Source organism: Vitis riparia, chromosome 19 (assembly GCF_004353265.1).
Source record: "Vitis riparia cultivar Riparia Gloire de Montpellier isolate 1030 chromosome 19, EGFV_Vit.rip_1.0, whole genome shotgun sequence".
NCBI lineage: Eukaryota > Viridiplantae > Streptophyta > Magnoliopsida > Vitales > Vitaceae > Vitis > Vitis riparia.
The window spans coordinates 25,611,885-25,683,973 of record NC_048449.1 but is presented as its reverse complement, the minus strand read 5'-3'; the positions used below and the strand labels follow the sequence as shown (position 1 = coordinate 25,683,973).

The 72,089-nt window shown below is 35.4% G+C and overlaps 4 protein-coding genes and 1 pseudogene across 5 annotated transcripts; 2 read left to right on the top strand and 3 right to left on the bottom strand.

The window, feature by feature from the left end:
- Positions 1 to 31,834: 31,834 nt before the first annotated feature.
- LOC117908380 lies at positions 31,835 to 34,119 on the bottom strand. Its single transcript, XM_034821958.1, has 2 exons — positions 33,494 to 34,119; positions 31,835 to 33,392 (listed from the first exon to the last, which is right to left on the bottom strand). The coding sequence occupies exons 1-2, from the start codon at positions 34,117 to 34,119 to the stop codon at positions 31,835 to 31,837; spliced, it is 2,184 nt and encodes a 727-aa protein (XP_034677849.1).
- Positions 34,120 to 35,781: 1,662 nt separating this feature from the next.
- On the top strand, positions 35,782 to 36,794 carry LOC117908379 (annotated as a pseudogene).
- Positions 36,795 to 43,557: 6,763 nt separating this feature from the next.
- LOC117909344 (mavicyanin) lies at positions 43,558 to 44,450 on the top strand. The gene is made up of 2 exons (XM_034823355.1): positions 43,558 to 43,752; positions 43,987 to 44,450. Exons 1-2 carry the CDS (start codon positions 43,587 to 43,589, stop codon positions 44,367 to 44,369), a joined length of 549 nt encoding a protein of 182 aa, XP_034679246.1. The 5' UTR covers positions 43,558 to 43,586; the 3' UTR covers positions 44,370 to 44,450.
- A 584-nt stretch (positions 44,451 to 45,034) lies between these two features.
- Positions 45,035 to 56,882, bottom strand: LOC117909563 (protein mago nashi homolog 2). Of its 2 annotated transcripts, XM_034823613.1 has the most exons (4): positions 56,546 to 56,882; positions 55,009 to 55,185; positions 50,734 to 50,798; positions 45,035 to 45,334 (listed from the first exon to the last, which is right to left on the bottom strand). In XM_034823613.1, exons 1-3 carry the CDS (start codon positions 56,762 to 56,764, stop codon positions 50,739 to 50,741), a joined length of 456 nt encoding a protein of 151 aa, XP_034679504.1. In that variant the 5' UTR covers positions 56,765 to 56,882; the 3' UTR covers positions 45,035 to 45,334; positions 50,734 to 50,738. The 2 variants fall into 2 exon arrangements, with proteins under 2 accessions (XP_034679504.1, XP_034679503.1); XM_034823612.1 differs by lacking the exon at positions 45,035 to 45,334 and having other exon boundaries at positions 50,466 to 50,798; positions 56,546 to 56,881.
- A 2,371-nt stretch (positions 56,883 to 59,253) lies between these two features.
- Positions 59,254 to 67,154, bottom strand: LOC117909398 (peptide methionine sulfoxide reductase A1-like). Its single transcript, XM_034823433.1, has 2 exons — positions 66,584 to 67,154; positions 59,254 to 59,869 (listed from the first exon to the last, which is right to left on the bottom strand). Exons 1-2 carry the CDS (start codon positions 67,094 to 67,096, stop codon positions 59,618 to 59,620), a joined length of 765 nt encoding a protein of 254 aa, XP_034679324.1. The 5' UTR covers positions 67,097 to 67,154; the 3' UTR covers positions 59,254 to 59,617.
- Between the last annotated feature and the right edge of the window lie 4,935 nt (positions 67,155 to 72,089).

The window sequence follows — 72,089 nt, the reverse complement described above, 5'->3', positions numbered from 1 at the left end:
TTGAGGTAAGGGAAGTTAATGCAATATTTATAAAATTAAATTATTTTATATGTTATTTTGAATTGTGGAAAAGAAAATGATATTTTGTTACCATGCATGGATCAAACTGTTTTGCACTAAATATTATGTTGGAATATTTTGTTTTATTTATGACACAAAATATGGAGATATTATGTTGTGTAAATTTGAATACTTGAACAAAAACATCACTCTGGTTTATTTGGCCCTTGTCAACGGGATATAATAGTTGACTATTCGGCCCTGTCAACGGGATATAATAGTTGACCTTTACATTTCATGGTGGGAATGTAATTGATTTGGACCCCAGCCTCTAGGGGTTTGGTTAGAGGTTACTAGTACTAGTAGTGTTTGGTTCCTTCCACCAGGAACAATTTGAGGCTAGCCACCCATTTGAAAAGTCCCACCTAACTGGGCATTTGATATTTGATAACCAGAGTAATGAAAATTGAATGGATTTGATTGAATCTTATGTGAAAGTGTTTGAATTTGATATGAAAATGGTTGGTTGAATTTTAATATATTGTATTTTTGAAACTCTGATATTTGATGAGAAAAAAAAAAGATATCTCCTATTTGAAATGAAATATTTGATCCATGAACTGCATTAATATTCCTTATTGGGCTGTGAGCTCATTCCCAATTGTTGAAAATTTTTCAGGTACTCTTAGTTCGGGTGAGGAGTGATGGCTAGGCTGAGGAATGGTCATCATTAGGATTTGACTTAGGATTTTATGTTGGATTTTGTTTAACTGTTAGTTATGTTCATTTGGATCCTTTAGTATTTGGAAGTTATTTGGATATTGATCCTTCAAATTTTATGTTAGATCAAAGTTGAGTTTTGGAGATTTTGAAATTTGTTCTAGTACTTGAATTGTTTAAGTTTGCAAATATTTGGACAATGGATTTTGGATAGTGGATGTTTTAGTTTTGAAATTGAATTTTGAGGATTTTAGATTTTGTTCGCTACTCTGAACAGGTATTTGGTAATTGGTAACTTCCAATTACAAGATAATTGTTTGGGTCAGGTTACACTAAGCCTTCGGGTTTAAAGTGTGAAATGACCGTCACGCCCTTGGAGTGGGTCTTGGGGCGTGACAGAGTGGTATCAGAGCACTAGGTTTTGATCTTGATGGGAATTTGAATTGGTTTAGATTGGGGATAGATGAGTGACGCATTTGTTTAAGTTTTAGTTTCATTTAGTATAAATTCCAATTCTTTCTTTATTTGGAAATTTTCTAATTGGTTCTTTAGTGACTAATTTAGTTATGCCTTATTATTTTAGGACATCATGCCACCAAGAAGAGCAGCTTCTTCACAAAACAGTCAGGCTAATGATGATGTACCTCCAGTTGAGGGTTTGCCTCCTGTGAGTGCAGAAAAGATCTATAAGTATCTTGGGACACTAGCTGGTTTAGTTGAACGCCAAGCTCGAGCTGCTAGGACTAATGTTCAGGGATAGTCTTCATTTTCTAGGGGTAGCTCTTTTGATGACTTCAAGAAATTGGGTCCTCCTTACTTTTCTGGTGCTACAGATCCCACAGAGGCAGAGGCTTGGATCCTTAAGATGGAGAAATTCTTTGGTGTAATAGATTGCTCTGAGGAGCAAAAAGCCTCTTATGCAGCTTTTATGTTAGATAAAGAGGCAGATCATTGGTGGCGTATGACTAGGAGACTTTTGGAGGATCAGGGACCCATAACATGGAGACAATTTAGGGAGGCTTTCTACAAGAAGTATTTCCCTGACAGTGTTAGGTGGCGGAAGGTGGGAGAGTTTATTCGTTTGGAACAGGGGGATATGACTGTGGCTCAGTATGAGGCCAAATTTATAGAGTTATCATGTTTTTCCCTACAGTTGATTGCTACAGAGGAGGAAAAGGCATTAAAGTTTCAGGATGGATTGAAGCCTTATTTGAAGAACAAGATATCTATTATGAAGCTTGGTGTCTATTCAAAGGTTGTTGATAGAGCCCTTATAGCAGAGAAAGATAATGAGGAGCTTCATCAGTATAGGGAACAACAAAGGAAGCGAAATAGGAGTGATGGTGCTCATGGTAATCAAGCACAGCGAAGGTCTACATCAGGAAGAAATCAGAATAAAGGGAAGGCAACGCAGAATTTAGATGGGGCTTGTCCTACTTGTGGTAAGAAGCATGGGGGTAGGTCATGCTATAGAGAGATTGGAGCTTGCTTTGGTTGTGGAAAGCAAGGACATTTGATCAGAGATTGTCTAGAGAATAGGAAGTTCATCACTGGGAAACCTAAAGAGGAAAATAATGAGGATAAACAGAAACCCAAAGCCCAAGGACGGGTGTTTGCTATGACTCATCGAGATGCTCAGGCCACTTCTGATGTGGTGACAGGTACTCTCCGAATCCAAACCTTATTTGCTAGAGTCTTGATTGATCCTGGATCAACACACTCTTTTATTTCAGTATCTTTTGTTGGTTTGTTGGGTTTGCCTGTTGCTAGCATGGACTTTGATTTGATTGTTGCTACTCCTATGGGAGATTCTGTTGTGGCCAGTAGAATGCTTAGAAATTGTATTGTGATGATTGGTTATAGGGAAATGCCAGTTGACTTAGTACTCCTTGACCTTCAGGATTTTGATGTGATTTTGGGGATGGATTGGTTAGCTTCCTACCATGCCTCTGTTGACTGTTTTGAGAAAAGGGTGACGTTTAGTATTCCTGGTCAGCCTAAGTTTAGCTTTGAAGGGAAGCATGTGGACAGACCACTGCGTATGATCTCAGTCTTGCGAGCTAGTAGCTTGCTCAAGAAAGGTTGCCAAGGATTTTTGGCTAGTGTGATGAGTAATGAAAGTGATTTGAAGTTGGAAGACATACCCATAGTAAGGGAGTATCCTGATGTCTTTCCAGAGGATTTGCCTGGCTTGCCACTAGAGAGAGAGGTGGAGTTCACCATCGATCTAGTACCAGGAACAGGTCCTATGTCTAAGGCCCCATACAGGATGGCACCTGTGGAGCTTAAGGAGTTGAAAGTTCAGCTTCAGGAGTTATTAGACAAGGGTTTTATCAGGCCCAGTGTTTCACCTTGGGGAGCTCCTGTTCTATTTATGAAAAAGAAGGATGGCTCAATGAGACTTTGCATTGACTATAGGGAGTTGAATAAGGTGACAGTGAGGAACAAGTATCCCCTTCCTCGGATTGACGATTTGTTTGATCAGCTACAAGGTGTTTGTGTGTTCTCTAAGATTGATCTTCGGTCTGGTTATCATCAGTTAAGGGTTAGAAGTGAAGATGTACCCAAGACTGCTTTTCGAACTAGATACGGGCATTATGAGTTTTTGGTTATGCCTTTTGGTTTGACTAATGCACCTGCTGTTTTTATGGACTTAATGAATAGGGTATTCAAGCCCTATCTAGATCAGTTTATGGTGGTTTTTATAGATGACATCTTGGTATACTCAAGAACTAGAGAAGAGCATGAGGGCCATTTGAGTATTGTATTACAAACCCTCAGAGATAAGCAGTTGTATGCTAAACTGAAGAAGTGTGAGTTTTGGTTAGACCGAATTTCTTTCCTTGGGCATGTGGCAAGCAATGATGGCATCTCAGTTGACCCTAGAAAGGTAGATGCTGTAGCTAATTGGAGAAGACCTAGTACTGTGACTGAGATTCAAAGTTTCTTGGGACTTACTGGTTACTATAGGCGGTTTATAGAAGGGTTCTCTAAGATTGCCCTACCTTTAACTAAGTTGACACATAAGGGAGTTAAGTTTGAGTGGTCTGATGATTGTGAATGTAGCTTCCAAGAGTTGAAGAATAGATTAGTGTCAACTCCTATTTTGACTATCCCTTCAGGTTCAGGAGGATTTGTGGTGTATAGTGATGCCTCTCATCAAGGTTTGGGTTGTGTTCTTATGCAGCATGGGAGAGTTGTAGCTTATGCTTCTAGACAGTTGAAGCCTTATGAAAGGAACTACCCTACTCATGATTTGGAGTTAGCTGCTATGGTTTTTGCACTTAAGATTTGGAGACATTTTCTTTTTGGTGAAACTTGTGAGATATTCACAGATCATAAAAGTTTGAAGTATCTATTTTCCCAAAAGGAGTTGAACATGAGACAGAGAAGATGGATAGAACTACTTAAGGACTATGATTGTATTATTCAGTATCATCCTGGGAAGGCGAATGTTGCAGCTGATGCCTTGAGTAGGAAGTCAGTTGGTTCTCTAGCAGCTATTAGAGGTTGTCAAAGGCAATTACTTGAAGAGTTGAGGAGTTTACAAGTCCACTTTCGAGTTATGGGCTTAGGAGCACTTGTAGCAAATTTCAGAGTACAACCAGACTTAGTTGGGAGAATTAAGACCCTACAAACGAATGATTCTCAATTAGTGCAAGTTATGGAAGAAGTTAAGAGGGGCAGTAAGCCTGATTTTGTTTTGTCAGATGATGAGATCTTGAGATTTGGGACTAGACTTTGTGTCCCAAATGATGAAGACTTAAGGAAGGAGCTTTTAGAGGAAGCTCATTGTTCCAAGTTTGCAATCCACCCAGGAGGGACAAAGATGTACAAGGATTTGAGGCAAAACTATTGGTGGTCAGGTATGAAGCGTGATATTGCACAATTTGTGGCTCAGTGTTTAGTGTGTCAACAGGTGAAGGCTGAGCATCAGCGACCAGCAGGGTCTTTGCAGCCACTTGATATTCCTGAGTGGAAGTGGGAGCATATTACCATGGATTTTGTGATAGGATTGCCAAGAACCTTAGGGGGTAATAATGCTATTGGGTGATTGTTGATCGGTTGACAAAGTCTGCTCACTTTTTGCCTATGAAAGTCAACTTTTCTTTAGATCTTTTAGTTTCTCTTTATGTGAAAGAGATTGTGAGAATGCATGGAGTATCAGTTTCTATAGTGTCTGATAGAGATCCTCGTTTCACTTCTAGATTCTGGCATAGTCTACAAAAAGCTTTGGGCACTAAGTTGAGTTTTAGTACTATTTTCCATCCTCAAACTGATGGCCAATCAGAAAGGGTAATTCAAGTTTTGGAAGACTTGTTGAGAGCTTGTATTTTGGACCTGCAAGGTAATTGGGATGATCATTTACCTTTAGTAGAGTTTGCCTATAACAATAGTTTTCAAGCTAGCATTGGGATGGCACCTTTTGAGGCATTGTATGGTAGAAAATGTCGATCTCCTATCTGTTGGAATGATGTTGGATAAAGGAAACTTTTGGGGCCTGAACTTGTGTAGTTGACTATTGAAAAAGTTGCTTTGATTAAAGAAAGATTAAAAGCAGCTCAAAGTAGACATAAGAGTTATGCTGATAATCGTAGGCGAGATTTGGAGTTTGAGGTGGGTGATCATGTGTTCTTGAAAGTTTCACCTATGAAGTCTGTGATGAGATTTGGGAGAAAAGGAAAACTTAGTCCTCGTTTTGTGGGTCCGTTTGAAATATTAGAAAGAGTAAGCACTTTGGCATATAAAGTAGCCTTGCCCCCAAGTCTATCTAAGATTCATAATGTTTTCCATGTTTCAACCTTGAGAAAGTATATCTATGATCCCTCTCATGTTGAGGAGTTGGAGCCTATTCAAATTTCTAAGGACTTGACCTATGAAGAGGTACCCGTTCAAATTGTGGATGTGATGGATAAGGTACTGCGACATGCTGTTGTCAAGTTGGTAAAGGTCCAGTGGAGCAATCATAGTATCCGAGAGGCCACTTGGGAGTTAGAAGAAGAGATGAGAGAAAAACATCCTCAATTATTTCAAGACTCAGGTATGTCAAGTTTAGAGGACTAAACTTTTGTTAAGGAGGAGGGGATGTAACGCCCAAGTATTTTTTTAAGGGTAATTTAGGAAATTATTAATAATAATTAAATTAGTTAATTAATTAATTTAATAAAGTGGAAAAGGGGTAAAAGTGTAATTTTACGAATAAATACCCTAGGTATAAATTAGAAATTCTATTTCTTCCTGTTCTTTTCTGAATAGAGTTCCTGTTCGCAGAATTTCAGAGAACGTAGGTTGGAGTCAGATTTCAGGGTTGAAGAACAGATCTCTATAGGTAAATTCTAACCCCTAGTTTAATATTTTAGATTCATTGATTAATTTCAAACACATTAGATATCTTTTGGAAAACCCAAATCTAGATTAGGGTTTGTCTATTTAGTTTTTAAATCAAAACATTGAAAATTCATGAACATGAATTGTTTCATTGGTAAAAAAAAAAAAAAAAAAAAAAAAAAAAAAAAGGAAATTTTAGAAATTAGGAATTTCCTAAATGTTTTAAAAAATAAATTAAATTATGAACATGGGGCAGTTTATTGTTGGAAATTAAGAAACTTTGAAATTTAGAAGAATAAAACTGAGTAAAAAAAAAAATGAAGGAAATTTCTAAGCGTGTTGTGGCGGTAGGTGATAGCCAGAGAATAATAAAATAAAATAAAAAAATGAAAAAAATAAAAAAAGACTTGTTGGTTATGCCGTGTGCAATGGGAATGAGAGAGTGAGAAAATAATATTTTACTAATAAAAAATAAATTCTCTTGTGCTAGAGTGGCAGAGAGTGTAAAAAGAATGTTTTTCATATATATATTATATTAATAAAGTAGTAATGGGTAGAAAAGAAAAGAAAAAAAAAAGTGAGGTACAAGTGTTAGGAATGGGTAGTAATGCTGAGTATGAAGACTAGTATAATATGGAATTAGGTGTTGGAACTTTTGATGAGGTATAGGTTCTTGCTAGTAATTGTTAAGTAATAATAAACCAGATTTTTTTTTTTAAGAAATGAGGTAGCAATTCAGAGAATTAGGAAGTGCAATAATAATAATATTTATATATACTGGTTTATGTAAATAAAGTGAAGTACAAGATTCGTTGGTAAAATTAAGCTAATAAATAGAATAAAATTTAATTAGTAAAATAAATAGTAAATAGTTAAGTTATGAGGTGTTCTTTGACTTAAATTAGAAAAAAAAAATTATAATTAAATAAGGAATAGAGTAATTAAATTATTACTCTATTAATCAGAAATATTAATCTTAACATTTAGAAATTTTAGGATTATCAGATTTATATTTTGAGGTAAATAGTAATAGTTGTCTTTTTATTGTGTTAGGTGGGGAGTAGACTTTTCAGGGTTATTTTTCCTTCAAGGTCTTTGCATATTTTGAGGTAAGGGGAGTTAATGCAATATTTATAAAATTAAATTATTTTATATGTTATTTTGAATTGTGGAAAAGAAAATGATATTTTGTTACCATGCATGGATCAAACTGTTTTGCACTAAATATTATGTTGGAACATTTTGTTTTATTTATGACACAAAATATGGAGATATTATGTTGTGTAAATTTGAATACTTGAACAAAAACATCACTCTGGTTTATTTGGCCCTTGTCAACGGGATATAATAGTTGACTATTCGGCCCTGTCAACGGGATATAATAGTTGACCTTTACATTTCATGGTGGGAATATAATTGATTTGGACCCCAGCCTCTAAGGGTTTGGTTAAAGGTTACTAGTACTAGTAGTGTTTGGTTCCTTCCACCAGGAACAATTTGAGGCTAGCCACCCATTTGAAAAGTCCCACCTAACTGGGCATTTGATATTTGATAACCAGAGTAATAAAAAAAAATTGAATGGATTTGATTGAATCTTATGTGAAAGTGTTTGAATTTGACATGAAAATGGTTGGTTGAAATTTCAATATATTGGTATTTTTGAAACTCTGATATTTGATGAGAAAAAAAAAACGATATCTCCTATTTGAAATGGAAATATTTGATCCATGAACTGCATTAATATTCCTTATTGGGTTGTGAGCTCATTCCCAATTGTTGAAAATTTTTCAGGTACTCTTAGTTCGGGTAAGGAGTGACGGCTAGGCTGAGGAATGGTCATCATTAGGATTTTACTTAGGATTTTATGTTGGATTTTGTTTAACTGTTAGTTATGTTCATTTGGATCCTTTAGTATTTGGAAGTTATTTGGATATTGATCCTTCAAATTTTATGTTAGATCAAAGTTGAGTTTTGGAGATTTTGAAATTTGTTCTAGTACTTGAATTGTTTAAGTTTGCAAATATTTGGACAATGGATTTTGGATAGTGGATGTTTTAGTTTTGAAATTGAATTTTGAGGATTTTAGATTTTGTTACGCTACTCTGAACAGGTATTTGGTAATTGGTAACTTCCAATTACAAGATAATTGTTTGGGTCAGGTTACACTGTAAGCCTTTGCGTTTAAAGTGTGAATTGACCGTCACGCCCTTGGAGTGGGTCTTGAGGCGTGACAGTTATACAATTCACATGTCTACTATATTCACTCTAACATAAGCTTGTAGACAAATGAGACCCAATAAGATATCGTAATATTCAAAAATTTTGTTTGAAATTAACTTTTGGGAGATATTGTAATATTGATGAAGGTTTGAGATTTATCTAACTTAATTTTTTATTTCTTTTCCTATATTAATTTTTGTGTAACCATCATTTCTTTTAATATAAAACCATCATTTTGGGAATCTTTTATTCAATACTAAAGTCAAATTCCTTTTTTTTTCATTTATACGTTTGTGCATTTCAAAACGTTAATTGTGTTCTATTTGAAATAATAAACAAAAAAAATATATATTTAAAGGGAAATATCATTTTTCATTATGTTTAAGTACAACCAATAGGTTTTTTCCCCAAAAAATAAGAAATAGTTTCATCAACTATGAATGCAAAATGAAAAATGTGAATTTTTCCATATGCCTTCTTACTAGTTACTGTCACACCCCAAAACCCACTCTAAGGGCATGACGGTCATTTCACACCTCAATCCCAAAGGCTCAAAGTGGAAACGACACAAACATAAACATTCATATTGTAACTAGAAATTTACCAATTATCAAATTCTTGTTCAAAGTAGTATGACAAAATTCTAAAATCTCCAAGTATCAACTTTAAAAAAAAACTAACACATCAACTAGAGTGTTATTGTCCAAATAACTCCAAATTCAAATAATTTAAATGGGGAATTAAATTTTAACATCTAAACAATGTCCAAAATAAAGTTTGAACAAAAATCCTAATAAAGAAAAATTCCCCAGCCTAGCCATCACCCCTCACCCAAACTGAGAGTACCTGAAAAATTATCAACGAAGGGGCATGAGCTTAAAGCTCAATAAGGAATATTAATACAGTTTCATGGATCAAACATTTTCAATCATACTTGAAAATAGGAGATATAACATATACTTATTTTCATAAAAACTTTTGAGTTCAAAATACTAATACATTCAAACTTTTCAACAAAACTTTCTCATATCCATTTCAAAACAATTTCTCAACAAAACCAAATCGAATACATTCAAAATATCTTTACTCTGGTTATCAAATAACAAATGGTGCCCAATTAGGTGGGACTTCACAAATGAGTGACTAGTTTCGAATTTGTTCTAGTTAAGGTGAACAAAACCAAATGTCAACAATTATAACCCATTGACTAAGCCCATAGAAATGTCAACAATTATAACCCGTTGACTAGGGCCATAAAAAGCAGAGTCAAACACTTTAGTTCATTAATTCAAACTTCCAAAACAAAATATCATATCTCCAAAAAATTTCATTTTTTATAAACAAAGAGAATTCTTAAATATACTTTCCATACAAAACACATTTGATCCATGCGAAAAGATAAAAATAATATTTTTACACATTTCGAAATACAATATAAAAAGGAAATTATTTTCTTATGTAAAAATCTGCATTAATTTTCCTTACCTTGAAGAAGCGCTTAAAAACTTGGAGTATTTAGCTTGACAAATTTACTCCTCACCTAATATAATATCATACACAATTATCTAAAGGTAAAAAAAATTGACAATCCTAAAATATTTTATTTAGTATTATGGATCCTAATTAATTTTTCATGCTAATATTATTACTACCCAATATTATTTTCAACTTTTTAAACAATAATATATAATTTAATGAATTTCCAAATTTTTTTATAAACTCATATTTCTTCCAAATCTTATTCAACCATTTATTTCTTTTGTATACTTAAACTAAATTAAAACTTTTATTTAAAAAAATTACTATTATTATTACTATTTTTTTCGATACCCCGTAACATCCAAACAACCCTACTGTAAGTCACTCACAAGCATCCATCCAAATTACACAATTCTTACCATTATTATTATTATTATTATCATTATTATTATTAGTAGTAGTAGTAGTAGTTATTATTATTATTATTATTATTATTATCATTATTATTATTATTATTATTATTATTATTATTATTATTATCATTATTCTTTGCCTTTCACGATTACATTTTAAATTTTATTTATTTATTTCTTTCTTTCTTTAGTGCCTCAAATCCAAAATCTAGAAACATGCAATTCTTTTTCTTATTATTTTCCAATCCCTTAAGCCACATATAATCATAGATTTATTTACTCATTTAATTTTTAAAATTTCATTGTTTAGATTTATTCATCTCAAAAAATAATTTCGAATTTCCCTATTTTCATCAATGAAACAACCTATATTCATAATTTCAATCTTTTCATCTTAAAATAAATTAACTAAACTAATCATAATCTAAACTAAAACTTTCTAAAGAATATCTAATGTGTTTAAAACTAACTAAAGAATAAAATATATTAACTAGGGTTGGAATCTTACCTAGAAAAATTTGAACTTCAAACTCTAGACCTCCAAACCTTTAACCCTATGTTCTCCAATTTTCTGATTTTTGGTTAATAGAGTTTTCTGAATAGAGAAAATAAGAGGAAAATCTAATTTATACCTAGGATTTTTAATTACAAAATGATTCTTTTACCTTTAATGAGTTTAATTAATTAATTAATTTACTATTTTGCCCCCAAAGTTTATTGTGGGGTGCTACAGTTACTCTTCTTATGTCAACTTTTTTTAGTTAATTTATTTAACATGTTGTAGAAATAAAAAGAATAATTTTAAATTATCGACAAAGAAATTTACTTTGGTTTCAGGAAGTGAAAGTGAAATGGTGTCAGGTTTTGTATAACATTGATTGTGGTTGTTTATTGAAAGGCTATACTATTTTGAAAGTGAAATGATGTCAAAGTTTTGCATAACACTGATTTTTGTTTATATTGAAAGACTATACTAGGTTTTTTTTAAAAATAAAAAATAAAAAATCAACCACTCTACTTTTGAGATGGCATCTTATTGGAATCCAAACCAAGAAAAAAATGATTGTATAAGTTATACTGATGTCATGTAAAGGGAAAAAAAAAACTTAGCAAAGTACCTCTATTGATTTCCAAATTAGCAAAACCAAAAGCAAAAGAAAACGTTGGCATTGTGTTGGAGACAAAAGTTAAAAACAATGACATATTGATATCAACAATGACCATATATGTTGAAACCAAACCATTTTATAAATCTGATATGAAACTAGGATGGTAATGATGATTGCATTTTTTTATAAGAAAATTTATAAATATGACTGTTTTTACCAAAAATGTTAAAGGATGATTGAATGTTAGAAATTGATATGTTATGTTTTCAATCTTGTGAAGACTTTATCATTTATTTATCTTTTCAATCTTATATTAATATGTTGTAATGCAAACTCAATTGAGACAAATTTTCTATATAAAGCTTATACTAGAAAGAGTTTGTGTAATATGATCATATCATTTAAATTTCATAAATAGATAACAAGTATGATAAATTTCATTTGCATATGAATTTTATTTAGTAAACAGGATTAAATCAGATTACTTAATTTTTTAAAACTTGATTCACTTGTAAATTAATTTTATGAATATTTTTATTATATTAGTTACGAAGTAATGATGTTGTAGGTTAATTTTTTATATTGATTTTGTTTTCCTTCTATTTATCCTTCAAGAACCAAACAAGAGAACTTGAATTGCTTGTATTTTCAACTTTTCCATGAATGACTGAACAATGAAAAATTTATATTTCTTTTCCTTATCTTTTTTGTCCTTTCCATTTTTCCTCTCTATTATCTTTCATTATCATTTTCAAGGAGACAAACATAGTTTAAATGATTCAATGTCACTTGTCACCTTAAGGAAAGAGAAATAGTGTTATAGCAATGGTGGTAGAGGCTAATGAAGCCCTGCCTTTAATTGTTCCACCATAAAGAGATATTCCTTAGATGCAAAGCACAAAACTCATCATTATGAAGAACCACTTGAAACTTCATACCGGAAGGAATATATAGTAAAACCACAAACATATGACCAAAAGTCAGCCATACCAAAAAAAGAAAGAGCAATGGTGAAGAAGTATAAAAACAAATAAATAGGTGGAGAAAACCTTATACGGAGGGAAAGTTGCTGATTAAAATACTTCAAAGAGTATGAAAAAACTACTTTGCAATTATCAATGAAGTAATACACCACCTCAAACACACTTTGCAAGTATTGATTTTTCTTCTCACTATTTAATTTTGCTCGAAAATTGGGGCAAGTAGGGATGCATAGAATGAGTGAGACATGTCAATATAAGACATAAGTCAAAATATATGTAAATGGGCAAAAGTTCATGCACTATACCTAGGTGATCTCTACCACATAGCTATAAGGGGAGAGTCACTCTCATGATGATGCATTCAATGTGAAATAACCTTACTCATAATTGTGGTATATGACTAGAAAACTTTTACCACCAATTTACATGGAGCTTAACCATTATCTAACGGATGTCCCAATACTTATACATTAATTTTGTAATGGACAATCTAAGAAACATCCCAATGCTATACATTAATCCATAATGGATGGTCACCACGTACACTAATTAATGTTGTAACAAAAAAAAAAAAAAAAGTCATCCCATGATATTACAACAAATGAAGTTAAATTTAAAATTATTTTTGACAATAGATTTTCTCTTGTCATTTCTTGAATTTTAAATTATAAAAAAAATTACACAAATTGATTAAAATATTTCTAGGTTAAAAAATTCAATTGTGAATTGATATTGAAAGGACTACTTTTGTCTCAAGTAATTTCATTCCAAACTAAATTCGTTTGGTTTTAATACTATTGAAAATGAGTTACATGTGGTGAATTATTTTGTACAATTTGGAAAATGTTTCATTAGAGAATAGTAGACTATGAATTTGTTACATGTGGTGAATTACTACCATCGATGGCTTCCAAAGCTACTTGGTTATGATTATGAGATTGAGTATAAAAAGGGACTAGAAAATCAAGGTGCGGATTCTCTATCTTTCAATGCCGCATGAAGATTGGTTGATTCTACAAGAAGAAGTCCAACAGGATTCCTTCTACAAGGACTTGATCAAAATACAATCACACCACCAACTGACCCAGCGTGATGGAGTGTGGTTCAAAAATGACAAAGTCTACTTAAGCCCCACCTCAACTTTGATTCAAAATGTGATTGCAAACTTGTCACTTAGCACCCACTGGTGGGCATTTCAGGTTCCACAAAACTCTCTCTTGTATTAAGAAGAACTTCTTTTGGTCTAATATGTGTCGGTCAATGAAGGAATTTTTGCAACAGTGCGATATCTGTCAATGGTACAAAACCGATTGTATGAGGGATTACCACCATCTAATGGACATACTATCATCAAGGTAATTGTCAATCGATTAACAAAGCATTCCCACTTTGTATCCTTGAAACACCCGTATACTACAGTCACTATTGCCAAGGCATTTGTTGCCAATGTGGTCCGTCTCCACATCATTCCAACATCAATTGTTAGCAACCGGGACAAGGTGTTTATTAGCACTTTTTTGGAAACATTGCTCCAACTCCAAGAAACTAAGCTTTGGATGAGTTCAAGTTACTACCCACAGTCCGATGGCCAAACTGAGGTAGTAAATCACACATTCGAGCAATATTTGCAGTGTTTTGCAGGGGACCAACCACGGAAATGGATCGAATGGATTTCTTTGGCTAAGTTTAGCTATAACTCATCAATTCATTCCTCCACCAAAATGACACCATTTGAGGTTGTTTATGCCATTCCACCTCCAAGCCTACTAGCTTATGTTCCGGGCACTTCCCATGACCAAGCCGGCGATGAGTACGTGACCACGATGCCATTTTATGTGAGTTACACCACAATCTTTTGTTGGCCCAAGATCGAATGAAATGTCGGGCAAATCAAAACCGATGCGAGGTTTCATTTGTTGTTAGAGACTATGTGTATTTGAAACTTCAGCCATATCGACAGACTTCCGTGGCTTTTCAAGGTTTCATGAAACTTGCCCCCCGTTTTTTATGGTCCATATCAAATAATTGAGAAGTTGGGAACAGTGGCATATAGATTGGCTCTTCCTTTTGGTTCTTAAATTCATATGTGTTCCATGTTAGTTTGTTACAAAAGTATTTAGGAACAATCACTCTGACCTCTACCCAACTTCTACCAATTACAGATGATTCTACCATTCTTCCACAACCTAAAGTTGTCCTAGACTATCGTGTCATTCGTAAGGGTAGATATCGTCCAAAGTCTGAGATCTTAGTTAAATGGAAGGGAGCGCACCAGTAGAAGACGCAACCTGGGAAAATGAGTGGCACTTTGCTAAGTCATATCCTGATTTTATCCTAGCGGACGAGGATCATTAAGTGGGGAAGAATGATACGTGCCACCATTAGCCTTGCCAAGCAACTGATGTGTCCATATTCAACCGCACTAGCTTCGAAGTGGGAACGTGGATGAGTCCATGAAGTGCTGATATTTAGCTTTAGTGGGGTAGTTGTGTTTACCTAATTCTTAGCATTGTTTGTTATTCTTTCCAGTATTATGAGACTATTATGCATAGTTAAGAAAACCCAAATCTTCTCTCTCATTCTCCTTTTCTCCTTCTCTATCAAATTCAAACGTATCATATTATCTCTTGTTCTTTAAGGGGGTGTTTGGTACGTCGGAATAGGGAATGGAAATAATATTTTGTTTCCTTTCCTATTTCTTAGTGGAATGGAATGAATTTGATGATTCCATTTCTAGCATTTGGATGAACTTAGGAATGCAAGATTGGAATGATTATTTGTTTCCATTCCAATGTTTGATAATAATAGGAATGGAAATTAAAAAGAAATAAATTTACAATAATATCCTTACATATAATTTAAAATATTTTTTTATTTTTACTTTTATTTTTAAAAAATAAAATTTGAGAGGTTTTTTGTTATTAAATAATAAGACTAAAATATATATATATATACTCAATAAATAAAAAATTAACCATAAAAAATCGTATAACCCTGATGCACAAATATTCAATTACTATTTTTATTAAAAATTTGAATAATTTGTCATGCTTAAGTAGTTATAAAATTATATTTTTCAAAAAAAAATATTTATTATAATATTTAAATTCTCAAAGCTAGCAAATGTTTTTCCTATTTTCAAAAGAGGAAATAAAAGAATTCAAATTTATTCTAATTTTCAACAAGTATCATATCCGATAAAATCCATAACCTTAAAAAATTTTAAATATTCGTTTTTTTTTATCAAAATTTTAAATAATTTGTCATGCAAAAAAAGCTATAGAATTATATTTTACTAAGAAAAAAAAAGAGAAAAAAAAAAAGATAAGAAGTGGATGATGAATGGATAGACCTTTACAAAGAAGATAAACATCGGGTTTGAAAAACAAGATAAGAGGGTAAAATAATAATTTAGGTTATTTTATATTATCAAATAGGTTTAATGAATCAGAATACCACCTACTTTTAATGAATGCAAATCCGACTCATAAGTTGGATTTGATTTCTGCCGGAATAATTTTTTATTTCATTTCCGCCTTCTTAACATTTATCCAAACATAGGAATAAGGGAGAAAAGGAATGAGATGTCTATTCCCACTCTCTATTCCCGTGTACCAAACACCCCCTAAGGGTTGTTATATATTATTATACAAACAATAACAATATTTCTTTGTTTAAAAAGTATCTAATAATATTACATCATAGAAACAATAAGTATCTAACAACATTATATTATAGAAATAAATAACTATGTAATTTTATTAACAAATTTATAGCTTCAAATAAATTATCACAATAAAATTTGTAACTTAAAATAAGTTATAGATAAAAATACAATAAATAAATAAATAATAATGATAATAATGACATGAAAAAGTTCTTATTTTACCTTTTTTTCTTCTTTTTGTAACATATACTAACAATAAATTTTGGAACTCTTTAAAAAAAATTAATTGATTAAAATAGATATAAAAAAAAATCTCATATTTGTGAAATTAACCCTTCCGTGTTTTTATTTAAAGAGAAACCCATTTTGGACATAAATGTCTTTGACTATTTCAACTATTTAAATATATGTTTTAAATAGGGTAATTTTTACAAGAAAAAAGTGAGGATGTTTTTGTCAAAATGAGGCCAAAAAAGAATGAAGGGTTAGATTTCTAAAATCGGGTTTTCAATGACCTTTTTAATCAAATAACCCTTAATAAAACCCTTTTAGTGAAAGAATATTCTTACAAACCAATCAAATTGAGTTTGCATAAAATCCTAATTTTATTATATTAAAAAATTAAAAATTAAAAAAAATTATCAAAATATATACATAAAAATAAAAAAAAATGTAAAAATAAATAAATAATAAAATAAAGTTCTTATAGCGCATTAGAGAGAAAATTTTGATAGCCTGATAGCGCATTACCTTGTTAGATTATGGACACTGATTCATGGGGAGTCTTCATGCAATGGATAGTAGGTCACAGATCCGAACTTTGTCTCATTGTAATTTCATAGGATACTATAATGCAGTTAACTCTCTTTAGTGGAATTTTTAGTTAACTTTAAAATTGGATTTTGAAGGAGCCAATATTTTCCTATGCATCCTAATGGTCCCCACTCAAACTCCTAGTTTATGATGGAACATTTTATTTGAGAAATTTGAGTTATATATATATGTGTGTGTGTGTGTGTTAGCCCAAGGGTTCTCCTAATCGGGTTTTGATGATAATAAACCATGGTTAAGTAACTAATTGGTTTAATGTTTAAGAATCTCAGATATAAACTCGAAAATTCATCAAAGAACCAAATGGATACAAGATCGAGACGCTTGGAAGACTTGAGATCATAGGAAACTAATGTAAGATGAATGCATGAGTGCCCTTAGGAGTTTCATACGTTTTCATGCATCTTAGAAAACTCGATCTATTCTTTAAAACGTCGACTTCATTAAAACCCGAGTTTTTAACTAATTTACCTTAGGCAAAATGTTTCAAAATTGGCTTAATAATTTACCTAAAGACCTTGCCTAAGTGTTAGAAAAGAAAGAAATAAAAAAATAGGTTTTTCGGGGCCAAAAAGGCTCAACCGGTCAAGGCTATGGCCAACCGGTCAACCGATTGAGGAACCGATTGACCGGTTGAGGTCGTCCAGTCGAGGATCGGTCGAGGAAGGTTAAAAACCTTCTCTCTCTCCCAGTAGCCTTCTCTTCCCGGTCGAGGTCCGGTCGAGGACCGGTCGACCCCTAGCTCAACCGGACGAGGTTGCCTTTTGCTGATTTTGACTCCCGAGCTTAGAAACCTATAAATTGAGAGCTCCACTTCATTTATTGATAAGAGAACACTTGCATTCAAAGCCCACCTACCTGTTCTTGATCAAAAAGCTCTCATTTCTTTCATAGTGCATTAAAACACCACTTGCATATCCTTTAGTGCACTCTTGTTGTCATCCTAGCTTTGTCTTGTATTTGAGCCATCTTTAAGCTAGGTTGAGTGAGTATATTTTGTAACAATCTGAGTGTTAAAGCCTTCAAGAGGGTTGAATCTTGAAGAGGTTGTGTAAGAGCCCATTGGAGCCAGAATCCAAGTGTAAGAAGATTGGAAGCTTGGTTGAAGCTTCAAGTTAGTGGAACCCTCACTCGGTTAGGAGGTTGAGGAGAGTGGACGTAGGCAAGAAAGTGTCGAACCACTATAAACCCGAGTTTGAATTCTCTCAACTCTATCTCTTTACTTTGCTTATATTTTGCTTAATTTTGTTGTGATTGAAAAGATTTTAAAAAACCCAATTCACCCCCCATTTTGGGTGTTTTTCTTAACTAAACATAGCCTTTGTTTTATCAATATATATATATATATATATATATATATAAAGTATGCATAAGAGCATTTTAGTAAAAGCATAAAGTTGCTCTAGATCTTATTAATAGTATTTCTAGACTGAGTTAATTAATTAATTGGAGTTCAATGGAACTAATTAATTAATTAGAAACTAGGTGGGTTGGATTAGATTACTCAACCCTTATTTGGGCTCAAGTCACTTAAGTCCAAAGGGAATCCTATATAAACCCCTTTAAGGGTTTAATGTTTAGACTTTTGCCTCCTGTCTTCTAGAGAGAAACTCTAACTACTCTCATGAGAGAAAGAGAAGTTCACCCTTCTCTTAGTGAAGGCAGAGATCGGATGGAATGCCAATGGGTGGAAGGTCATCGAGTAGATGATATCTATGTCCACAATATCTTCATCAAATTTGATTTGATTTAAGAATATCCAAATCATAGGTAAGAGTTTCCATCTCTAGATCTAATTTCTTTAATGGTTTTTATATCATTCTTTTTCGCTACAATAGATATAGAGAAGCCTTTTAAACTTCAAAATTATCTTATAATTATCACATATTTGAATCTTACAAGTTTAGTCTAATTTGATGAGTCCATTTTCTATCTAAAGAACTCCATAAATACCTCTTTCTCTTAGCCTATCAAATAGGCCATCAATGCAATCGATTTTTCTTAGGGAATTTGATGGCATTTTCTTTGAGCTTTTAGATTTCAGAAAGCTAGTGTTTGCTCAACAACATCATGAGGAAAATAAGGTTCACTTAAGCCTTGTGAAGGAACAATATTATAGAAGGTCTAGACTTTTGCTCATTTAAGTCATTTTTCTATAATAATCTTATAAGAATAAATTCCCAACATTAGGGTTAAAAATTTACCCATATCTAAACCATTTTGGTAACAAATCCATAGCTTTGTCGAAAAATGTAAAAAGAGAGTTGGAACTCTAGTTTTATGGTCTAACACTTTACAACCGGTTAAAAGAGATAAAAGTTCTAAAACTAAAAGAGTTTGGAATAAATTTTATGTTGATAGATGACACAAAAAATATCTTTAATGGAAAAGAAAATCAAGGGAATAAAAGACAACTAATAACACAATCAACAAACAATTGAAATTTAAAACAATTATTAAAAATATAATTAAGATAAACATATCTTTTAATAATACATGACAATGACCCAAAATCCAAAATGAAAAGGGTTTTTAATATTAAAAATAAATGAATAACTATTCTTATTTTTTAATAGTTTTGGAATATTTTCATTTAAAAATAATTGTTTTCAATTTAAAATTTTCATTTTTAATTAATATTTTTAAATAAGGTTTGAAAAGGTTCTCCAATTAATATTTCTTATTAAAAGTAAAAGAGTGCTTGAATATTTTATTATTGAGTTAAAAGTTTAAGCAAATTAAACCATTATAACAATATAAAAAGTAGCTTATATAATTTTTATACTTAAAAAAATTATCATTGCAAAAAAGCAGCTGATATAACTAAAAAATGATCGTTTTATTTGTTTTAGAAATGATTTGTTAATATATATATAGATTTATTTTGCATGAATCATAAATTCCCTGATGATATTCAAATGTGTTTTTGATTTATTTTGCATGAATCATAAATTCTCTGTGTTATTGAAATGTAGGTAGAATTATTTTGTATGAATCAATAACTTTATCATGATCTTTCTCCATTAATAAATAAGCTACTTAATCTCAATTATGTACTTTTCACATAAAACCTTAGGACATTAGGTTTTGTTTGAACTGATGTATAACTTCATATCCTTTAAGAATTTAATAGTCCTAAAACTTAGATATTGAAGGAAATTAAAAGAAAAATATTTCTATCACTTTAGAGATTATCATTATCCAATATTATTAAAATGAGGCAATTTAGTTTTATTAAATGTTTATATTTCACGAATATAATCTTTAATCATTTCTTAGGATATATATGATTACTTCTAATTTTTAAAATAATGGTTACTCTGAATTACCCTCCAGAAGGGTTAATAACCTACCGGGTTTGATTATTGATTAAGGGAATTGCTTAGCTCCAAGGGTTAATAACTCTATTTTGTTTTTGATTGTTTTCTACCTTTCCAAATATTTAATTTTAAAATGTTGGATCTTCTGGTATTTAAATGGTGTATTTTTATATCTTAGTGATTCATCATTTCAATGAATGAATGAAAATGATTCAGTAATCCAACTAAAATATTTGTTACTTTCTATATAAATAAATAAAGTGTTCAAACAGTGTTTATATTTATATTATTTTTATATATATTATCTCATGATTTAAAAATATAAAGATAAAAATATTTTAAAGTTAATGAAAAATCTATTTTCTAATCTTATTTAATATAAATTTTCATTCATTTTAACCTATGTCATCTTATATGAAAATAATTGTAAATACACCAGGCAAGTGTGTCAATATTATGCATTAAATTTCATCAAAATGTCAATTTTAAATATAAAAAAATACCACAAAAATTAATTAAAAAGAATGGCTAAATAGGTGTTTGATAAAACTAAAAATTAAGTAATAAAAATCTCTAGTATTGAAAATTAATATTGTTAGTGCTAAATTAATTCAACAGAAAAGCAATTAGTATCATCTAAGTTTTAAGTTTGGTATCATCTTAGTTTAAAATATTGAATTTAATTTAATTGTTTGACAATGAAAATGAGAATGATTTATTTTGCAAAATTAACCTTACACTCATTATATGACAAATTTTAAATATTTTTCTCAAATTATATATATAAATAATGCATTAATCAATAAAAATTATCCTTCAATATATAAAATATCATGTGTATTACAATTTAGTCAAGTACTAGATGATTCATTTACAACTTGCTCACATAAATTAAACATGTAACTTTGATATGATTAAGCATGTAAATTTGATCAGTGTTCCAAGTCCTCTAAATTTTATTGATGTCAAATCTCATAATTTCATATAAAAAATTATCATTATCAAATTTGTAAGAAAAAAAATTCATTATTAACTCTTGTTTCTTTAATGTAAGTTATGTATTACTACACAAACAATAACAATATTTCAAAATACAAAAAATAAATAATAATAATAATAATAATAATGACATGAAAAAGTTTTTATTGTACTCTTTTTTTCTTCTTTTTGTAAGTTATACTAACAATAAATTTTGGAGCTCTTTAATAAAATCCTTTAAATGAAAGAATATTCTTACAAACCAATCAAATTGAGTTTACATCAAATCCTAATTTTATTATATTAAAATTTTAAAAATGAATAAAAATAATTATCAAAATACATACATAAAGATAGAAATATAAAAAAATAAACAAATAATAAAATAAAGTTCTTATATTCTCCCTTTAAAAAAAAAAAAATCTTCTTTTTTTTTTTTCCTTTTTCCTCTAACGAAACAAGAAATTTTGAAACTTTGTAATGAAAAAATAGAATTTTTTAGAATTTTAATTTTACTATGTTAAGTAATTAAAAATAAATGAAAAAAATCGTCATAATATATACATAGCGATTCCAAATTTCAAAACTAAATAACATGAAAAAAATAATTCTTATTAATCAATTAAATAGAAATTATTTAGTATTATATGAAAGAATTAAAAACGAATAAAAATAAAATATTATATTTTAAAATAAATTCATTATATGTGAATCTAATAAATAAATTAAAATAGATATTTTTTTAGAATTTGATTTTATTGTATTAATGAAATAATAATAAAACGTTTTAATTTGAAAGAAATGAAATTTTACAATTTCATAAAAAGGGATAAGGATGGAATGAAAAAGTTCTAAAAAATTATAATTCATTGACCTTATTTTGCTACAAATGATTAGCAAAGTTCCATTGCTAAATGAAATAATATCAAATGGTCGTAAAATATGGGACTTACATGCAATGCGGAGCCACCATAGGCACGGGGGCACATGCTCCCCCTCAAAATTTAAAAATAAAAACTAAAATAAAATAAAATAAAAATATTGATTTAGCAATTTTAGAAAGTTAAAAAAAAAAATGCAAGATTCCCTCCTCTAAAATACTAATTTTATGTGTGAAGAAAAATAGATACAATAAAAAATTAGATAAACTTGAATATTGAATAAATTTTATAAAATATTTGTTTGTATTTTTAAATTTATTTAATGTGATTAAAATTAAATTTATTTAAATCCTAATATACATAAAATAAATCTTAAAAAGAAAAATAATTTTTTATAATTTTGTATTTGATTTTTTTTTTTTTGTGGGTTTGTTTAATTTTGAGATTTATTAAATGTTTTAGATTATTAGATTTAATCAAGTAGTTGTTAATTCATGAACACCTATACAATTATTCAAATATACGTGTAGACCCCCATTTGGGGCACGTTTTTTTCTCTCATTTTTTTTGCAGCTCACTTGCCAGCTGGAGGGCTCTTTGAAAGCCAAGTGTTGCCTCCTGGTTGGTTGTTGTGGAATCAGCTTAGTGGAGTTGATGGACGAATGAGAAAGTGATACCTGTTGGAGGATATGCAGAAGAGGTACGTTTCTGTTATGGAGGAGCGTAGCGGCAGAGGGGAGGAGATGCAGAGGAGTTTTGTTTCTGTTGAGAAGGGGCAGGCCAGCTGCAGGTTCGAGGGGAGTAGTGCTTTTTTTTCAGAGGAGCGTATGAGAGAGGGGGGTTTTTTTGGATGCTGGCCTGAGGGATTTTGCAAGGGGGGATTCAGTTTTTGAGAGGTCCTGGAGCTTCAGGTAGAGTATTCGTTTAGTTTGAGAGGGAGGTCAGCGGAAGAAGAAGGATGGCTTGCTGATTTCTTGCCAACCTAGCTGGAGAAGATTATTTTCAGGTATGTTTATTGTGGATTTCCCATTCGCTTCAACTGGTCAGTTTTTCTTCTCTTGTTTTTGTTGATTCTTGGATGATTTTTGTTGGTTGGGAGTAAGCATGCTCATATCTCTCTTTTTAATGATTTTTTTTTGTTGAGGACCCGTTTGGCTCTGTTTCAGTTTCTCCATGGGATATCTGTAACTTTGTTTTGATTTTTGTTTGATACTCATTTGATTTCACTCACCTTCATCTGAGCCCATTGATTGATCCATGACATGAGGCTTGTATGGGTTCACTTTGTTCTTGTTATATGTACTCTGTTTTGCCATTCTCCCCTGTTCCTGGTACCCGTTCATGGTGCGCACCAGCTCTCTCATCCCTGCCTGAGAGAACAAGGAACTACTAAGGTAGCAAGCTGGAGGGGAGTATTTCCAGGTTATGGAATCTGAGAAAGCAGCGCACAGTTGAGCTGATGAGGTTCTTATTGGGTTATGCAAGCTATCCTACTGATTTCTCCAAGGAGGAATGATGGCTACGACTAGGAACTTGTTGAATCATCTGTTCAGAATCTGTTGAATGAGTTGGCTGAGATGAGGTGTGGAGCTCCAGTATCAGATCTGTCTGGGTCAGCGCAAAAACATTTCTCAGATAGATATGGACAAACACCAAGACATCTTGGCCAAAATATTGAAATGAAGAGAGGTGACTGGCTTTGCCCAAGATGTAGTTTCTTGAACTTCGCAAGAAACATGAAATGTCTGGGGTGTGAGGAGGCACGACCAAAGAGACAGCTGACTGGCGGGGAGTGGGAGTGTCCTCAGTGTGATTTCTTAAATTATGGGAAGAATGCGACAGGCTTAAGGTGTGATTGCAAGCGATCAGGAGAAGCCTCATTTGGTTCCACCAACTCCAGGTTAGGTGTGGGATATGGTAATGGTGGATTTGCAAATAAGGTTGATATGGATAGCAGGTTGGCTGACAAATGAAGAGAAGGCAGAGTGGTGGTTCAGTAAAATTTCTCAGTTGGATAGCACCACCGACATGAACAGTGCCATAGGAGATGAGGATTTTCCTGAAATCATGCCATTGAGGAAAGGGGTTAACAGGTTTGTTGTCAGCACAAGGAAGACACCCTTAAAGTGGAGGTTCTAATAAGACTCTTGACACAAGTGTCAGCAAGAGTTTGGATGAGATTCTTGGTCGCTCATCTGCTGTTTCTGGAGCAGATAATAACAGCACCACTACTGCATAAAATGCTGGATTGGAGAGTCGTCCTCCATTCTCTGGCTCAGCTTCCTCACAACATGGATGCCCTAAAGGAAACAATTCCAGCTATGCTCCTTTTGTCCCATTACCTGCAGATATGTTTGCCAATAAGTCTCATTATCCAAAACCCTCTCCTCATAGCCGATACCTATCTCATCACATCCCCTCATTTTTTCCAAGCCCACTGAACCCACTCTTCATTACTCTTCCTCATACATTGAACCCACTCTTCATTTTACAGTAGCTAACCTCACCATCTATTTCTTACCCACTTTTCACTCACACCCATTAAATCCCTTCCTCTCACTAATCGTTTGCTATTTTGTCCCTGTTGAGGCCTCGTATTCTCAGCAATCCTCGTAGTTGCCAAATGGATAAACATACGATCTCAACGAACACGAATTCCTGATTCAGCTGCTCCTGCAAAAGGCGTCCGGACGGGGTGTCCGGACACACCCTCCGACGGTTTTGTCAGCCATGGAAAGAGAGATAAAAGTAGATGGCACAGTTGGCCTTTTTCTAGGTATTGAGGAGCTTACCTTCTTCTTTGTGCGAAGGTTCATATATATACCATTTAGAAACTCTCTCTCCTCCATAAATGATGGAAGGCTTTTTGGTTTACCATGATTGCCACTAGGTGGTGGCAGGGACATCCTCATCCTACGAACGACTGTCAGAGATAACGGGAAGTGACTAGCTGTCACTTCTGTCTTTTCGCTCTGCAGGTATCAGAATATGATTTGTGACAGGATATCAGAATGACGTAGTGAGACACGCTTAGTCTGGTCAGCGATCCGGATGAACATATCCGGGTGGAACATGAAAGGTCGCCGGATGCGTAATGGCGGTGGTCCGGGATGAACGTATCCGTGTGGGACATGAAAGGTCGCCGGATGAGTGATGGAGGTGGTCCGGGATGAACGTATCCGTGTGGGACATGAAAGGTCGCCGGATGAGTGATGGAGGTGGTCCGGATAGGAAAGCGCGCCACGTGTACTTTTGGGGGAATCCGGATGTGGATATTCCGGGTAGGAACACGTGCCACGTGTCGTCAGGGGACGTGTGCCACGTGTCATCAGGGATGGGTCCCTACAATGCCCCCTTTTAAGTTGTCGATTTTGCCTAGCAAAATGGGCGGGTTAAAAAGAATGATTGCCTCTTAAAACCGGGATTCGCTTTTTGTTCTTACTGGGCCACGTGGCGAGCTGAGGCGAAAAGACAGGAGAGCCTTTATGGCGAGCCGCCGTCTCTGGGTATTCCCTAGGCAATGTGTCGGTTTAATGATAGCGTTTTTCTGAACGCTTGGGATACTGAGGTGCTGTCTCTTATAATATCAGGCTGTGGACTCCCGTTGCTTTTTCTTACTGCATCTTCCTTGTCATCGCTTCATTTGTCTGCTGTTTTGTCTTTGCTTGTGAGCGTACCGGCAGCATTCAGGTGGTGACGGTGACTGCATTTGCGGTTTTCGACCCTGTTTTTCGAGTTTACACTTGGTACGGCAACTCTATTTTGATTTCTTTCTTTCTCACATGCTCTTTTCTTGGTTTGCCTTTGATTCGCTTGGGAAGCTCTCTTTTCTTGGAGTTTCTGCTGCCCCCCCTGCGCTTTTTGCGTTTTGGTGGGGTATGGAATCTCCTGTGGGGTAGGGCTTGAGGTTTTGTGGGGTCGATTTCGCTGTTTGACTTGCTGGGTTTCTTTCATGCAGATTGTGCTTCATCTTTGTACTGGAAAATGTCTGCTACCAGGAAGTTACTTCAGCTCGCCCGTCTGGTGACGCTCGTGCAGAAAAGTCTGTAGAAAAGTTGAATGTAAAAGAATTTCGCGATCGGTTTTGCGTTCCTAATGGCGTGTCTGTAGAGCTGTTTGATGGAGAGGGCGTGTTGCCTGAGAAGCCGGAAAATAACGCGATACTCTTTACCAAGGAGCAGTTTAATGCTGGGCTTCGATTCCCTGTCCCGTCTCTGCTCAAGGAATTTCTGCACTTCACCCAGATTCCTCCAGTGTACGTACATCCCAACATGATCCGGGTGCTGATGGGGTGCAGCATCCTGAGCATGCTGTTCAACTGGACCTCTCATTACTGGAGGTTCTTTTCGTTTACTCGATCAAGAAAGTGAAGAGTAACATCTTCAGCTTCGTCGCCAGCCTTCCATCCTGCAACTGGTGACAAACCTACCAGATTCGAATAAAAAGGCCGCCAAGGGGCAGGTGCTGGTCAAGGGCGTATGGGCAGGTTTGTCTGAGCATCCGGACAGGCCCTTTGTTCCCAATCAGTCACTGAAGATTCCAGGTATAGCTAAGCTACTTTCTGCCTTTGCATAGTTTGTAAGTCAGCATTGTTTTTAGGTGGCTGACATATTCTGCTTTCTTGGGTGTAGACCAGGATAAGAGAGGAAAACTGGTGGAGTGGGTGGAGAAGGCTTCGTTCGATCGTTTGAACAAGCTTTTTGAAATAACTTCAGCCGAGCGGAGATGCGAACTGCTTCTTTCTGCGCAGAACCTCCGCTTGGTCGTCCAGCAGCCTCAGGCATACGTGCTGAACATACTTCCCAGGCGGCTGCCTGAAGAAGTGGTAGTCGGGGAGCACTTTATTCTTGAAGACCTTCCTTTCTATGAGGGGGTACGGAAGGCAGATGCCCGGAAACGCAAGGCCCTTCTCAACGATCGGGAGAAGAAAAGACAAGAAGGGCTTCTGCGGAAGGCTCCGGGTGGGAAACGGACTGCGTCCTCTCCGCCTGCTGGTGCTCCAGCAAAAAGAAGAAGAAGCTGAGTAAAAAAAGTAAGGGTAAGGCAATAAAAATCCCAACTCCTCCAATAGAGTTTGTACCCCCTCCCATTGGCTATGAAAAAGAATGTAATATTGAAGAGCCGGAAAATCCTCTCCCGTCCTCTGTCTCAACCACTTTCGAATTTATTAGGGGCCTTAATCTTTCAGGGCCCTCGGTGGCGCCAACGTTCGGATGGCTCTTCTGGCTGAGGAAGCAGCTTCAATAAATCAACCAGGCTCAGCTCACCCGGATGAGGTTGCCGACTTGCCTCCTGTTACACCCCCAACAGGAGAGATGGGGGCAGATAGCCAGGAGTTGCCTGTACATGAGCCAAGCCCTCGTCCTCTTGTGCCTGTGAAGGGGCCACTAGGAGAAGGTTGCGTCTGGTACGCGACTTGAAGTCTGGCCTCGCTGGGCGGCTTCAGGGCCGGTTCACAGAAGGTATCGAAGTCAGCTGTTCATACCGTCCCGGAGGGTCGTCCGGAAGGCGATGTAGTGGAGATGACGGAAGAGAGCCCGGCCGTCCCAGCGCTGGTGCCGGCTGAGGTTCCAATTCTGGCTCCGGCTGAGGTTCCGGTTCTGGCTCCGCTGAGGTTCCAGTTCTGGCTCCGGCTGAGGTTCCACCCAGAGAGGCCCAGCCGGTTGAGAATGTTGAAGGTGTGGTTCCGGAGGAGGATCACTCTCCAATGCCTCCTTGGGGGAGGGTCCTTTTGATGATGCACTTTCATCCCTGCTAACCTTTCAGTTATGCGGAGATGGAAGAGAAGCTAAAACAGATTCCCTCTGTTGCAGACGCTGGGTACCTTCAGCCCTGATGTTCGAGACAGTAGAGACGGTATAATTTACTTTTTAATTCCTTCGTCATGCTGATGCGCTTGTCGTGTGATTTGTAACTTGGTTTTTTTTTGTTTGAGTATTTTCCTACAGCTGGTGAGTGGCCTTCGCGGTATGGTTCTTCAACGCAATCTTCTTTCTGACCTGCTGGAGACTGCTGAGTATACAAAATCTTTTGTGTCTCAGCGAAAAATGATGAAGAGAATTGCGCTTGAGAGTGGAGCAGGCTGAAGCCAGTTCATCTACTGCTCGAGAGGAGAACAAGGTTCTTCGGGAGGAGAACGAGGTTCTTCGAGAGAAGAACGAGGTTCTTCGAGAGGAGGTTGCTGAGGTAAGAGCCGGGGAGGATTCTATGGAAGTTCGCCTGTTTAAGCGGAGGAGGAGATGGCTCTTTTGAGGAGGGAGGTGAGGCACCTCCGGACAGAGGTGTCTATGAGAGACGGCAGAGAGAAGAGTTGCAGTTGCGTTTGTCAACGGCAAAAGGAAGAGCTGGAGGTGAATTTGCTGCGGAGAGGGGGGAACTTGAAGCGGAGTACCAGAAGCAAGTTGATGAAATGTACTTGTTCGGCTACCGCTGCTGTATGAGAAACATGGCATCAACGGGACGTTCCTTCAATTCCTCCGGGTGAATTGGAGAAACTGCACAGCAAACCTGCTCAATGACAGCTTTCCTTTTGTGAAAGAAAATCTACTATCTTCTTTCTATACCTTTGTAGTCGGAGGTCTTTTTGTGTATGATTCATTCCACAAATATCAATAAAAATACACCTATTCATTTGTATTTCTATTTTTGCCTCATCTTTCACTGGTAATACTGCTTTAAATTAGATACATTCCATGGTCGCTGTAATGGGGTTCCATCCAACTTCTGTAGATGATAGGCTCCACTTTCACTTGTTTTAGATACTATGTAGGGGCCTTCCCAATTGGCTTGGAACTTCCTGCCCCTATGTCAGCAGTATTTTCAAAACTTTTCTAAGGACTAGCGTACCATTTTTGAAGCTTCTGGGCTTTACTTGCGATTGTAGTGAGCTGATGCCCTTTGCTGATAGTCTGCCATCCGGATGGCTGCAGTTTCTCTTATTTCGTCCGCCAGTCCAAATTTCTCCCTAATTCTACATTTGCATCATCCTGCCTTCCTATTTCGGTTCGGATAGTGGGTAGGCCAATTTCGGTGGAATGATTGCGTCCATTCCGTATGCGAGGGCGAAGGGAGTATTGCCTGTTGGACGTCCGGGTGTGGTTCGATAAGCCCATAGGACGCCGGGTAGCTCCTCCACCCATTTTCCTTTGGCTTGCTCGAGTCTTTTCTTCAAGGCAGTGACTAGAGTCTTGTTTGTGGCCTCCGCTTGCCCATTACTTTGAGGATAGCGGGTGTAGAATATGAGTTCCGAATATTGAGTTCTGAACAGAACTTTCGGAAAATCTTGCTATCAAACTGTGGACCGTTGTCTGCTATGATTGTTTGGGGAATTCCGAAGCGACAAATGATGTTCTTCCATACGAATTTGGTGACATCCTTGTCTTTGATGCTAGCATATGCTTCGGCTTCTACCCACTTACTGAAGTAGTCTGTGGCGACAAGCAGGAATTTCTTCTGGGCAGGTGCGGCTGGTAGAGGTCCTACTATGTCCATGCCCCACTGTGCAAAGGGCCATGGACCTGAGATCGTTTTCAACTCTCCCGATGGCATGTGTAGTATGGGGGCGTGCCTTTGACATTTGTCGCATTTTTTGACGTATGCTGCCGCGTCTTTTTTCATCGTAGGCCAGTAATAACCTTGCGAATGGGCTCTATGTGCCAGTGATCGCCCTCCAGCATGGTTCCCACATACTCCCTCGTGCAACTCAGCTAATACATAAAGTACTTCTGAATGTTTCAACATCTGAGGTAGGGGCCTGTAAAGGATCGCTTGTACAGGTGCCCTTTAACCAGGGTGAAGCGGGCGGCTTGCACCCGGATCTTGTGTGCTTGTTTAGATTCTTCAGGCAGGGTGCCTGTTCGGAGGTATTCAATGATATCTTTCATCCACCCTTCGTCATCTGTTTCGCCTGCCTTAATGGTGTTGCAAGTGGAGGTTTCCGTGATGGAAGGTTTGGCTTGTAAATATATAGCAGTAGTATTGCTTCTTTGGTGGGAAGGGAGGCAGCTATACCTGCCAGGGCGTCGGCGCGCGCATTTTCGTTCCGCCGATTTTTTCAATTGTCCACTCTGTGAATCGTTGCAAAGTATCTTTACTTTGTTTAAGTATTGTGCCATGCGCTCATCTTTGGCTTCGTATTCGTTTTGACGTGTCTTACCACGAGTTGGGAATCGCTATAGACTCGAAGCCTAGAGACGGATAAAGCCAGGGCGAGATCCAATCCGGATAGGATGGCCTCATACTCTGCTTCATTGTTAGAGGCTTGGAACCCCAGCCGGATGGCTTGCTCCAGCTGTTCTCCGGTTGGGGATTGTAGGAGGAGCCCCTACTCCGGAGCCGGATGATCGTGAGGCTCCATCAACCCGCAATGTCCACCATTGTTTTTCGCTTGATTCGTCATGTTGGATGGGCTTTCGAGAGTATTCCAACACGAAGTCAGCCATTACTTGGCCTTTTATGGACAATCTGGGTTGGAACTCTATTCCAAATTCACTCAACTCTATGGCCCATTGAAGCATTCTCCCGGTTAGGTCCGGCTTGTGTAAGATATTGCGAAGGGGTTGGTCAGTTAATACGACCACTGGGTGTGCTTGAAAATAAGGGCGGAGTTTCTGGGCGGCACTTCGAAGAGCTAAGGCCGTCAGTTCTATCTTTGAATATCTGGTTTCAACATCTGCCAACGCTCTGCTGATGTAGTAGATGGGTTTTCTGCTCCTTGGGCGATGGGCAGCGGAATAAGACAGCGCTAACTGCCCACTCTGAGACAGCCAGGTACACATACAGTTTTTCTCTGGGGATGGGGCTGCTTAGGATGGTGGTTGCATGAGGCGTTGCTTGATTTTTTCAAAAGCGTTTTGACAGCTGTCTGTCCATCCGCTGGGTCCTGCTTTACGGATTGCCAGGAAGAAGGGCTGTAGCTCATCGGTGAAACGGGCTATAAAACGTCCTAGAGCGACAAGCTTGCCTGTGAGGCGTTGTAATTCCTTTTTGTTCCTGGGGGTGACGTCTCTACGACTGCCTTGACTTGTTCTGGGCTCACCTCTATTCCCTTTGACTGACCATAAAGCCTAGGAATTTCCCAGCACTCACGCCAAAGGCGCATTTGGAAGGGTTCAACTTCATGTCGAACTCCTTAAGAGGTGGAAAACTTCTTGTAAGTGGAGAACATGCTCTTCACGAGTTTTGCTTTTGACCACGACGTCATCAATATACACTTCCACTGTGCGGCCAATTAGAGTTTGAATATCTTTGTCATCAGTCTTTGATAAGTGGCGCCAGCGTTTTTGAGACCAAATGGCATGACTTTGTAACAGTAAAGTCCATGTGGCGTTATGAAGGCTGTTTTTTCTTGATCATCTGGGGCCATGGGGATTTGGTGATATCCGGAGAAAGCGTCCAGAAAGGAGAGCATCCCTTGCCCGGCGGTAGAATCCACAATCTGATCTATTCGTGGCAAAGGGAAACTGTCTTTTGGGCATGCTTTATTGAGGTTGGTATAGTCGACGCAGACCCGCCATTTGCCCTCTTTCTTGGGTACGACTACTACATTTGCCAACCAGTCTGGATATTCCACTTCTTTGATGAATCTGGCCTCCAGTAGTTTGTCAATCTCCATCCGGATGACTTTTTGTCTGTCCGGGTGAAAACGTCTGACCTTTTGCCGGATGGGTTTTGCCATTGGTAAAATGTTAAGCTTATGCGAGACTATCGAGGGGTGAATTCCCTTCATATCAGAGTGTGTCCATGCGAAAACGTCATGGTTTTGTCGGAGGATGTCTTGGATGCTCTGGGTTTCTTCGGGCGTTAAAAGGGAACTTATATGAGTAAGATGAGATCTTCTTCTGAAATTTGTACTGTTTGTAAGGATCTGCTGCCGGGGGATCTCTGTCCGCCGGATACAGTGACTGCTATTGGTCGAGCGCATGGGTGGATTCGGGGAGGGGTTCATTCTCCCGACTGGTCCCTGCTTCTCTTGCTATCTGGTAGCATTGGCGAGCGGCTAGCTGGCTGCCGTATAGGTTGGTTTGCCCATCTTCAGTGAGAAAGCTCACCATCTGATGATATGTGGAGGGGATGGCCTTCATACAGTGTAGCCATGTACGTCCCAAGATAACATTGAAGGGTGATAGATCTTGGACTACCGAAAATTGAACGTTGAGAGTGACTGGGCCAGCTTGGACTGGTAGCACAATGTCTCCCAATGAGGTAGTTGATGCCCCGTTGAATCCGGACAAAATCCTTCCAGGGTTTTCGAGACCGACTAAGTTGTGTCCCATGTGGCTTATGACTGACGCTTGCACCAGATCAGCTGAGCTACCTGGGTCAATTAAGATGCGTCTTACGTCGAATTTGTCTATTCCCAAGGATAGAATGAGGGCATCACGGTGCGGACGTAATATCCGCGTGGGGTCTACTGGAGGAAAAATGATCGTTCCGTCTATGGGGTGCGGGCCTCCTTCGGTTATCCCAGGTCGGATGGAATTGATACGCTCACGCACCATCGCTTCCCGCAACAACCTCTGCCTTTTTCGCTTGGAATTGAGCTCTTCATCCGACGGGCCTCCATTAATGTAATTTATGACGGCTTTGGGGGCGGCCGGAGCCATGGGGGCCCCAGAATCGCGGCCCCGGGAGGCATCTCCATCTCTAGCATCTGTACGGAGGTATTGCCTTAAATGACCCGCCTTTATAAGCCTTTCCACCAAATATTGGAGGCTTCTGCACGTCTCCGTTGTATGGCCGTGCTCCTTATGGTAAGCGCATTTTTTGCTATGGTCTCTCCTGGATGGATCCGATCCGAGGGGTCTGGGCCACCTGAAATCGGACATGCTCAGGATCATAGGGAGAAGCTTCTCATAAGTTATAGAGAGTGGTGTGAGGGGTGGCATTTCCGGGCGGCTTGGTCCTTCTTGCCTTCGATCGGATGGTCTTGGCCTGTCCGGAGGTTTAGTGCTTCCCTCTGTAGTACCCTTGGATGCCTGTCCGGCCACCAATACTTGCTGGGTGGCTGCCCGTACGTCATCTTCAAGCATTGAGTATTTGTTTGCACGTCGAAACAAGTCGTCCATTGTCATAGGAGGCTTTTTTGCTAGTGACTCAAAAAAGGGAGTGCCTGGGCAAATACATCGTTTGAAAATCTGTAGGACAGCGTCCATGCTGCAAGCTTCCACTTGTAGGACAGCCTGGCCAAATCGTTTCACGAACTCCCTCAAGGATTCGTTATCCTTCATTTTTATGTTTTGCAAGGTGCTGATGTTTTGCTTATGTCGGGCGGAGCATAAGTATTGTCCCACGAAAGCTTCTGAAAGGTCTCTGAAATTATCCACCGAATTAGGAGGTAGGCGATGGAACCATGAAAGAGCCTGTCCTTGCAGACTGGCAGGGAATACTTTGCACAGCAGTGGGTCGTTGCCTATGTCGAGGGTCATGAGCTGCCGATAGTGCATGATATGGTCAAAGGGGTCACTGCACCCATCGTATGTGGAAAACTTTGGTACGAGAAATCCCCTTGGGGTTCGTAATGAATGATATGAGAGCAGAAAGGCGTGGAGAGCATGTCATCCAACCTTTTGCTAATGGAGCCCATGGGTGGCTCGCTCAGGAGATTTTTCCCAATGGTTCGTACCGCTTGGTGCGGTGGAGCGTTCTGCATCATGGGGGTGACCAAGGGGTCACGGTGCGAAAGAGCGTTCTGTGGCATGGGGGTGACCGTAGGATCATGGTGCACTCCCCCTGCGATGGTCGTCGGTGGCTTGGGCCTGCCAGTTTGCTGGGGGCCCAGTCTCGCGCGCATGGCGCCCGACAATTGGGATCTTCTGTCACGTCGTCTTTTTGACGAGAAGTGGGTGGAATCTGAGCTCTCTTCACGGGGAGCTCGAGGCATAGGCGTGTGTGGCTCATGCGGCCTAGCGCTGCGTGTTTCAGGGATTGCTTCCGCTGTTCCAGGGTAAATCGACTCCTGGTGAGCCCTTGAGTTGGCCACCTGGTCCCGGGAGAGCTGACGACGGGGAACTCCTGTCGACGATGCCTGGATACGTAGTATTGCATTTTCTTCTCTTAACCTCGTCGTCTCCTGGAGGAGAGTTTGTAGTTGGCGCTCGCTCGCTAACTGCCTTCTTTCGATGGCTTGGCGCCATTCAGAATTATCTTCCTCTCTTCTTCCAGATGAATGGCTTTGGGAAGGCGTAGCCATTTCTGCTATTTACTGAATCAGCGAAAAACGTTCCACAGACGGCGCCAATGTTGAGGCCTCGTATTCTCAGCAATCCTCGTAGTTGCCAAATGGATAAACATACGATCTCAACGAACACGAATTCCTGATTCAGCTGCTCCTGCAAAAGGCGTCCGGACGGGGTGTCCGGACACACCCTCCGACGGTTTTGTCAGCCATGGAAAGAGAGATAAAAGTAGATGGCACAGTTGGCCTTTTTCTAGGTATTGAGGAGCTTACCTTCTTCTTTGTGCGAAGGTTCATATATATACCATTTAGAAACTCTCTCTCCTCCATAAATGATGGAAGGCTTTTTGGTTTACCATGATTGCCACTAGGTGGTGGCAGGGACATCCTCATCCTACGAACGACTGTCAGAGATAACGGGAAGTGACTAGCTGTCACTTCTGTCTTTTCGCTCTGCAGGTATCAGAATATGATTTGTGACAGGATATCAGAATGACGTAGTGAGACACGCTTAGTCTGGTCAGCGATCCGGATGAACATATCCGGGTGGAACATGAAAGGTCGCCGGATGCGTAATGGCGGTGGTCCGGGATGAACGTATCGTGTGGGACATGAAAGGTCGCCGGATGAGTGATGGAGGTGGTCCGGGATGAACGTATCCGTGTGGGACATGAAAGGTCGCCGGATGAGTGATGGAGGTGGTCCGGATAGGAAAGCGCGCCACGTGTACTTTTGGGGGAATCCGGATGTGGATATTCCGGGTAGGAACACGTGCCACGTGTCGTCAGGGGACGTGTGCCACGTGTCATCAGGGATGGGTCCCTACAGTCCCCTTAGTCATAACCCACATATTCATTAAATCACTCGCCATTCATCCCACTCATTGTTTGAAGCTCGCCATCAAGAGTCTTTCATAATCATGGAGGATAAGGTTGCGTTCCGGGTTCTTGCTACACGTGGCCCTGACTTTACCTGCTGGTGCATTTCATCAAAATCCTCAGAGTGTTAAAGACATGCAAACATGCAGAGCATACCGTGTGCTATCTCCCTTTCTTCATAAAAGAATGTCATTGTTCGACATGCAATCTTTTGCGATCTTTTAGCCATATTGCTGTATGTGAGGGTTCATTTTCAGAACCAAAGGGGTTGGAAAATATTCATAACATTTCCTTACCTGCTGCAACTATTCCAGAAGCCAGCATTGAGGATTTTAATTCCCCGAATTCCCGCGGTGGATTTTCTTCAGAAAAATTTTCATGAGTACACGTGGCCTTAGGAGGACCTAATGAAAAGAAGCCAAGTATGAAAAAGTCCTAGCCAGCAAGAAGAAGGAAGGTGGGAGTATATGATACTATGATAGTCGGGACCTAAGTTTACAACTCAACAATGTACACGTTCTCTCAACTCAAACTAGGTTGACAAGAGCCATAGAGTTATGGGTTTCTCAGATTGTGTATCTCAGGCAACTCCCTCTTCTGTTGCTTATAGTTTTTCACCAATCTGATGATCCAAGTTCAGTGGATTCTAATCTATTGCATGATTGAAGGTACTGATGGCTTCCAGTTTACCAAGTGATTCCCATATCCCAAACAGCTCAATGGTGGAGGCTCCATTGACATAAATGTACCCAAACGGCTTCACCACTCTCAAGCATGATGCTCTGAGAGTTGAATTGAAATGGAGGGGCGTTCTCGTATTACAATTGTTGTTCCTAGAACTGATGAGTCAATCAGTAAAATGGTTCAGCAACCTCAGAAGTTAATAGATCTCCGCGAGGTTCGCGATGTTACTCACATGCCATTTGCAGAAAGAGAGTTGATGTTGATAAAAATTGTTGTAAACGCTGCTGCTAGGAAGGATGAGATTGTAGCGCTGGGGCCTTTACGACGGCTTTGAAATGGGTGGTTCGGTGCTGTCCGCAACTGCCGAGATCGCTCGTACAGAAGCTCTTTCGCTTGAGACAGGTTAGAAGAGAATCCTCCAACATGATAACTTCTGATATTGGTGTTCAAAACCAAGAACATCGACTTAAAAGGGTGGCAGCCAAGGACTTGATGAACTTAGGAGATCGAATCTTTCTTCCTATCACAGTTGAAGAGTTGCCTTCGGAAAAACATGAGTGCCATTGCAAGGGCGAAGAAATAAGCTTTATCCATGGCCTTGAATTGTATAAGGATCCAGCCATTATTGTTGTCAATAAACCTCCGGGATTGCCTGTTCAGGGTAGCATTGGCATCAAAAGAAGTTTTAGATGAACTGGCTGCTACTTATTTAAGATATGACTGCTCAGAACCCCCCTCGACTAGCACACAGACTTGACAGGGATAGTAATGGCATCTTAATCATGGGGAGGACACAAACAAGTGCTACAATGCTGCGTTCCATATTTTGTGAGAAAACATTTGGAGCATCAAATAATGACATTGGCACTAAAAAGAGAATTTTGCCAAGGAGGTATTGGGCACTTCTCATTTGTTCTCCAAGACGTCCAAGGGGATTAATTTCATCGCCATTAGAGAAAGCAGTGGTGGATGATGGAAAGTCTGAACGAATCACCATTGTTGACAATGTACCAAACAAGAGGAAATTATTGAAGTGATTGAGGGAAGCCAAGGAGCGGAGCCTCTCAAATTTTTGGATACTTGCCACGTCTTCAAGATGCAGTAACTGTAGTGGGATGCTTGCATCTAATCAAACCTCTAAGGCAGATACGCATGGCCAACTTTTGCATGATCAACTTTGGACCGCATATCACCTTTTATTTATTTATTCTCCCATTTCCTTATCCCTTGATTTTAAAAAAATGATTTCTCAAACCTCATTTTGTAAATAATTCTCCAAATTTTGGTTTTCAAATAGTTTTAAATCTAAAAGAAATCTTTCGTCCCGGTAGAGTTTTAGGTATGAAAATCCCATTTTTAATAAAATTTGGCCGCCCTTTTCTTTCCGACAAGTCACTTTCAAATTTTCTTTGTTTTTTAAAAATATTTCAAAATAAGTGTGAATTTACTTTCGTAATTCTTAATTATAGAATTTACGAAATTAATTCACTCAAAAATAAATTGGGCTTTGGTAGGGCCCCACATGTGTGATTGATCGATTGATTGATTGATTGATTTGATTTGATTATAATACATGATTGATTTATCCTGCTCTCTGACATGCATGCTATTATTCCTTAATTGTGCACTAACCCTCACTCTTGATAGTGCATGGTGGCTTGTTGCCCAGGTACATATACCCACTTTCCCTCTGGTCGTTGTCTATGCATTTTTTTATTCTCACATGTGCATGATTTATTCGGGGTATTCATTGATTTACTCATCCATTGCCATGATTGCTTCATTTTATTAGTAGAGACCCGTTTCTAAGAACTTAGAAGGGTGCTACGGTTTTTACCATACCTTCCCAATAAGTAACCTGACCCCCGAATCCGATTCGGTTTTTCACAGATTACCTTTTCCAAAATAAGGAGTCACATTTAGGGTTTTCTTTCTTATTTTGTTTACCCTTTTAAAAATAAAACAAAAATAAGTGACGACTCCAAATCATTTTTCAAATGAAAATCGAGTTCGCCATCAAGTGGGAAGCGCATGAGCCGAAATACGGGGTCCACAATATGTTATTTATTTATTAATATAAAAAATTCTTTTAATATCTGATATTTTATCAAATATTTTTTTATTGATAAATTAAATTTAGTTTAATAAATATTTAGACTTTTAGGTTTAATCAAGTATTTATTAATTTAGAGATTACTATGTAAGTTTTGATAATGACATTGTACTTACACATAATAACTTTTAAATAAAAAATTTATCCCAATTTATATTTAATTGTTTAAGAAAATCCAAAACAAAAAATTATTAGTGAAATTATTAATATTAACTTTTTCTAAAAGTTCTATAGCAAAATATTTTTAAAATTTATTAAAAATGTTTTGTTCACATTTCTTAAAATATTATTTGAAATTTTTTTTTATACACTTGTAATAAAATTTAAAGAACAAAGTACCCCGTAGAGAATCATAGGACCATCCTAATCGCACAAGAACAATTTCTCCAAACAAAAAATAAAAAATAAAATAATAAAATAAAATAAAATACATTAAAGAAATGATAAATAAATTATATATATAAGAACAATTATAAAAACCTAATTTTAATAAAAACTAAACTTCTAATAGAATTAAGATTTCAAATCTTAACAAAAACCAAACTGTAGACCCCCATTTGGGAGATCTTAATTTTTTTAATATAACATTGAGGAGCCGGGCAGCACCAGAGATAAAGTGGAGGGGGGTCCCTCTTTTTCTCCACACCCGGAAAATCAGCTGCGGAGATAGGGACGGCCATGCTCATGGTCAGGGACGCCATCCTTGCTGACGAGGGGAGCAGGAAGAGGCAGGTAGCGGCTTGCTGTGGAAGATGGAAACAGGAGGAGATAAAAGGAGGTTTTTGGCTTCAAGCGAGAAAAAAAAAAAAAAGAAAGAGTAGAGAGACATTTTTTTTTTTTGAGGGAGCTTCATTGGCCGTTTGAGTTGAAGAAGGGTTTCTACGAGCTGGTTAGAGGGAAGCAGACTCTAACTAGAGAAGAAATTCTCTGTTTTGGTAGGCATCTTTTGCTTGAAGGACTCAGGTATAAACTCTGCAATCTTTTCATTTCTCCCCATTCATTGTTTTTCCTCAGATTGCTATCATTTTCCTTGACATTATGTTGTTTGGGGTGGATATATAAGGCCACTGCTTGTTTGTTGAGATGAAATCTTGCATTCACGTTTGATATTGCTGATGTTGGTATGCTATGCTTTTATTATGAAAATGCCTCAAATGTTGTATTAAAAATGGATTTTCTCACCTAATCAGAGGGTTCATGGACGACTCATGAAGTGAAACCTTTGAGAGTCATCTTTACTCGTTTTCTTTTGTGTTTATACTCCAACCATTCTTTTCTCTGTTTCTGGGTCTTGATCAATGCAAGGGCTGTGGGAAAGTGGATCTAGATTGGAATTGTGTGTTCTTTTAAAGATTTGACATGGAGAAAAGGGACTGTGATTGAGGGTGAAGTTCATCAATGAGTTTCAAATGAGACTGCCATGTTTTATGGCCGAGAACCTGGGGAACTTTGGTTGATGGAGTAGGACAATGATATGCAGAAAAGATGGGCAACCATGGAATCTGAATCTGAAAGCGTTTTACATGGGAATATACGCAGGGGAGAAATATCGTGGGAGATGGTGATCCTTGTGACTAGATGCTTGAAGGGAAGGATGGCTGTAAGTCAAACAGAAAAGGACGTTCACAGGCTGATTTTGAAGATGTTGAGCTCCACCTAATTATCCACCAGGTGAGGTCAATGGCACAGTTGACATTGCGAACCTAGTCTGCGGGTTCCCACCACCTAAGGATGGTGTCGTAATGGTTTTCATATGCATGCAACGCATGCATTCTCCTCTCATAGCACTCTCTTTACCCACTATGCCATGCGCCTCCATCTAATTGTTTCCCATTTTTCACAAGTTAAAATCTCCATACCACCCCCTTCCCCCTCATGCGTATCATCACTTAGGCATACCCATTTCCTACACTCCGCATACCCATTTTCTATCATATTCCATATCTGTTCTTTCTCCTGATGCATGGCCATAAGAGTCCACATTAACACCCATTACGTCTTTCTCCAGCCACCTATATCCTATTAGACACCATTCATACCCGTTCTTCTCTCACTGCCCGATTCACTAAAGCCACCTTTTTTTTAAAAACCTCATCATACCCACTGCCCACCTCCATACCCGCCTTCCATAAGGTCCCTTGCACGTCATCTCCCTCCAATACCTAGCCTACCCGCTCTATTCCATCTCCATCTTTCTCTCTCTAACCACCACACCCGTGCCATGTTCACCCCCATGGAAATCCCCAAGGTCACTCACCCTCATGCATGGAGCCATGCACACGTATCTTTCCTCTCTCTACGTTTCTCGTACCCACGTCACCTTCTAACTTTCCACTCTTCACACCATTTCCTCACCACTCTTCCACCCTCACCACCCATCAGAAACGTCATCTCCTCATTTCCATTATCTCCTCCACGTGGATGGAGCCCCATGCACATATCTCTCTCATCTCATACCCATGTATGCTTGCCACCACCTTTTCTCTCTCTAACATCACATACCCATTCTTCACTCCCACCCATTAAATCATATCCTTCCCATGACCACGGGTTCCCGTCCTTCACACTCACTCTAAGCCGTTCCACCACCTTCAGCTTCGGACCCATCCCCTATACCCACTACTTCCAGATCATATCCTACACATCGTCTTCCCATTTCACATTCTCGCCTTCAATCTCACCCGCGCTCATCACGTTCAGGGACACTGTAACTAACCTTGTCAAGGGCAGTCCACGTGAGCGGCAAGTTAGCTTAAACTTTCTAAACATGCCTATGCTTGGAAGCCATATGTTCAGAAACATTGGCCGACACATGCACAAAGAAAATGGGTTTGTATGGCATTATTAAAATATGGGATTTGTGGTGTTCTTTGGTGCACTAGCCGCACATGGAAATGGGTTTGTGGTGTTTGTGGTGCCTTTTTCTTTTATTTATTATTTGTTTATTCCATAAGGACATGTTGTGGGTTAGTGGTTTGTGGTGCCCTTCTTTCTATTTGTTTATTCTTTATTTGTTTATTCCTTAGAAGGCATGCTGTGTACACGTTTGGCTATGCTAAGGCCATCTCTTCCTTTTTATTATTTTCTTAGTTCTCTCCAACTTATAATGGCCACGTGCCATCATTTTGTTTTTATTTATCTTTTATCATTATTTTATTATTTTATTATTTTTAATGTTAAAAGTTTTGTTTCTTTGATTATTTCATTTATTCTTATATATATATACATATATTCTCCATTAACTCTTTTAAAATTTCCTAAAATTTCAAAGTCCCAAATTTATTCATTTATTTATTATTTATTATTTATTTATTTAAAAAATGCCATTCTTGAAATAATTTTCTAAAATTCTAATTTTAAATTTAATTTCCTAATAATCAAATTTTTAAATTTAATTTTCCGAAAATTCCTAATCCCGAAAATTTCCCGTATTCCCATTAATTTATTTAATTATTATTATTTTATTTATTTATTCTAAAATTCCATTTTAAACAATTCATTTAAAACTTTTGATTTCCGAATTAAATTGCTATTTATGAAAATTCCGATATTCACATTAATCTATTTAATTATTATTATTTTAGTTATTTATTTTGAAATTCCATTTCAAACAATTCTTCAAAATTCCAATTTCTGAACTTAATTTCCGATTTTCAAAATTCTAATTTTTTTCAAATTTAATATCCAAAATTCCAATTCTTAAATTTAATTCTCAAGACTTTAGTCTTCAAATAATTTTCGAGACTTCAATTTCTAAATAAATCTCAAAAATCCAATTTTTTCTCGAACAGTTTTAATTCCACTCCGATTTTTAAATAATGTTCTATTTCTTTTAATTTTTACACAAGCAAGAATGATGAATCTTCATAATTCTGGAATAATAGAATCAGTGATATTAATTCATGCAAAATAAATCGGGCTTTGATGGGGGCCCAATATATGTGATTTCCTTATGAATGAATGATTGTTTGTTTGATTTATTTGTCATGTATGATTGATTTATTCTGTTCCTTGATATGCGCATAATTATATCTATCCATTGTTCACTAACCTTGTTTCATGATAGCGCATTCGCGATTGGAGGCCCAGGTATGCACTCTCTATACCTATTATGATTTTCATAAGTGCAAGATTGATTTGAGTATCCATTGATTTTCCCATCAATTGCCATGATTGCTTCATTTTATTAGTAGAGACCCGACTTTAGGGACTTAGAGGGGTGCTACGGTCTCTACCGTACCTTCCTGATAAGTAACCTGACCCCCGAACCCGATCCAGTTTTTCGTAGATCACCTTTTCCAAAATAAGGAGTCACACTTAGGGTTTTTCTTTCTTATTTTGTTTACCCTTTTAAAAATAAAACAAAAATAAGTGGCGACTCCAAGTCATTTTCTTAATCAATAAAAATCTTTTTTTCGAATAAAAATCGAGCTCGCCATTCGAATGGGAAACGCATGGGCCAAAATGCGGGGTCCACACAAACTCAAACATTTTTAACATGCGAAGGTGTAAAAAAATGGTAACATAAACCATCACGGGCTCTAAAGATATGCATGTAAAAATTATCATAGGCTTCTCTAGATATACACAATTGAAGCAAAAAGATATTTTAAAACTTATATCTAGACAATAAAAGTTATGGCCTATTTAACTTTTCCAAAAACAATTTTTTTTTTTTCATAACAAAAAAAAACATATTATTTAAAAAAAAAAAAAAGATATTTTTAGATAATATCTTTTAGTTATTTTATATTATTTTCATTTTATTTTCTAAGGTTATTTTATAAAATAATTATACAAGCTGGTAAAATAATTAAAAATAAAACTATGAATATGAAAATTATTTTTAAAACATATTTAAAAATATTATAAATAAGTTAAAAACATTTTAAGTTCTCAAATAAAATTTGGTTTTACCAAACTTCAAATAACAGTTTTCAAAAACTACTTCCAAAAACGGTTATTTAACCAAACCTATATTTGTGATCTAAATGTTCCCAAATGAACCAAATTCATGTTCAAGTAATTTATGTTTTTATTGAATTTGAGTTTATATTATAAAAAATAAAAAATAAAAATCAATCTAGATAAAATTTTATCGATTTGAAGTTATAATACAAACATTATAATGGAATCTACATGAAAATAATGGTATCTTTTAAACGTTAAAACTAGAATAGTGATTACAAAAACAAAAATAAGAAATAATAAAACACTAATAGCAATACTACCCACATTAGAATTGTAGTTAAGCTTTTTCTTTTTTAATTAGCGTTTGATTAAATGTTAAACAATAGAAACTAATAAAACTACGAAACTTAAGGTTGTACAAGCAATCGTTAGAATGGTTACTTGCAAAAAGGAAATTCTAATTGCCAAGTCAAAACAGAGGATTGATTTGGAGATTGGGAGGTGTTTAACCGTCTACCAAGTACCAACGACCTTCATATCCTTTTCAACCACCGCTACCAAATTCATGAAAACTATACCCCAAAAATTCAATTGCCCCTAACCTCAAGAAATCATCCATCCCCTATGTGATCATCAATCTAGTGCATCACATGGTCAAATGGACGGTCTCGATTACATTCTAGATTGCTCTAGTTTCAGTTGATCACCTAAACACTCCAAAATAGGGAGTCCCAACCGATTTCAGAAATCGAATGTTAACAATAACAATATAAGAACAATAAGCAAAGGTCAATCCCAGATATGAAATTAGGTGATCTGATCATAAACAACCTTCACAATATATATACATGGATGCATAGTCTCTTTCACCCATCTTTAGGACAATATCATCAGTAATGGGGAAGGGGGTGGTTCTGGGTTGTGTTCTTGTGGTTCTTGGTTTTGCACTAACGTGCAGTGCTGCTACCTTCTATACTGTGGGGGATAGCTCTGGCTGGGACATCAGCACTGACCTTGATACATGGGCTAAGGACAAGCAATTCATAGTTGGTGATGTTCTATGTAAGTTTGCATCTACCTGACTGATTTACCATATTTTTGTATATAAACATCATTCAGAAAACCATATCAGAACTTAGTATTCCTAGACTTCATACTCAATTACACAAAGTTACCATGGCAATTGCTGAGAAAGTATATCTATTATCACATGTAATCACTTCCTCAATATACCCAACATGCGAATCAATAAGCAATTCAAAAAACAGGTGCCTAATCATTGTTTTTGTTATGCAGTGTTCCAATATTCATCATCCAACAGTGTGAATGAGGTCACAAAGGATAGTTTCAAGGGCTGCAACATGAGTGACACCCTACAAACAAGTAGCAATGGGAACACATCAATTCCTCTGAACAGGCCAGGTGAGAGGTATTTTGTCTGTGGGAACAAGTTACACTGCCTTGGAGGGATGAAGCTTCAAGTAAATGTACAAAAGGACCCTGCAGCTTCACCTGCAGGTGCTCCCGAAGCATCTGAGGGTTCTCTTCCAAGACCTTCCTCTAAGAACAACAACCCTGCTGCAGCTATTCCAAATTCCACAGGGTTTATCAATGGTGGAATGGTTTCTATTCTATCAGCTTTTCTGGGTTCCATGGCTACTTTGTTATGGATCTTATAAACCTACATGGCTGTTTGAAATTGTCCAGGTTGTTTCTGATATTTGAAGGGGATCACTTCAGATACTCTTATTTTGCTTTGATATTTGCCTCTTTTGATTTTTTGTCTTTTATAAAATAAAGATAAAATAAAAGAAAAAAGGAAAATGAAAAAAAGAGAAATTTGTTTCTTTCAAGGATATGTTAATTTTTTACTTCTAATTAAAATTTTCCCTTTATTATTTCACATCCAAGTATCATTCAAGATCATTTTCCAACCAAGTCCCTATATCATAAAATTTGAGATGTGAAATAGTAGACACATAGACCCACACCTGGACCTGACACACCTATACCCAAACCCATATAGCATAGGATTTTGCTTACCAAGGGCAAACTATGAACTAAAAAAGGATTCCAATTTAAGATAAACTTAAAGCTAGTAACAAACCAAGAAATGAGATATTCACTAGCCTCATCAAACTCATCTATCAACCATTGTTTTCACCCACCTACACAGATGACATAGTGAGTCGTCAAGTTTGCACATGGTGACTCCTAACTTGTATCGTCTTAATATCAGGATGTCATGCTATTTGCTATGCAAGGTAAGAAACAATTGGTAAGGCAAGCAGTTTTACCTTCTAATTACTTTCTTAAGGCCGTTTAGATTCCAAGAAGAACAAGATAAACTAAAATGAAGTCAAATTGAAGATCAAAATCACATCTTTCTTCGATGTGAAACAGCAGATCAAATATGGAACCATATGAATGATTCCCCCAATACCCTACAGGAGATAACAATGCTATTATCCTTGATTTCAGTCACAAAGAAAGTACTAAGAAAACAAACTCTTGGTGCCTCCTCCAAATTGTTGCAATGAGAGAGTAAAAACCAAGAAAATAACATTCCAGACTTATAGATGTGGATTTCATGAATGGGAGAGTCGAAGATGGTAGGAATCCAAAAGTTTGAAGCTGCAATTTCCTGAAAATTATAATAGAATTGTAAAATGCGATTGAATCCTCCTCATTATGAGGAAGAAGAGAGAATTGTTTCACACTAACAAATGCACAGGTCCAAATCTCTAGAAGGGGCAAGAAGCAAACAATGTATATCAAGTTGACCTAAGCAAAAGCCCTAACAAATGTATTTATATCTTATTCTATCACTCATTTTTATTTTTTCATTTTTGATAAGTAAAGCAATTGTATTAAAAGCACAAAAGTACACACGATGTATACAAGGCCAAAAAAAGGAGGGAAAGACAAAAAACCAACCCCCTCTCTTCACTTACAGCCCAACCAATCTATGAAATCTAAAAGGGACAAAGAATTAGATTCTATATGTACCCTAACCCACTCCAAAAACATGTACAAAGAATCGTGTGGTCTATTAGTTCAAAATATTCAAAAGCTCTTTGATTTCTCTCCTTCCATAAAGGCGTAGCTTTCTAGGCCTTCTTCCCAACAAAGGCACCCCACCAACTAACGAGGGCATCCTTGTTTGAGAACAACATCGCCCATTGAACATCAAAAATAGCCAAAATAAGGTACCACAACATGCTTGACTTAGGACAATGAACGAGAATATGGTTTGCTGACTCTTCTTCACCCTTACACAAATACCATCTATTTGGAAGACTCCAAACCCTCCTTTTTAGCTGGTCCAGAGTAAGAATTTTATCCTAAAAAGCTTCCCAAGCAAAGAAGCTAACTTTCATAGGCACTTAAGGATTCCACACCAAGCTTGTGGGGAAACCTTTTGGAAAACAACCTGCTAGGGAGGAGTAGTAAGATTTGATAGAGAACATGCCCCCCTTTGCCATTTATCAAACTATAGCACTGATCATGTGCCCTTGCAACCTTCTAAGCAAACCTTCCATCTCACCTAACTCCCAATCATTTATCTGTCTAGAGAACACTGGGTTCCAGTAACCAGTCTCCCCAACCTGCTACTCCTACAACTGATCTACCCAAGCTTCTTTATCAATGGCAATTGAAAACAGCTCTGGGAATATCACAGCTAAAGGTTCCTCCCCAAACCACCTATCTTTCCAAAACCTCACCCTCTTGCCATCTCCCACCCTTAAGCCAATTCTATCATAGATCCCCTTCCACCTGCATCGAGTCGCCTACCATCTATCACTCATTTTTATTAAAAATGATTATTTTAATTATCCATTTTTTTAACACATTAATTGTCCATACCATAAAAAATAACTGATACAGTGAATATCTTATAATGTCTCTCCTTCATCTTGATTGAAATTATATGATCATCCAACTCTTTAGATGGCAATTTTCCATTTCTGTTAGTTATTGTTTCTAATTTCACCAAAATTACATTCCATAAATTTTATCCATATTTTCTTCAAAGTAACAACACCGAAGGAAGGATTTTTATTGTGTGTCAATGGGTAATAGGAGAAGAGTGAAATTCTGGAAGGATAAGTAGTGTGGCAATGTTGCTTTGTGCGAGTCTTTCCCCTATTTGTATGCCTTGGCGGATTCTAAACAGGATGGTTGACGGAGGTTTGGGATTCATCAAGTAAGGTAGGGGGATGGAATCCTCATTTTTCAAGACCTTTCAATGATTGGGAGGTGGATTTGATGGAACATTTTCTTTCAACAATTCAAGGAAAGAGGGTTCTTGTGGATTTTTTTTTTTTTTTTTTTTTTTGATAAGCAAACACATATATTAGCAAAAGGCAAAGCACCGCATAGTATACAGGGAGTATACGAGGTGAAGAAGACCTCACAACAAAAAAAACCAAAAGAAACAAAAAACCCACCGACCCTTAACGGGAGGCTATCCACTCCAAAAAACCTATAAGGGAACGAGGCTCCGCACCATTATACAATTTTGCCCACCCCCACAAATTACAAACAAATGAATTCTTAACTTTCTGTATAGCTAACTCCCCCCCCCCCCCCCCCCCCTTTGAAAGCTAATCTATTCCTCTCTTTCCAAACCGTCCAAAAAAAAAATAACGGTATGGATCTCCAAATTTTCTCCCTCTTTTTACCCACAAAAGAACCCTTCCATCTGATAACCGCCTCCTTTACAGTTTCTGGAAAGACCCACTGGGCTCCAAACAGACTAAGAACAATCCCCCACAACACACTAGCCACTGTACAATGAATAAGAAGATGATTAACGTTTTCCTCATCATTATCACGAGGGTTCTTGTGGATTTAGAGGATAGGATGCTTTGGAAGGAAACTAAAAGTGTGGAGTTTTCTGTTAAGTCTCTTTATGGTGCTTTGGAGACAAGGAATGCAGCCCCTTTTCCATGGAGGGCATCATTTGGAACCCTTGTGTGCCTTCCAAAGTAGGCTTTTTTGCTTGGGAAGTACCATAAGGTAAGGTCTTAACATTGGATCAGTTAAAGAGGAGGGGGTGGACCCTAGCCCATAGATGTTTCTTGTGCCTTGTTGAAGAAGAGTCTATAGACCACATTCTAATTCATTGCTCCAAGACTAAGGTTTTGTGGGAGTTAATTTTTGCTCTCTTTAGGGTGTTGTGGGTTCTTCCTTTGTTGGTTAAAGAGACTCTTCTTGGTTGGAAAGGTCCCTTTGTGGGCAAGAAGCATCTAAAGGTGTGGAAGGCAGCCCCTTTATGCCTCTTTTGGATAGTTTGGAAGGAAAGAAACAGGATTGCTTTCGAAATTGGGGAGTTTTCGGGTCAAAGATTGAAAAATTCTTGTGTTTGTAATTATTAGTCTTGGGCTAAATTGTTCATAGATGTAGGTTCTTTATCATTGATTGACTTTTTTGATTGGTTGGATTCTAAACGAGGGTGGGTAAGTTCTTGCAATCCTTCCTCTTGGCTTTCACTTTGAGGCACCTCTTGGTATGCTTTGGGCTATCTTCTAGGCACCTTTTTCTCTTGATATATAATTTACTTTTGTCTTTTACTTCTCAAAAATAAATAAAATGTATACATATTTTCAAACTTGTTCTAAAAAATAGTTGTTAAGAACTATTTTCTAATGTTTTGTAGAACAAAAATCTTGTTTGAACACATGAAATATTCTTAACCTATTTTTCTATATTTTAAAATAATTTTAAAAAATAACTTTTATGTGTATTGTTTCGTTTTCAATCATTCTCCATATTTGTAGAATTATTTTTTAGAAACAATCTTCAGAAAACAAGTAAAAACAACTAAATTATTTCTCACCACCATCCCTGTTTTATATTAGAATAGATAATTGTTTGTTGTTTTCTGGTTACCAAACAGTTCTCTGTTTGTAAGAAGCATGTTTTCTATCTTTTTGTTCTTCAAAATAGAAATCTGTTTTTTTTTATAGGTAAATGCACAAAGATATATTAGAAAAAGGGTTCTTGAAAGGCGACCCAGAGCATACAGGGAGTATACAAGCGTCACCTAAAAAAAACAACAAAAACAAGAGCACTCACCGCCCCTCAACAAGAACCCAACCATTCCACAAAATTAAGGGGCCTACAGCTATAGAAGATTTAGCCCAGAATAAAAGATTACAAACAAAGGAATTTTTCAATCTTTGAATCGACAAAACCTCATTATCAAAGACTATCCTATTTCTTTCCTTCCAAACCATCCAAAATAAACAAAGAGGGACTGTCCGCCAAACCTTTCTATGCTTCTTGTCCTTAAAAGAAACATACCAACTTAATAGAGTGTCTCTAACCGTAAATGGAAGAACCCAATTAACCCCAAATAGAGAAAACACAAGATCCCACAAATTCTTCGCCTTAGAACAACGAAGAAAGATGTGATTTATCGTTTCCTCTTCAACACAACACAAGCAACATCTGTTGGCTAAAATCTAGCCCCTCCTCTTGAGTTGATCTTGAGTAAGGACCTTCTCCCAAGAAGCTTCCCAAGCAAAAAAACTCACCTTTGTAGGAACATACGGACTCCAAATAATATTGCACGGAAACGAGACTGCACAGCTATGAACAAGAGACTTATAAAGTGATCTTACAGTGAAAATCTCATTTTTCGTCTCTTTCCACACCATCCTATCCTCCACATCAGCATCCAACCTCTTTCCTTGAATGGACGAAAGGAATCTCTCCACCTCCTCCACCTCCTCCACCTCCCAATCATTGAAAGGTCTAAGGAAGTGGGGAGTCCACCCTCCCTCTTCCCCCATTGGGTCCCAATAGTCCGCTACCCACGCATCTTTAGAACCCACTAAATCAAACAAGGAGGGAAAGGCCTCACAAAGGGGCGTGTTCCCGCACCAAATGTCTTTCCAAAACCTCACCCTTTTACCATCCCCCACCGAGAATGAAACATTATTGAGCAGTAACAAACCTTCCTTGCTGATCTCCTTCCAAAGCCCTAGTGCTGATTTCCTTCCAAACATATCTTAGATTTTGGAACCTAGATTTCAGGACTAAGTGGAGAGTGCACACATAGGGATGTCTACAATAAATTAGTTTGCAATGTTGATTAGAGGAAACCTTAGTGCTGATTTTCTGCCTTTAAATGTGCTCAAAAAGGTGAACATTGTCATCTTTTCTGTTTACCATAGCTGTGAAACATCCTTAGCAGGTTAATTTCTAGGACAACAAGTTGCAGATCATGGTTTCTCAATAGAAATAGCCTGAGTTTCCCACTTGCAATAGGGTGGCTACAACACATTTACTATAATGGCCTTCAAGGGCATATCAAACTACTGAAAAATGTTAACAACAAGAACTATTTCGAAATATTTTTTAAAGTTAATACCACAAGTGCAAACTTCATGAATGCATCGTGGGTAAGTAAATTCAGGAAACAGAGATGAACAGTATTGTACTCACTACAAAGTAGATTTAAGGTGGGAACTAAATTTTGATGGATCCTTGAGAATGGTAATAGAAGGAATCTGTGTTGAATTAGAAATTTAAAGTTGAAAGAAAAAAAAAAAACCTAAGCGAAGACCTTGGAGCAACAATAGATCTTGTAAACTTAACCCATTAGTATAGCAGCAGAGAGAAGCACTGATAATCAATTTAACAGAAAAGTGAAGATATTATAATTCAAAGAGACAATGATTTGAACAGGAAGCTTATAGGTCAAATCCAGATGACCATAATAAGTTTGAAACCACATAGAGACCACAAGATTGGATCCATTTAGCTGAGATGCAAATAAAGATGCAGATAGTTCCACTCTCAATAAAAACGATAAAAGAAGTTGAAGTTAATTCCAAAAAAATCTGGTGTTACAGATTCATTAAGAAGCTTGAACAGTCACTTTTCCCAACATTCACTCTAGAAACAACCCTAAAACTTCACAAACAGACCCCACAAAACATAGCAAATAAAGGTTACAATCAGTATTAAAACCAAAAAGTACCAGTAATAATCCATGTTTTGTAAAGCCTTCACACCAAATAAATCCATTACCCTTCTTATATCGGCTTGATCTTGAAGTGGAGCGAGATAAGTGAGAATACAAAACACTTCAAATCCTGCAAAACAATGGAGAAAGTATGTGCCTGAAGTAAGAATAAGCACGTACAAAACTACACTGACACCCAAATAAACTACAATTTAGTAAAATAATGACACCTTTAGAAGAGAAAGGCATTTGATCCTCACTGATGAGAGAGTGATTCCTCAATCACTCAAAATTGTTAAATCAGGAATTTTTAGTGAGTTATTTTTTAAAAAACATGCTCTCGAAGACAATGGCCTATGCTCCATGGGATAACAATACATAGGCTATCCTGTCTCAAAAAACTAATGCAAAACAATCACTGAAAATAACATGAAGATGCCAATTTTATTGCATGATGTGGGCGTGCCTAGATGCCCCTGAAATGAACCTACCTAGGAACGAGCTGATTGAGATCTGGATCCAGTTTCTTTTTCCTTTAAATAATTTTGGCCCTTCCTATAATGTAATCCATGTTCTTGCATACCCATATGTGCATGAATTTTTATGAAAGCATGCTTGAGTGCCAAATGTAGCGTAAGCATACATCAGTTTTCACACTTCCACCATTGAGAGACCACCCCTAAGATAATCAACTCCTTTTCATGCCCCAAAACCATGCTCAAGCATTACTCTTGTTCCACAACCACCCCTCATCCACAACCCTAAAGCACGTTGTTTCCTATCCTTAACCACCATACCTACCTCTGAAATAGCCAATGGCACAGATTCCACCTAAATTGAGGTGAAAAACCAATCAGCCCCAAAGCCCACTAAATCAGATGCTGGGAACCTGACCAACCATAAAACAAAAATTCTCACCCATCAGTGATCATGTTTCATAGCTGTGGTTTCATCAACAGTAACAAACCCCATGTATGGTCCTGACAACAATGAAAAAATCAAGACATCAATAGGGGAAAGGTAGACCAGGAATCTCAATCCCCACCCTGTCAAAGCACCAAACTATTGGCATCGTAGACGCAGAAAAATGAGGCTTGTCCCAAAATCACTGAAGAAGGACAACACACATGCCACTCCAAAATCTTCAAACAGTACCTCCCAACCTGCCACTGAGCAACCCACTACTTCAACCTCCTACAATTAGGTAATGGTTTTGGAAGGCGCTAGATGCACCCAAAGTGTCCTAATACTTATTACGTGTAGGCGTAACTCAAATCCCAGGCCTGAGGTGAGCACAAACTAAGTTGCATTTGAAATTTAACTGAACTAACTTCACTAACTTGAACAGCAATCTGAATTTGACCTAAATGTTATTTGAACAAGTAAAAGTTACATCTTGGTCTGAGTGGGGATAGCTTTTAAACATGACCTTTTTCTTATAGGCAAATAAAGTGAGGATATAATATAAAAAGTGCCCAAAGAAATAGCGCACCAAAGTATAAAAGACGAATACAACACGTTCTAAAAGGCACAGATAAAAGAGAGAAAACACAAAAGTACTCCCTCCCTCAACGAAAAGCCAATAATCGAAAAAAAATCAATTAAAAGCATTTTTTTTTTTTTTGTGATGGGTAAAGAAAAGTCATATATAAAGTAAAGAGGAGACACTAAAAGCAGTACCTTCAAAGTATATAGGAAGTACACAATAAAAGCCTAAAAGCTCAACCCAAAGGGGGAGGGAAAAAAACAAAAAAATCACCTGCCCTTACTTAGAGCCTAACCAATCAATGAAGCTAACAAGAGAAATTGGGCCCTTATCTACAGACACCCTAGATCAAGACCATAGAATAAAAGCATATCTATATACAACTCAACCCACAAGAAAATATTGCTAAGAAAAGTGCTTTTCAGACTTTGGTCAGACTGCTCCTCATTTTCAAAAGAATCTACAATTCCTTTCCCTCCACATTGTTCAAAAAATGCTTAAGGGAGTAGTTTTCTAAACCTTCTTTCATCTTTTTCCCATAAAGGAATCATGTCAACCAAAGAGAATCGGTTTGACCATGGAAGAAAGTACCCAAGATACACCAAACAAAGAGAACAACAACCACCACAAAACCCTTGGCTTGGTAAAGGAGGATCTAATCAATGAATTTCAACAAAAACTAGTGCAATTATACAAAATTTCAATATACAGTCAAAAAATTCAATGATTAAAAGTATTGCAAAATACAAAGGAAAATAGATGAGTTACACCTCTCCAACAACGCATGCACCTTGACAAGCGAAGAACTATCGCTGGGAGGCATTGCTCCTTAGGCCTAGGCGCACTTTAACAATTTAAGCTTAAGATCATCTCAATCCCCCTACACCTCTCACCCCATACATAAGTCCCACAACAATCAGCTAACCATTCATGTCTGTTGCTTTCTGTGGTTTCACCAAGCTAGAGTAACCCTTATCCCATTCCACAATCTCAACAAATACACCAACATGCCAGCACTCAAACCAATAAGATCAAAGCTCTTTCAAGTCAACCTAAAGAAACCCCATTCTTCCTTCTCTCTCCACTAAAGATATCCAATGAAATCACCAAAGCACCAACCAAATAATGAAACATCCTATTCCGATGCAAATGTCATCAATGGTAAAAGAGTTTATGGCTAGGGGTTGAGGGATGAATAGAGTGAGAGAAGGATGGGTACATAGCTACTGTGAAGGGTTGTTTTGATCAAAATAGCTGAGACATACTAAATAGACCTGAAATTGATTTGATGAATCAAGGACTACATCATTTCATTTCTTGGTTGAGATTTTGCATGAAACCATTTTGGCTGGAAAAAACAAACAAATGGACAAACAAATTCCACAAGCTTTCCCAACCCTAAACCACTTTTAACTTTAAGCCTTCAAAAATTTCCGCAATCTGTTTTCTGAAATTTCAGCAATAAATATATATTTTTTCCCAATCAGAAACAACAGGTTTATTGTGTGATTGCATCATAAAAATTACAAGAATGAGTTATCCTTCAGAGGTGAAGGATAACAAAAGATAAAGATGAAGAAAGGAAACAAACACTCTAGAAAAACCAAAATCCCAATTGCATAGGTCAAAGAACTTCTGAAGGAGACACAAATGCCCTATATAATTTCAGCAACTAATCATCATCACGTTGCATATTCTTGCTATATTATGTTTCTAAACCATAAAACCCTCCTTCAACTTTTCACAACCCTTAAAACTTTAAACTTCCCTAACCAGGTGCACTAATAGAGTGAACCCAAACACCATTACTGAGTCATATGTGCTGTCAGTTTTCGTAGCAACAAATAGATGTCCATAAAAATATTTTAGAATAAGCTATCATGAGAATGGGCTCCACGCACTCTGCCTTCAACAAGTAATGAGCTGTGATGGAAAAGGCACACTGTTTCATTGAACTTCAAAGCCAAGTTGCTTTTGTAAACTGAAAATTTAATTCACGTCAATCAACCTGTTATTGATATGATAGGCACAGCCCCGCCCGCTCATCCAACAGATGACATGGGGGTTTCCCTTCCTCTTCAAGTTCTTCCACAACATGCCCAATTTGAATCCTAAACAGTTGATATTGATCGGGATGCCAAATGGGAAGTTATGAAGAAAGCATTCAAAGCACAGAGAAAGATGAATCATGAACACAATACTAAAGACAAATCAATCTCATGGCTGACAGCTCTTTTCCTGATATTGGTCCATTCATTAGTTTGATTTCTAAATAATTTAATGGTACAATTGAAGATGATCTTCCAACTTGCATTCATGATTCCTCCAAAAGAGAGTATCAAGCCAAATCAACTTCATGATTTCACACCAAATCCACTCCCACCCCAAAATTTTTCAGGAACAACATAATGAATGAAATGCAAGACCCAAACCTTTGTTCCATTGCAAAGAAACTAAGGAAAAGTAAAATTTAAACTTTAAAATTGTTACTTGTCATTTGGGACCAGCAAAAACAAAAATTTAAGCTAATGTACGGCCATTTAAAATTAGTTGGATTAAGCTCCCAATTCACAACACATAAGATCTGTAATTTTATTCCTTTCTATTTTCCTCATTTTTTGTAGTGCCTGAAGTAATTTTCTTAGGAATCACAGAATAAAATACAAAAAAACACCAATTCCTCAATGAGAAAGAGAACACGAAGTTAGTAAAGCAACTCATATAACCCAGCTTCCATTCAAAAGCAAGACAAAGCTTTGACAAGCACATAAAAACCTAGTCAAAAATAAAATAACTTTTCATCTATTTGTTGGCATGTGTGATGAGGAGGAACTGGCTGAAGCCTATGACTGACCTGAACAAGATAATAGAAGATACGAAGGCCTTCTGGATCTTTGCTGCTCTGAACATCAATTAGTGATCCAATCTTTGAAGTGGTAAATGATATGTGTTCATTCCCCATCACAATCTCAAGCTCTTGCCTGCCCACATTGTCTGGCTCTGGCCAGTTGTTATCATCTTCCTTCATAATCTACAGAAACACAACCCCACTGTCAACAACCAATTTTTACAAACAGAAAACAAGAACCAATTTTTTCAAACAGAAAGCAAGCTTAAATGAAAGAAGAGCAGACACTCAAATCCTTAAGCAGGACTTCAAGAAGAAAACCAACAGTTTCTAAAATCAGAATTTTATTTCTCCTCCCATATATCCTAAGGAAACAAGCAACACAAAGAACCCGAGGATCATGGGAAAAAAAATGTTTTGCATGAGTAAATAAGGGCAATCTGAATTTTATTTCTCCTCCCATATATCCTAAGGAAACAAACAACATAAAGAACCCGGGGATCATGGAAAAAAAAATATTTTGCATGAGTGAATAAGGACTTCCACCTGATTCACAAAAATGAAAACAAAAAAATAAATCATTTAACCTTCAGAAAGCTATAAACCCTAACACTCAGTTTAATTGCTAAGAAACGGTTAAAAAAAACTAAAAAAACTATTGAAGTTTGATACTTAAAACATTTATTTATTTTCCATCCATGATGAAAAAATAAATATAACATCTCTAGTGAACTGATCCTAAAACATACAACCCATGTGGCCCAGCTAATCCCATTTTCAAACAAAATCGGACAAAACAAATTATGAGATGCAACGTACCACTAGAGGAATTAAACAACCAAATTTCACAAATAGAAAACAACAATATATACAACAATGTATACCACAAAATCCTAAAATGATAATTGAATGAAAACCCCCAAAGGGGTAAGGCTTAGTACTCCTTTTAGCTGCTTGGAATTTATTGGAAAAAATGGAGAATAACTAAACAACGAATTAGCATCCCAACAAAACAGAAACCCATTTGGTTCACTTGACTCCTCCCTTGGAAAAACACCCATAAATTGGCATATCATTAATTTCTGCCCATTTTTAGGGTTTTCAACTTCATAATGTTCTCTTCAATTTTCTTGGTAGATAAACCATGGGAAAACAGTCGACACACTAAAAACCATAAAAATGCTAAAAACCTAGAAACCTAAAAATGCCACAATCTGTAAACCCTAACACTCCACGCCGCTGCTAAGAAACTGCTAGAAAAAAAAGGAAAGAAAAACCCAAAAATAAAAACCATAAAAATGCTAAAAACCTAAAAATGCCAATTGAGTCAAACTCCTATGAATCTGTAAACCCTAACACTCCACGCCGCTGCTAAGAAACTGCTAGAAAAAAAGAAAAGAAAAACCCAAAAATAAATAAATAAATATCGTAGGTGGCTCAGTGGAATCCCATCTCAAATCGAATCAAATCAAAACAAAACAAAACAAAATCATTAAATTTCTGGTGCAATATGAGAGATATAGGAGGAAGGAGGAAAGAAGACCTCGCTGTCGGAGATGATGCGGCGGCACTCCCTGAGGACGGCGGGGTTGAGGAAGACCTCCTTGCGGATCATGGTGTCGTTCTTGTAGTTGGAGTTGTTGGCATAGCGGAGCTTGCCGTCGGGCCTGAACTCGAACTCCAAGAACTCGTGCCCGAACTTCCCCTTGTGGCCAACGTAGTACCGGAGGTAGAACTCTCCGCTGTCTTCCCCTGTCGCCATCTCTCCGTGGGATGCAAAAGATGGAGAAAAATGGCTGATTCTTCCTCAGGAAAATGCTTTATATTGTGAACGGGCTCGAGAATAAACTGGTTAATGGGTTTTGAAAAGTCAGGTTGGGTTTAAGAAGGGTTATTTGATCCAAGGGGGGTTTTAGATAAAAAAAATCTCTAAAAGAAATAGCCTTCTATGGAGTAAGACTCGTTTGGCAGCTCTTTCTAATATTTTAAATTTTTTATTTTACACTATTAGAAAAATAAGAAATACTTCAAAAAATCATTATCATTCTTGAAAATGTTTTTCCTTTTAACATAGAAAACAAATAAATCATTTAAAAAATATTTAGAATATATTTTAAAATTTTAAAAAATCATTTGTAATACTTTTTGAAGAAGCACTTAGTATTGGTTCTCCAAAACACTATAATAGAAAAAACACTTTTATTGTACACGAGAATGAAAAATAAGAATGATGTTTGTATTAATAACTCCATTTGAATATAAATGAATTTGGTGTTTTTAATTCTTGTATTTGGATAAACTTTGAAATATAAATTTGGAATGAGAATGAAAAAATAAATAAATTAATAATAATATCCTAGTTTAAAATAATTTTTTGTTTTCATTTAAAAAAATTCACATGTTGAGTGGGGTTTTCTTTTTAAGAGTTTATTTGGTAGTAATTTTAGAAATTAAAAAAAAATAGTTTTGTAGCACTTGAAAACAATTCTTTTAGTAAAAATTTGTAAGTATTAAAAAAATTTAGAAGCGCATTGTGTGTTTGTTGTCCTTCATTCCCGGTTTTTTAAAATAAAAGGAAAATATAGAGAAATTTAAAAAAAATTGAACATGATATAATTCTCTTCTTTTTCCTCCACAATCTAATATTAATACTAAAATCTTTAAATATAATATTCTTTTAAATTACAAGTGTTTAATCAAATTCATTTAATTTCTCTAAAGTTTTTACAAATAAATTATATTTGATACATAGAATTTATTAATTTTTAAAACTAACTTCAAGCTCAAAAATTAATTTAATTAGTATTACCAAGTGAAAACTCACCAATATTTAAAAAGTCATAGACGAAAATTCATTTTAGATTACTTGGCTAGTTTCTTCGTGATATATAATAATATTTTTATATTTTTTTTTACTTAGAAAATAAATTACAAATTAAACAAGACTAAATGCATTAGATTCATTAACGAGTCCAATAATTTTAGAAAATAACTTGAAAATCAAATAGTGATCCAATTAATATAAAAAAATTATAGACAAAAATTGATTTAAAATGGCTTTATTGTTACACTTCTAATTAGAACTATATTTTTTTCAAAATTTTCACTAAACAAATAGACTCTAAGTTAAACAGGATTTAAGGCATTGGATTCATAAATAAGTTTAGTTATTTTTAAAAATAATTTAAAACTCAAATAATTCACCAAAATTATGAATAAAAATTGAACTATAATAACTCTATTGTTTCTTTCTTTTTTCTTTTCATTTTTTTTGCACATAATGATATTTTTTAAAATTTTCTAATTAGGGAAATGAACTTCAAATCATGTGAGACTTTATATTGAATTTATTAATAAATTTACTAATTTTTAAAAATAATTTAGAATTCAAAAATTGGTATAATTAATTGCAAATTAATTAGAGAATTTAGAATATTTTATTTGTAAGAAAGTATTAAATGTGCACGTGTAATGAAAGATTTGACTTATTTACATACTAAAAAAAAGTTAAACTTTATTTTTTTTTAAATTCATTTTAAATAAATATTATTAATAATTATCATTATTAATTTTTAATTAATATTTTTATAAAATATTAATATTTTCAAAAATTGAATTCACTATATTTTTAAAAACAACCTATCCCAATAAGTTTTTTGTTTTTTTGTTGTTTTTTTAAATATTTTTAAAAGCAACATATCAAACACATTTCATTTTATAAAATACTAAAAAACTATTTTTTTGTTCTTTTAACTTAAAAATAATTTTTAAAAACAAATATTAGAAAACATGATCAAACGAACATTATACCACTAGTGTGATTATTATTTTTTAGGAATAGTTTTTAAAAACAAAATAAAAATATATATATAAAAAATAAAAATAAAAATTATCTTTCTTTCAAGTTTTTTTCCACCATCTAACACTACCACTAAAAATCTTCGAATATAATCTTCATTTGGGTTTTCTCAAAAGATAGCGAAATATGGGAGTAGAAGAAGGAATGAAATGTTCACACTCTTCACTCCCACATATCAATCATGAACTTTCATTAAAAACACTTCAAATAGAACCACTCTCACACTCTAATTTTGAAAGCATCATTTTTTTTTTTAAAAGGAAATCAGAGGCCCGCTTCATAAATGCTTTCCAAGTTGGAAAACACATTTAGCAAGGCCAATTCACCAATGGACCCAGCCACGTTGTTGTGTTCAAGTTGCCCAAGAACCCAAAATTTTAGCGCGCAGGCCATACCAAACCAGACTCACTGCATCATTTTCCAAACCATAATACGGACTGACAAGGTTGCAAGAAAGAATGTCCCCTATAATTACTGAACTCTCCTGTAGATATTACCAACCGAGACCAATTCTAACCCTTAACAAACAGCATACAGAATACTACTGCAAATTCTCCCTTTCCTTTTGGTTCTGGTCCATAAGAAAGATAGAAGAGAATGAGTGGACAGCCGATAAATAACAGGCCCATGTTCAGAAGCTACATATACTAGTAGGAATCCATATAAGCACAATGCACATGAAATTTTTGTATATCATGTACCAAAGCACAAACCCCTAACAACCATAGTATAAGATTTTCAGAATCTGGAGAGGACTTAGCCATAGCATCGGATTGGGTCATTGCAGCCTTTCTCAGAAGATTGCTTGAAACCAAATCGACCCCCTTTTTCAAGGTACTGCTGGTGGTATTCCTCTGCTCGGTAGAATTTCTTGGCAGGCAGAATCTCAGTAACAATCTTCCTGTTCATTAGTTTTTGATGTTGTTCCAAAGATTCTCTTGCTGCCTTCTCTTGCTCTGGTGTGTAGAAGTATATTCCCGACCGATACTGTGTTCCCACATCGTTCCCCTGCCCATCAAGCATTGTTAAGCTGTTAGTTATAGGATCTACTAAGGATGATCAACATCAGAATAATCTAATGTTACTGTTACATATTTTTATTACTAAAGAAATACCGATTCAAATAAAGTTCACCTAAACTGCAATTGCCAACTAGAGAGAAGACATAACATAAGCAAGCCAAATTCAGACTCTCAAGCACATACCAATTTTCTTCACAGTTTTAGGTTACTCTTGATGCTGAAACAACTAATTCTCAAGACACATTTGCTACTTGGTTTTAAGTTTCAATCAGCTTTCAATATCATATTGATAAGAGCATGTTCTGCTCATAATTTTTTGTGGTTATCCTACAAACAATGGTTAGCCAACAGCACAAGATGGCATTCATCAGATGACATATCACTTTAATGAACTTAGCAATCCAAAAACTCAAAAGCCATTTCGCAATTTAAATGAGGATTCAGCAGAAGCAGGGACACACCCGCTTTTGTGATTTAAATGTGCATGCAGCACAAGCAGGGTGATCACCTGCTTCAGCTATTGCAATACAGAGCTCCTCTTTAATAATATTCTTTACAAAACCAAAACTACCATTTTACTCCCTCACTTTCCCCTTTTCATGTGTCTTTGATTAGGGAGTGAAAGTCTCTCGAGGAAAAGAAGACTTTAGAATCCCATATAACAACTTAGGTGTAAAGGCACAGTGATATCAGGAAGAGGCAAGGAGCTGCTCTTATATCCTCCCACTGATTTAGAGCATCCACATCTAGTAGGTCTTAAAAAGGCAACAGTAGTTTCTCCTGACGAGACCAAATTCTGTGTCTAATACCCAATTGACATGTATTCTTCAGGAAGTTGGACATCACATAATTCAAGGAGGCAGAAACTATTTGCAGGCAATGTACACCCAAGTGCAAAGACTGAAACAAGCTTTAATACCCAAAAATAGTCTTCAGAGAGTATTCTATTTTTCTTCAAAAGCACTATAACAACCGAAGCAGAAAAGCCAGCCTCCAAGGAAATGAAGATACTGGATCAGCTCAGCCAGTAAATGCAACAGAGTGGAAAAGGCAAACAAAGGTTATGAGAAAAAAAAGGAACAAAATATTAGTAATCTGAGCCTTCTGGCTGCAAAAATGCTGGAAGACTATTCTTATCCAGAGCATTTTAGGGTAGTCCTAAAAGCAGGGGTCCATATACATGCGACCTTAGGAGACACCTCAGATGTCAAAGTTTGTGCGAAAGATATCCTCATTAGAATCCGCCTGTTGGGAGGAATCCAGCCGTTCCAAAACACTCTACATCACTCGCCTAGAATAGAGACAAAAAAACTTTGAAAATACTTAAAAATGGAAAACCTTGCCTAACATATTATCAAAACACATTGATTTTTATCTCCACTCAAAAATTAAAACCTGAATTGTCTGGGTGGAAGTTACACACAACATGTACTTGCTTCTAAACAACCTCTCAGACTCTCCTGGAAGCATTTGCTGCTGAATTGTTTATCCCTATTAACAGTTCATCCAAAACTGAAGAAAGGAAAAACTGAGATATCCGAATCAGCATCTTATTTCTGCCAACACAGGAACTTTTTTATCAGATGTACTGTGCCTTGAGAAGGAACCCACCATGAACATCAGCCACAAGAGCACCATTATAACAACTGCCTCAACACATTCTGAAACAGGCAATGCCACTCTATCCAACAGAATCAAGAAAGTAAAAGAAGAAGAATTGCCTGACATCTACTTTCTCAATCTAACCAGTATATTGCTGTTTCACTTGAAGCACAAATCCAAGAGTTCTTGATTCATATAATCATAAGCTCTTCTCAAAATCTGTGATCCCTAACCCTTTTACCTCAAATCTGCTAAACACTCATTAGCGATGATAACTGTCCATAGTCTGGCTTCCTACCCTCAAAAAACCACCTCAGAATCAAGACATCTTTCTTAAGGCCCCCTTGTGAACAGAATGAGCATCGGGAATAATCTTGAAAAGAGTGCCTAGCAATTAAGGCCACCTATTTTACTGAGTGACAAAGAATTAGAATGTGTATCCTATTTACCTCTCAAGAATAAGTGTGAAGGTAAATAAAATAAATAAAACCAACTGTCAACAAGCATATAGAGTATTGTACAACATTTTAATGTTAGAATTATTGTGGCTTCATGACCACATGAAGTTAATCCCCATATCCTAAGGGTTCATGACCAAAGTCATGAACCTATTGAATTTACATTTCCCATACCATACATCTAATGTATGTGGGAAGATTAAATGTATAAGGTATATGGAAAATACAAGGTATCTTGACCAAAGTTGTGTATGTACATTAGGTTCGCATATACCATGAATACTACATGGGCTTGAAAAAGGTAGATTCATATATCTAGAAGGAAGTATCCATTTGAAACTCTTGATGGAAGGTCACTTAACATGTATAAAAGGGATCTTGGCCCCTCTCTTCACTCATCCTAAGTTTGTGAGGTTTCCCATCATTTGTACAAACATTAAGTAAGAGAGAGTAAGGAGAGGGAAGATATAAGGCGTCAATATCAATAGAAAGTAACAAAGTGCTACCAAAGTGACTCAATATTGTAAACAATCTACGCAAGGTGATCTTTATCACAATGGCACAAGGTCAGTTTTGTAGATATATTTTGGTTCATTAAACTAAAATTGTGAAATCTTATTTACTTGATTTTCTAACATTTAAATCATAAAGCACACCATATTTTTATTTGATATATATAATTTGAAGAGAAGGGCGTTCAACGAGTGAACTTGAAATTTCTTATATCTGAGTAGATACACTTCACAATAGAATCAAATTCAAGGAAATAAATTTCCATTAAAATAACTTACCATAGACACCTAAATTTGTCATTTAATTCAAACCCATTTATTTAGAGCCTTGAAGCCCAAGTAGGAAGATGGACAGATCTTATGTATATAAATATACAAATATACACGTGTGTGTGTGTGTGTGTGTGTGTGTGTGTGTAAAGAGAGAAGAGAAGAGAAGAGAAAATAAAAATTGAAGAGAGAAAGAAGGAAGTTATGATTAAAAAAAAGGACGTTGAATGGGGAAGTAAATCACACTATCACTTCACCATTATACTCCATTCTTCCTCTCTTCAAATTTTCCATTTTATTCTCTTCTCTTTTTCTTTTCCCCTCGAAGTAAATGAGCCTATAGTCTTTAAACTGAGTGAATATCAGGCTTAGACCATCTTCCAACTTGGGCTTCAAGGCTCTAAATAAATGGGCCTAAATTAAATGACAGATTTAAGGGCCTACAGTTATATTAACAATAATTACCCGTATTAAAACAATTTAGCCACACTTTGTACAAAATACTTGGGGCAACAACATGGCATTGACATGAGAAAGTGTCCAAATCAATCAACAAAATGTGTATAAAGGAACTAGTAGAAAGACATTTTTGGCCTATGATACATAAGAAGGAAAAATGTGTATACAATCACAAAATTATCCTAAGCCTTGCAGTGCATTCATATTTATCATTCAATGTTTTCAGTACCAGTGAAGCAGCATATATGGTACACTCGGTTCTTGAGCACAAAGAAGAAAGAAAAAAGGAAAAAGAGAAAAAAAGAAGCACACTAGTAGTTTAAAATTATTTAATGAGGCAGATTTGCCCCAAAATGCAAAATAAGTAAAAGTGAAATAATTATACTAAGCCTTGAAACATCTATACCCCTTGTTTTCAAGTTATGGCCCTTTCTAGCATGCTTTATTCAATGTTTTTCAATTACCTATCAAAAAATATACTCTCTGTCTGTCTTAATAAATCAGCACTGCTGGAGTTTTCATGGTAAATCACCCTCTGCAATCCTAGATTCACATCAATATAAGAATTTGGCTATATCTAATCTTAAGCATATGTGTGCTTCCAATGGGATCAGCCCTACCCTCCTTTTCTAATGCATTTCTTGGGCCTTGGTTAAAATTCATCCACATCTATAAAAGCGAAACTTTTCTGTCCTGACTTTCCAGTCTGGTTTAGCCTCTATTTCCTCTTTATCATTCGAGAAGGCATAACCTCCACTAGAAGTGGGTCATGGGCAGGTTTGGTTTGGATGCCTATTCTATTGCCTTGGGAGTAGAGATCAAATATGTCCTTGCAAAGGATCACTTCTCTCAAACAAAAAGTGAAAACAACAGTGACATTGGCCTTTAGGCCACTATCGCTCTACCAGCAATGATTCGGCTTCTTAGACCACTGCAATAAATGGGGAGGCACTGTTTCTACCTTCACAGTTAAGGAAGGTATAAAGACTAAGAAACTAGCAGACAATCCTAAAGTTCCTAGACTAGAGAGAAAACATGTTAGATTTTATTAGTTGTTCTTTCTATGCCATTACTTTTTCCAACTTCCAAATGAATGGTTTAGTGTATTTTTGGTAACTGTTTTCGAAAATAGTTATGAAATAAGAACAGTTATAAAAAACAATTGTTAAAAACTATTCTCTAATGTTTTGTAAAACAAAAATTTGTTTGGAAACCTAAATATTTTTAACCTATTTTTAATATTTTTAAAAATAAATTTTATGTCTAGTGTTTTATTTTTAATCATTTGTATAATTATTTTTTAAAACAGTAATTTGAAAACAATAGAAAACAATTAAAAGATATTATTTGAAAACACCCTATTTTCCGTTCTTAAGAATAGAAAACAAAAAACAAGTTTTGGTTGTCGAACCTGTTTTCCTGTTTTTTTGTTTTGAAAAATAGAAAACTGTTATCGAAAACTATTATCAAACAGACCCTTATTTTCTTGACTTGAGCAAAAGTTTTCCAAGAATCATATATTAAAATAAACATGGAATGAAGTTCTCATATTAAGATCAAGCCAAATTTGTTGAGTTTAGAAACAAGCCATGTTATAAAAAAATGGGTGAGTTTTTATCAACAAAACTTTCCAGGTAACAAATAAAAATCTATTTATATTTCTGCAGCTTTGTTTGAAAGAAAAAAAAATCTGAAGAAAATCAGCTTGGCTAAGCTAATTAGTGGACTTTAAACATGAAAAGATGGAAGATTAGGCAATCGAAGCTGACCAAAAATCAAGTTAACTTACTCAGAACAAACCTAAAGTAAATAAGGGCATAAATTATCAACAAGACACAGATTCATCTACAGTACAATTTTTTTCCTTCTCTTTTCCTCTTCTTCTCCTTAAATTTTCTTAGCAACAGAACAGAAGCCAGAAACAAACAAAAAGGAAAGTGGTGGACTTATAAAAAAAATAATAAAATAAAATAAAAGGGGTGGAGGGTGTTGGGAGCTGTACTCAGGACACCACAAGTAAATAAAAACACAAATCATTGGCCAACTGCAGATCCATCTTTAGTGAAAAATTATCTCCTTCCCTCTTAGTTTTTCTCAGCAACCAAACAGATTATAAGCTTTAAAAACATAAAACAGAAATAAAAAAACCACAAAATAAATTAATTGTCTTCTTTCTTTCCTCAGCTTTTTTCAGCAACTTAAACATAGAATAAGAGAAGAGTACCAAAAAAGAATAGACTACCCGAGTTGGCCAAACACGGTATTTCATACTTTGCCCAAAAGTTATCTAGAAAATTCTCAAACCTCAAGTAAATAAAGACACAAATAATTAACCAAACACAGATTCATCAACACTGAAAATATCTGTCTGTCTTTGCCTTGGCTTTTCTCAGCAAACAAACCAGAAAACTAGACTAGAAAATCAAGGTGGGGGAAACCCTTTTCTTTCCCTTATCTTTTCTCAGCACCCAAACAGACTGCAAACCAATAAAAAAGAACCAGAAAATTAACCAAAACCAGAAAAAATCACCCACAAATACAACCGAGGGCAGCTAAAACAAAACCAAAAACAAACCTAACTGATGGTTAAGCTTAGCCAGGCCATGTCTAGACCAGAAAACATCAACAAACTCATCTACCGGAAAAACGATAATCTGTTTTTCCCCCTAGCTTTTCTCTGCAACCAAACAGAACATAAACTAAATAAGGCAGAAAATTAGACTTCTTAGTCAACAAAAAAAAACCTAGAAAATCAAGTAATTCCCTCCTTTTCTTTTCCTTATTTTTCTCGACATAAGCTTAAAATAAATAAATAAACAAAATTAAACAATAATGGATGAGAAAATAAATAAAAAATCTTCAAAAAATAAACTAATTATCCCCAGTTCGTTTTCCTTATCTTTTCACATCAATCAAACCGAACTACAGAACACAAACCAACAATCAACCAAAACCAGCAAAATTCTACTACAAGATAAAACCAACGACAAAAAATGCCAAATTCCAAAAGAAACTCGCCTCGGATTCAACGCAATCGAGTGATACCTAGCCCAAAAAAACATCAAGCAAACTCCCAAGACCACACCCCCTTCTCGAAAAGTAACTATAAAAAACACAAACTATCAGGTAAACAAAGATTCATCAACTGGTAAGATTGTGTCCTTTTCTTTTTTCTTAGCTTGTCTCAGTAACCAAACACAATATAAATTAATAATAATAATATAATAAGATAAAAAAGACACCAGAATACCAGGCTGGGAAAAGCCTTTAAAAAAAACACCCAGAAAATCATCTAATTGTTTCTATTTTCTTTTCTCATCTTCTCTTAGGAACCAAAGGGAACAGAAACCCATAAAATCTACCAAAACAAGCAAAATTCAACTACCACAACAAACTCACCTGCCGATTTAGGGTAGTAGGGTCATGCCTGGCCCAAAACACGTCAAGCAAAGCACCATACCCACACTCCTTGGGATCATACTGAACCCTAACCACCTCGGAGTGGTTCGTGGTGCCGGAGCAGACGTCGTTGTAGGTGGGATTATGCACAAAGCCTTGTGTGTACCCCACCTCCGTCTTCGTCACGCCAGAAACTCGCTGGAAGGCGAGCTCCACGCCCCAGAAGCAACCCGCGCCGAACTGAGCGAACTGCTGCCCCGGAGCTGGGAGGTCGTCGTCGGGTCCCTGGGCGATAGCGGAGGAGTGGGGGTCCAGGGAGGGCTCCGGTGGAGTGCGAGCGCCGAACCCGAGCTTTCCCAGCCAACTCATGGAAGTTAAGAGAGAAGAGGGCTTAGGGTTTTTAGAGGGAGAAAGAAAGAATTTTTTGGGGAGAGAAATTGAAGGTCTGGAGAAGCAGGAGAGAAGAGGAGTTGCCTTGGTGCTGGTGGACGACGATGCTAAGGCGTTGAACATCCTTTTGCGTGACGTGTCAGATTTTTGTTTAAGGGAGGAAGAATGAAACAGAGTGACTATTTCAGGAAGCCCATTTATATACCTATATATATATATATATATATATATTATTTTCTATGTTTTTAATATTTATTTATAAATTATAAAAATTATGCTTACATTTTCGAAGATGCCTTAAATTAACACGTCAGCAAAAACAAAAAAAATTAAAATCAATTCAAAAAACTGTTTTTAAAAATAGTTTTCTTTTCTACACGTTTATAAAAATTATTTTAAAAAATATTTAGGGAGTTGAAAATATTTTAAAGTTTTTATTTAAAAATCATATAAATTTTATTTTCTGGGTCACTGACGACTGTGACGTGGACGGTTTTGATCCGGGGAAGAAGGGACTAGAGTGGGGATGCCAGCAGGGACTTTGTATTTAATTTTTATTTAGTTCTTCTTTTTCTTTTTCTTGAGGAAGAAGAAAGATTTGGATATTAATGAAAAATGATGGATTTTATTTATTTTTTTCTTTTTTTAATTTAAATTTTCGACTTGTAATTTGAAGATTTGCCTACATAATTTAGCATTTTTCTTGTTCACCAAAAAAATAGTAAAATAATTATTGGATGTTTTGTATTTATTAGGAAAGTATTTGATAACTCACCAATTATTAAAATTTATTAACTTTATATGTTTAAAAATTAAAATACTTGTTAGTATACATACCATATAGTTAAAAAAATTACTAAAAATGTTTTTGGAGGTGATTTTAGAAAACGTTTCTAATATTTCGAACACTTAAATAAATAAAAATACTTCTTAAAATTATTGTCAAACGGGTTTTAAGAATATGTTTGGTAGTAATTTTATGAAATGTTTCTAGTTTTTTATTTATAATTAAAAGATAAAAATTTTTAAATGTTAAAAAGACTAAAAACGTTTTTTAAAATATGTCAAATGCATTATAAGTAAAAGTTATATGCCAAAAGCAGTATAAGTAAAAGTTATATATCATTGTAAAGATTAAAAATATTAAATAAAATTATAAATAAATGAAAAATGAAAACTTTAATTTATATATTATATTATAAATAAAAATAATTCATATTTGCCCCAATTTAACTTTTTTTTTAAAAAAAAAATTAATCACATTAAAATAAATGTATTTTAAATAATGAAAATATTATCATTTTTTATAATTTATTTGATTGAAAAGTATTTTGTTACTATTATTAAAATAGGAAAATAAATATTATTGTAAAATTAATTTTATATATAATGGGTTGGGTTGGGTTGAGGTGGACAAGGTAAGACCCAAACTAGCCAGCTACCCTTTCGGATTTTAAAAAAATTCTCAAATCCACTGAGTGGAGCATGACAGGGACGTGAAAAAACTCACCCCCATATCGTCCTAATTAGTTTTGCCATAAAAAATTATATTCAGATCACGGCCACATTGCGACATTATTATCCTAATAAAATCCTTTCTCCATTTTTTTTAATAAATTTTTAGTGAATAAAATAATAATTAGAAGTCACCTAGCTGGAAAATCCTCTCAAAATTCACATCAAGTGCAATTTTTAGAAGGGAAGCCCAACCCTTCCTACATCATAGAAAACTTTAACTTGGCATCATTGGTCAACCTACTATTTATTTAATTTATTCTTAAACTATTTTCAACTCAAAATCTTATTAAAATAATTTGTATTTTATTTTATTTTAAAAAACTGTTAAGATACGATACTAATACTTATAAAATAGAAGATCGTTGAATATATACGATAAGATGTATAAGATACATTGGAATGACACCGAATAGAAGAAAACAAATAATAAGACTTAAAAATATTATTCGCATTAGAAAATAGATCATGGCTTTAGAAAAAAATCATTTTTGTACTCAATCCTTTATTCTAGACTTATTATAAAAGCTGAGAAGTTTTGAGAAGGAAGAATCTAGAATGGGACATATGTGGGGTAGGTGGAGGCGTTCATATTTTCCAAGGAAGGCACCTTATCTTCGTTGATGAGGTCTTGGACCAATGTGTGTAGTAGCCATAGAGACAAGGTATGTATATGTCCCTATCAAGGGCATGTCTCAAATGGAAACTTGGAAATATGGACTTAAAATCATTTATAACATGATTGCTTAGATTTGGCTAAATTTAATTATATTAGCTGGCTATGTGTTTGAAAATTTATATTGGATCAATATTATCAAATTTTTGACCACTAACAAGTTAAGATTATCATAGAGAAAATATTTAAAAGAAATTCAAAATTTAATAATTGGTTTTGTTAGAAAAATACAAAAAAATAAAATAAAATATAATTAAAATGAGTTAGAAATTTATTTATTTTAAGACGTGAGTGTTTGATAAATTAATTTAATAACTTAAATTAATAACTTAAAGTGATTTAATAACTTAATTTAAGTTATTAAGGAAATTAAGTATACTTAGAAAAATGACTTAATAGTATAACTTAAAGTAAAAAATAATTTTAAGTAATAAATAAAAATAATTAATTTATTCTTAATTTCACATTTTCATTTTAGTTTTTTACTCTATTTATCCTAATTATTTTTACAATCTTCTTTGTTATTCCATGATCACTATTACTTGACCTCCTTTACCTTAGGTATAATTTTTTAGGATAAATATGTCAATTTAATGATTTAAAATAATTTTAACTTAATTTTATTAAATAATCTGAATACTTAAAATAAAAATTAAGTAATAAATTTTAAGTTGACAACGTAAATATAATTTAACTTAAAAGTGATTTCAGTCATTAAATAATAAATATTAAGTTTTATCGAATACCTCTTTAATTTCTGTAAAATGAATTTGAAATAAAATATAAAGATAATTTATTGATTTTAATTTTTTTCTACTTTTTTCGTATTTTCCCACAAAATTTTCAAAATATTGTGTTTTTTTTCTTCCTAATTTTCTTACATTTTTCTTCAAAATTTTTGGGAATAAAACATAGCCAAAAGTAACATGGATGTCTATATTTTTCAAATTATTAGTTATATTTATTAAGTATTTTTCTTGAAGAATTTACATGGATTGTTCTAACCAATAAATGTCGAAAAAAAAAATCATTACTTAAAAGAAGTATGATAGATGTGGAATTTGGTGAAGCAAGCTTGACTTATAATGGGTTTACCTTCACAAATAAATTTAAAGTCAAAGTAACTTTAGAATTGGCACTTATCAAAGTGGGATAAGCATTGAATTAGACTTGGCCTTTAAAATATGAGTCAAGGTTGATAAGACTATAAGCCCAAACTTCATACGTCCTCTTAACCTCTTCAAACACTTCATCATTCGTAAACACGCTCTTACTTTGTAGTGGCAGAGCTAGAGACTTTTGTTACGGGTGATACAAGAAAAATATTATATTATATCCCTTATTTATAAATTTTATGGTAATTAATGGTATTTATTATTATTATTATTATTATTATTAAATTATTAAATAATTTTAAATATTAATTATGAAATGTATCAAATTAAACAATCATGGTAATAAGAACATTTAAAATAAGTTTTTGATTTTATATAATTTTTTTAAAAGAATTAAAAAATAAAAAAATAATTAGAAAATTTTAATAATTTTAATCATTTTATAACAACAACCCTTAAAATTATTTTAAAGAATTCAATAATTTTTATTATAAATTTTGATGTTTTTTTTTTAAAAAAGAAAAGGGTGTATACCTTTAAGTGTCATTGTCTTATAACCAATGATGAAAATATCGGTTATCACATATATATCAATACTTCGATTTTATAGATATATCAGAGATATATTTTATAAGTATACATTGATTACTAAATTACATAAAATATTATTTGGTAATAATATTGAGATATTTGATTATAATATGTCTAATTTTAAAATATATTTAATATTGAAATTATGATACATTTAATTTAATTATATTATATGATATAAAATAAATGATGATAAATATATAAATTTTTAATATTTAATTAATATATTAATGATATTAATAACACTATGAAGAAAATTATCATGATAATTTTTATATTTTTGTTAATCAATTAAATGAATTTTTTTCATTTAATTATAATTAATTTCTTCTTTAAAGTATTCTTCTAATATTTTGTTTATATATATATATATATATATTTGGAGCAAAATATTTTTCTAGGGGTGAGCTTGCCTTAGTGTTGGGTTAAGGTTCATGTCAAACCTTTTGTTTGGGGTTTAGAGTTCCCTCAATCATAGAAAATTAGCTCATTTTTTTGCTTTGATGGTTGATCGTCGATAATTATTTTGTAAATATCGTTTCAAGGTTCACCAATACATGATGTTTTGATGATATATAATCGAAATATCGTGATATTTTAATCTTGCTTATAACTTGATCTTATTTATTTATATTTTAGTCTCATTCTTTATACTTACATACAAATATATAGATTTTTCTATATACTTTTAAAAGTGGAGATTAAGATTTCCATATATAGCAAATCAATACCTTAATTTTTTTTTTCATTTTCAAATAATTACATATAAAATAGTTGAAAGTGATGAGTTTTACTTAAAAGTTATGTCTCGTATAATAAATCGTCACTAAAACAGTAGTAGCTTAAATATATATATATGTTATTTAAACTCAATAAAATGGAATCATAAAAAATAAGTATAAAAAAGTACCAATATTAAATAAGATTTTTGTGGACCCTACATTTCTTCACATGCGTTTCCACTCAAATGACGAGACTCGTTTTTTATTTTGAAAAATGATTTTTTGAAAAGTTTTTAAAGTCGCCACTTATTTTTGTTTTATTTTTAAATGGAAAAACAAAATAAGAAAGAAAAACTCTAAATGTGACTCCTAAAGGAAAAAAAAAAAAGTTCGCGAAAAATTGAGTCTAGGTCCAGGAGTTTGGTTATCTATCGGGAAGGTACGGTAATAAGCCGTAGCACCCCTCTAAGCCCCTAAAAAACGGGTCTCTACTAATC

Coding starts and splice junctions, on each gene's coding strand:
- LOC117908380 (XM_034821958.1), bottom strand. CDS start 34,119: ATGGCTACGCCTTCCCAAAGCCATTCATCTGGAAGAAGAGAGGAAGAT. Junction 33,393..33,493: donor ATGGGCTCCATTAGCAAAAG/GTTGGATGACAT, acceptor CGATGGGTGCAG/TGACCCCTTTGACCATATCA.
- LOC117909344 (XM_034823355.1), top strand. CDS start 43,587: ATGGGGAAGGGGGTGGTTCTGGGTTGTGTTCTTGTGGTTCTTGGTTTT. Junction 43,753..43,986: donor CATAGTTGGTGATGTTCTAT/GTAAGTTTGCAT, acceptor TTTGTTATGCAG/TGTTCCAATATTCATCATCC.
- LOC117909563 (XM_034823613.1), bottom strand. CDS start 56,764: ATGGCGACAGGGGAAGACAGCGGAGAGTTCTACCTCCGGTACTACGTT. Junction 55,186..56,545: donor GCATCATCTCCGACAGCGAG/GTCTTCTTTCCT, acceptor GTGTTTCTGTAG/ATTATGAAGGAAGATGATAA. Junction 50,799..55,008: donor TCTTCTATTATCTTGTTCAG/GTCAGTCATAGG, acceptor ATTGTTTTGCAG/GATTTGAAGTGTTTTGTATT.
- LOC117909398 (XM_034823433.1), bottom strand. CDS start 67,096: ATGTTCAACGCCTTAGCATCGTCGTCCACCAGCACCAAGGCAACTCCT. Junction 59,870..66,583: donor CTACTACCCTAAATCGGCAG/GTGAGTTTGTTG, acceptor CTTGATGGGCAG/GGGAACGATGTGGGAACACA.